Source organism: Esox lucius, chromosome 11 (assembly GCF_011004845.1).
Source record: "Esox lucius isolate fEsoLuc1 chromosome 11, fEsoLuc1.pri, whole genome shotgun sequence".
Classification (NCBI taxonomy): Eukaryota; Metazoa; Chordata; class Actinopteri; order Esociformes; family Esocidae; genus Esox; species Esox lucius.
The window spans coordinates 49287290-49359378 of NC_047579.1; the positions used below are offsets into that span (position 1 = coordinate 49287290).

At 42.1% G+C, this 72089-nt stretch overlaps 4 protein-coding genes across 7 annotated transcripts in view; 2 read left to right on the plus strand and 2 right to left on the minus strand.

The window, feature by feature from the left end:
* Window positions 1–13261: 13261 nt before the first annotated feature.
* On the plus strand, window positions 13262–40709 carry tcf20 (transcription factor 20). Of its 3 annotated transcripts, XM_010864706.3 has the most exons (7): window positions 13262–13782; window positions 25975–26060; window positions 30036–38424; window positions 38577–38670; window positions 38873–38936; window positions 39074–39174; window positions 39394–40709. In XM_010864706.3, the coding sequence occupies exons 3-7, from the start codon at window positions 31033–31035 to the stop codon at window positions 39417–39419; spliced, it is 7677 nt and encodes a 2558-aa protein (XP_010863008.2). In that variant the 5' UTR covers window positions 13262–13782; window positions 25975–26060; window positions 30036–31032; the 3' UTR covers window positions 39420–40709. The 3 variants fall into 3 exon arrangements, with proteins under 3 accessions (XP_010863008.2, XP_010863007.2, XP_010863009.2); XM_010864705.3 differs by lacking the exon at window positions 25975–26060; XM_010864707.3 differs by lacking the exon at window positions 25975–26060 and having other exon boundaries at window positions 13263–13782; window positions 38873–38922.
* A 942-nt stretch (window positions 40710–41651) lies between these two features.
* On the plus strand, window positions 41652–49228 carry LOC105006262 (germ cell-specific gene 1-like protein). The gene is made up of 6 exons (XM_034295155.1): window positions 41652–41918; window positions 42690–43007; window positions 43463–43510; window positions 46333–46494; window positions 48222–48333; window positions 48706–49228. The coding sequence occupies exons 2-6, from the start codon at window positions 42710–42712 to the stop codon at window positions 49226–49228; spliced, it is 1143 nt and encodes a 380-aa protein (XP_034151046.1). The 5' UTR covers window positions 41652–41918; window positions 42690–42709.
* A 1236-nt stretch (window positions 49229–50464) lies between these two features.
* LOC105006260 (epithelial membrane protein 1) lies at window positions 50465–54938 on the minus strand. Its single transcript, NM_001310993.1, is given in 5 exon segments — window positions 50465–51069; window positions 51165–51305; window positions 52315–52423; window positions 52839–52921; window positions 54872–54938. Coding segments are annotated over 4 exon segments (492 nt in total). The 5' UTR covers window positions 52917–52921; window positions 54872–54938; the 3' UTR covers window positions 50465–50905.
* Window positions 54939–69401: 14463 nt separating this feature from the next.
* LOC105013458 (CD9 antigen-like) overlaps window positions 69402–72089 on the minus strand; it is a 14976-nt gene continuing 12288 nt past the window's right edge. For both annotated transcript variants that reach the window (XM_029123403.2, XM_029123404.2), the window contains 2 exons: window positions 70706–70789; window positions 69402–70510 (listed from right to left, as the gene is read on the minus strand). In XM_029123403.2, coding sequence (XP_028979236.2) covers window positions 70430–70510; window positions 70706–70789 — 165 coding nt within the window. In that variant the 3' untranslated portion in view covers window positions 69402–70429. The remainder of the gene's footprint in view (window positions 70511–70705; window positions 70790–72089) is intronic.

Below are 72089 nucleotides of genomic sequence, written 5' to 3' on the forward strand. Positions count from 1 at the left end.
AGGGACTCATGTCATATAAACTGGTCCAGGGACTCATGTCTTATAAACTGGTCCAGGGGCTCATGTCTTATAAACTGGTCCAGGGGCTCATGTCTTAGAAACTGGTCCAGGGGTTCCTGTCTTATAAACTGGTCCAGGGGCTCATGTCTTATGAACTGGTCCAGGGGCTCATGTCTTATGAACTGGTCCAGGGGCTCGTGTCTTATAAACTGGTCCAGAGGCTCGTGTCTTATGAACTGGTCCAGGGGCTCATGTCTTATAAACTGGTCCAGGGACTCATGTCTTATAAACGGGTCAAGGGGCTCATGTCTTCCTAAGTGTAAACGAAGCAGGACACAAGGAAAATTTAGATTTACAAAGGGTTTACAAACGAGAAGAAGAACTGAACAGTTGATACAAGCCCCAGGACCACTTCCCCCTGAAACAAATTAGTGCCAACAACCATCACAATTTACATAACCGTGTCCACCAACACCTCTATGTTCCTTTCCTGAAAGTCTGAGGTCCAGAAAAATATTCCTGTAGCCCCTAGGCATACAAAGACACCCTAAGAGGCCTCACTGTATACAGTAAACTTCAAAAGTAATTAGACATTAACCAATTTTTTTCACGGTATTCCAGCACTTTGGATTTGAATTGATACAGTGATTACATAACTACAGACATCTTTAATTTCAAAGTATTCTCATGAATTACGGATATACCATATTACAGTGGGGAGAACAAATATTTGATACACTGCCAATTTTGCAGGTTTTCCTACTTACAAAGCATGTAGAGGTCTGTGATTTTTATCATAGGTACACTTCAACCAGAAAATCACATTGTACGATCTGTGAGAGACGGAATCTAATTGATTCACATTGCATGACATAAGTATTTGATCACCTACCAACCAGTAAGAATTCCGGCTCTCACAGACCTGTTCGTTTTTCTTTAAGAAGCCCTCCTGTTCTCCACTCATTACCTGTATTAACTGCACCTGTTTGAAGTCGTTACCTGTACAAAAGACCTGAAGAGAGCTGGGACCACAGTCTCAGAGAAAGCCGTTAGTAACACATTACGCCGTCTTGGATTAAAATCCTGCAGCGCACGCAAGGTCCCCCTGTTCAAGCCAGCGCATGTCCAGGCCCGTCTGAAGTTTGCCAATGACCATCTGGATGATCCAGAGGAGGAATGGGAGAAGGTCATGTGGTCTGATGAGACAAAAATAGAGCTTTTTGGTCTAAATTCCACTCGCCGTGTTTGGAGGAAGAAGAAGGATGAGTACAACCCCAAGAACACCATCCCAACTATAGAAAGCATGGAGGTGGAAACATCATTCTTTGGGGATGCTTTTCTGCAAAGGGGACAGGACGACTGCACCGTATTGAGGGGAGGATGGATGGGGCCATGTATCACAAGATCTTGGCCAACAACCTCCTTCCCTCAGTAAGAACATTGAAGATGGGTCGTGGCTGGGTCTTCCAGCATGACAACAACCCGAAACACACAGCCAGGGCAACTAAGGAGTGGCTCCGTAAGAAGCATCTCAAGGTCCTGGAGTGGCCTAGACAGTCTCCAGACCTGAACCCATTAGAAATTCTTTGGAGGGAGCTGAAAGTCTGTATTGCCCAGTGACAGCCCCGAAACCTGAAGGATCTGGAGAAGGTCTGTATGGAGGAGTGGGCCACAATCCCTGCTGCAGTGTGTGCAAACCTGGTCAAGAACTACAGGAAACGTATGATCTCTGTAATTGCAAGCAAAGGTTTCTGTACCAAATATTAAGTTGTGCTTTTCTGATGTATCAAATACTTAAAACTTACTTAAAAATCATACAATGTGTTTTTCTGGATTTTTGTTTTAGATTCCGTCACTCGCAGTTAAAGAGTACCTATGATAAAAATGACAGACCTCTACATGCTTTGTAAGTGGGAAAACCTGCAAAATCGGCAGTGTGTCAAATACTTGTTCTCCCCACTGTATGTTTGGATGCATATTTTTCTGCCTCCAGTGACAGCCTGACGTCTATAACCCTTAGACAGCACCAGGCTGGTGATCTTTCCTGGTGATACCCCTGCCAGGTGTGTACTGTCGTCATCTTCATTTCCTGCTTGTTTTGGTGCTTTTCTCATTCAGCATGGAAAAGGTAGTGCTCCGTAGGATTCAGATCCAGTCATTGACTTGGCAACTCCTTGAAAACTATTGTAGTGTGTTTGTGGCCATGACAAAGCACCGTTCCGTAACTTTGGAGGCATTTGGTTGTAACTAAACAGACAAGAAATAACTGTACGCTTCAGAATTCATCCTCCTGCAGTGTTCATTTTGGCAGCTTTTTGGTTATTTTAGTCGTTTTCGGTTTTATCTGTCTACTATGGAAAAAAGATCTACTGCACATGGACAAAGCTTTTTGATTGTGCGTGTGATGGAAGTAAAAAGTACCCTAAATATTAATTATTACAAAAAAGCAATGATTGTGGACACTTAAAAAAATGTATGTGTACAGTCAACTCATAAAATTATTGTCTTGAAATTGAAAAATGAATGTCAAAATAAAATAAAAAATTGTCATATTTTGATAAGATATTTTTCTGAAAAATTTAGGTTGATTTTGATGTACGTTTGGGATCATTCTATTTTTGAAAGGTTCAGGGGCTTTTGTGGTTCAGGGGTTCTTGTTAAGATTGATGGCATAATTAATTCTACAAAGTAACGTTAGTCCAAAACCTGGTTGCCTCAGCCAGAAGATTGAGACTTGGCCATGGCTAGAATTTTTTTAGATTATATTCAACTTTATTGCCTTTGAACAGTACGAGTACAGTACAACAAAATGCAGTTAGCATCTAACCAGAAGTGCAAATAGAATTTAATTGAATGTACATTTGAACAAGACAATTACCTTAAACATCCATCAAAAGCAACTCAGAAATTGAAGCGGGACCACAAAATCTCTGTTTACAATTGCCATCACAGTCTCCATACTGGAATTAGTTGAAAACATGTCGTCTGAATTTAAGAGGACAGTCCGCATGTGCAAACCTAAGTATATCAAGGGTCTTGAAATATGCTTCATGAAGGAGTGGTCCGAGATATCTCCAAAGTGTGCATCAACCTTGTCAGACTTTACAGGAAGAGGCTCAGTGCTGTTATTCACTCCAGGGGAGGTGTCACAAATATTGTGTATGGATTCCAATAACTTTATAACCCATGTTTTCAGAAAAATACAAATCATTGAAATGTTTTGGATTTGAAAAATTCTTGTGTTGAAATAAGGATGATGCAGAAATATAATATTGACTTATTGTCACGGTGTGTGGTAAGGAGACCAGGCGCAGGATGAACGATGAACAGGAGTTTTTTAAAACAGACTGTCCGTACAACTTACTGAATATTAAAAAAATAAATGACGGCTACAGGCCCGTACAAACGAAATACTGTAGCGTCATTGTGAGAGAAAACACATGGTACACACACTGACATCAAGAAGGCAACACTCCATGAAGACACCGACAAACACAAGAACAGTTATAGGCTGGGGTGATGAGAATCAGGTGTGCGGAATCGTGGAGAGTCCGGGGTGATGAGAATCAGGTGTGCCGAATTGTGGAGAGTCCGGGGTGATGAGAATCAGGTGTGCCGAATCGTGGAGAGTCCGGGGTGATGAGAATCAGGTGTGCCGAATCGTGGAGAGTCCGGGGTGATGAGAATCAGGTGTGCCGAATCGTGGAGAGTCCGGGGTGATGAGAATCAGGTGTGCCGAATCGTGGAGAGTCCGGGGTGATGAGAATCAGGTGTGCCGAATCGTGGAGAGTCCGGGGTGATGAGAATCAGGTGCCTTTGTCCGGCGTGCAGCAGAGGATGGTGGGTCATGTTCCATGTGTCCTTGGCACACCAGAACCACTCATCCACCGCAGGAACCTCCAACTAGACCCTGTGGCACGGTGCCATGCCTGGCTGGAACCCTAGGACACACTGGAAAGGGTACAGGTTACTGGAGTGGATTCCGGGCATACTCTACCCAAAGCAGAAATGTTGCCCACTCCCCTGGTCGGTTAGTGCAATACGACCTCAACATCCTGTCCACCTCCTGATTTGCCCATTCTACCTGCCCATTGGATTGAGGTTGGTACCTGGAGGTAAGGCTGACTGTGACCCCCATTGCAGGACATGAAGGCTTTCCACACCCGGGACGTGAACTTAAGGCCACGATCTGGGACAATGTCTTCCCGGGACCCCATAATGCCAAGACATGGGTCAACAAGGCTTCCACGGTCTGTAGAGCGTTAGGGACCCCCCACAGCGAGAGGAGGTGACAAGCCTTGGGACGGTGGTCACGGACTCTGGTAGGTCCGTGACGTAGTCAATGGACAGATGGGACCATGGTTGCTGCGGCACCGGCAGGGGTTCGGGTTTTCCACAAGGGAGGTGTCTGGGTGCTTTATAATGGACACACGTGGAGCAGGAGGAGAACGTAAGTCCTCACGTCCCTCACCAGGGTGGGCCACCATTACTTCTCTGCCAGGGTATTGATGGTCCTACCGATTCCCAGGTGTCTGGACGATGGTGGGGTGGGTGCCCACGTCAGCAGCTGATCGCGTGCTGCTTCTGGAGTCCACCTCAGCCTGCAGGGACCTCCTGTCAGCGGCGAGGTGTGGGGGCCAGCTATTGTGCTGAAGGACCTAATGAAACGCTGACAGTAGTTTGCCAAACTCAAAAACCTCTGCAACGCCATTTTCATTGGTAGGAATGGGCCAGTCGCGCACAGCCATGCAGCATCCCTCCAACTCCACCCCTTAAGACGGGTGTCACGACAAGGTATTCGTTATGGCTGCATGTAGTAGTAATGGCTTTCTTCCCTGATATGAATCAAATTATAAGCGCTCCTGAGGTCTAGCTTTGTGAAGAAGCATGCTCAATGACTACCGAGATGACTGGGAGTGGGTGAACATACCTTATGGTGGCCTGATTCAGTGCGCGATAGTAAATTCAGGTGAAGTAGTGTGACGAATGAACCCAAGCTGTGGCTTTTCAGCAAAGTAGGTGTTCATAGCTCCAGTGTCAGCGTAGGAGAGGTGGTAGATGTGGCTTCTGGGCAGTGGCGTGTCTCTCTTCAGGTGTATTGCACTATCACTGGGCCCATGAAGAGGCAATCGCGTCATCTGGGTTTCGGAGAAGACATAGGCTAGGTCATGGAATTCCTCCGGGATGGTGAGACACCTCCCTTGGCAGCCCTGCAACCAACCTCAGATCTCCCCTGCCTCCCAGGAATTCGGGGAAGGTAGGTGAGTGGATAAATGACAGAAATAAACTCACCGTGCCTACCATTAGAAAGGGATCCGTGACCTCGTCAACCCAGCCGGACCCCGTGATTGGTTGACGAGGGAAGCCAGGGTCAACGGAGGAGACAATAGGGTTGGCGATAGTTGGAGGCGATGGACCAGGGACCTGTCTATGAAATGCCCAGCCACCCCCAAATCAACGGGGGCCACGGGGGCTCAAGAAGGTGGGGAATTCCACTGACACCAAAAGGTAACTATGGGAAAAGGACGACACAGGGGAGACCGGGCCTACCTGGGTGGTAACAGGACCGCATAGCTTGTCTCCTCCTCCCTGGTGGGCCTGACATAGGTGACAGTAGGCGGGATGATGCCCCCTTCTCCCGCAGTAAAACCACTCCCCTCATCCCCCTCATAGACCCTCACATGCCTCTGGGACCCAGGCAGATCCCAGAATCACCCTGAGTGGGCAACGTCAGCCTGGGCGCCCAACTGGGGGAGACACGAGTAGATGGCCATGTTCTTCTCCAAGTCCAATGTGTCACGACACTGGAGGGGGCAGGTAGATGTCCATCTGATCAGGAAGCCCAAGCATTGGCCTGGTCTGCAAGAGCCCGCTGACGACTTGATGCATCGTAGTCTCCAGCCGTGTTAGCCGTGTTCAATCTCACACCACAACAAGATTACTGAGAGTCAGTGACACTACCACCTGGTGACAAGTAGAGGTGTTTGAAAGAGTCAGGCACCAAGCAACCATAGAAGCTTGCATTTTACAAGAGGCTTTGGAAAAAGCATTTGATCAAATGAGCCTTTGGATGTCATCAATCACGTGGTATTACACCGATGCAAGACTCTGCCCTTTTGCAACTTGCAAGGATTAGAATGGGCTGAAATTTTGCATCAAGCCTCAATCAGACAATTTAGTTCAATCTCCTGATTAACAATAATAGAAACATTTTCACACCCTTGGTATTATTGAGGCTGCAGAAGACAAACTATGATAGTATATTTTATTATACAATTATTTAAATAAGTGTGCAGTCACATAAAACCTAAACTAATACTGGATTAAATACAGACAGTGATGGATGTGCATTTATGTTTTTCCCCTCCTGCCGTTTCCCCAGGTGTCCTTTATGTTCCTGATTGTGCTCTTTGGCGTTTCCCACCTTGTAGTCATGGGTGCATCGCCTGACTGCTGAGGTGGACCAATCAGTGGACACCCCTCCTAATTGCACCACCTGTTGCTTTTTCCATTATCCAACCATTTTGTTACACCACATGGACATAAACACTCTTGAGATACACACCCTTTTTGATAGACAGACACTTTGTTCATTCTTACATCACTTAGTTTAGCACGTCTCACTTTGTCCTGTTTCATGTGAGTATGTATTGCTGTGGTGTTTTGTTTGGTGTTGTCTAGTCAATTGTTTGCTGTTTAGTCCTTGTTCAACCTGTGTTTTGTTTGTCCCTGTGTCCCTTGGAAAAGTAATTTTTTTTTAGCAAGTCGCCCTTGGGCATACACAACCAATAGGAAAACGTTGTCTAAAAACAATATTTAGAACGGAGTGGACCACCCACTGTATTTTTGTATTGGTTAGTAGTCAGCGAAGCGGTTATTGAGGCAGTCAAGTTCAGTTTAGGGGTGTTTGGACTTATTTCATTTATTGGGTCCAGCTCAGCCCCTTTTCCCTAACCCCTTTACTTTGTAGTAAACTTTTTGTTTGACTGTAGCTTTGGTTGTCTGTGTCGTTTGTTCTCACCTTACACTACACTCATTTGCGTGAGTTTTATGTTACGGTTCTCTGTATCATCCATCCTAGACTGCTTGGGCCACATGGTTCGTAACAGTTTGACAGCAAAAAAAAATCCAGTTAATGAGTCAAGTATAAACTTTCACTGCATTTTAATTTTGTTTTTTTGCCACCCTAATAACGGCCAATGTTTTACATTAAGAACAACTGTATATTAAATGATCATGATAGTTATTATTTAGTTAAATAAACCATAGCGCACACATTAGACTGTGCACTGATAGGCCTTACGAGCCTTGAGTGTGCCGTGTTTTATATGCTCCGGTCACCCTCAATCTGGGGGGAAATTGGGTACATAGTACCTCCAGAACACGTTACATTTTCATCAATCTGTGTCTGTGACCATGGCAACAGTGACGTCGATGCAATCTAAGTTTATTATTCTGTTTAAATGTACACATTTAGCCTAGTTTATACAATTCTTGAACTTCTCTCCACGGATTTCATTGGGAAGTGCATGGAAATAAGGCTGATATTCACCATATAATGGTGTGATTCATGGCTAAACTGGTGCGAGAATTTAATGCCCACGCCAATAGACGCTCAAAACTTGGTTTTGAGAAAACATGAATCGAACGAAGGTGGGAAGAAATTGTAATCGTAAGAAGAAGCGAACGTAGAAAAACGTGTTTGAACGAAGAGATTTTAAGATCGGACGCGAAAATCCATTTAATGATTTTAGCATACACCTTTTCCACGCTTGAATATTTTTTTCATACGATTGAGTTTCGTTTTTTCATACTATGAAATATTTCAATTACGTTTTTCTTTTTCTTACAGTCAGTGCATTTGAGCTCAATTTGGCTCCATAAGTCTGGGTCTTCCTTTCCTGTGGCAATTCTCATGAGAGAATTGGAAACTTTCCTTTTCAACAGCGGTCTCTTAATTTTTTCCAGAGCTGTACAGTGGATATAGGAAGTCACCACCCCCTTTCAAAATGTTCACATTTTGTTGCCTTACATCCTAAAATGAAAACAATTTATTTCATGGCTTAATTTACACAGTTACCAGAATATCCAGGTGATTAAAGGGTTTTTGTCAGGGTTGGTGTAGTGGTGGAGAGGAAGGAACCAGGCGCAGGCAGAGTGGCAGTCGATGTTTGTGAAATTTAATCAAAATAACACTGAGCACTTGAACACACTAAACGCAAAAAAAGGGTACTAAACGAAACACCACGTACATGACCGCAAACAGAGACATGGAACGATGACCAACAAATGAGGGGAGCAGAGGAGCTACATTTAAACCCATACTGATGACTTAATTGGGACCTGGTGTGAGTGACAATTGGAGACAAGACAAATGAAGGAGTCCGGGGTGAGTTCATGAATCATGGGAAACTGGGAAAAGCGGGAGATGATGGAGCTGTCCGTCACCTCACCATCACAGTTTTTAATAATCTGAAAATGATGCAGGTACTCCTCATGAATTGGTCTCTATATTGTACTGGCAATTTTCCCTTCAATCCTGATAAGTGCTCCATTCCCTCCTGAAGAGAAACAGCCCCACAACAAGATGCTGCCACCGCCGTGCTTTACTGTAAGAATGGTGTTCTTTAGTCATCTGACATAATGATCTTACCTGTACTCCAAAGGATAGACAAAGCCTTTGAAATCTTTTTATATCCTTTCCACAACGATCTTGTAGATCTTTTGAAAGTACCTTTCTGCCAATAGAAGATTCTTTGTTTTGAATTGCACACCTAAGCAGTAGAATCCTCTATGAACAACTGCTTTTATTCTGAACTACTCAAAGTCACTACAATTGATCACAGATGGAAGCTAATCAGCTTCATTTGCAATCTAGAAAGTGGTTGGTAACTCAGCAGGTTTGCAATTGCAATTATATGGGTGGGGTGTTCACTTATCCAAATAGGATATATGACTGTTTTAATTGTCATTATTTTTACAGTTGTGCTCATATTTTTCTCTTAATTTGTTTCGGAGCTCTATGTACCATTTGTAAAGAAAACATGAGTGAGCAGGCAAAACACATGTCTTTCTTATTTCTTATTGGATTCACATTCAACTGTAGGTCATAAAAGAATGGCACAAAAAAATTAACTGACCCCTTTTCAAAAGTCTGCTATGCCTGCTATGCGCTAGTATAGAAGAAAAGTTTATGACTTGGCTGTTTCGAGCGTTTCACATTTTTAAGACAATTACACAGGACCTTTTCCATTCGCACCACCCTTTGTAGCGACTTGTGATCATCTAAGGGTCTATGCCAGATCTACAAAGAAATAGGCCTTGGCATGCTTTTTTCCCAACTGTCAGTGTGGGTGTGGAACCATTTAGTTGACTAGTGATGTTGACACAGGGATTTGAATCTCTATTCCATTCATCTCTGTCAGTCTGGACGGGGGTGTGTTTTCAGTTTTTGTAGTCTGAAGTTCTTGACTTGGTGACATAACTGCGAGAGATTGTTTTCCCAGTATCAACCTGCCAGGTCCCTTACCTCCTTTCTGCAGGCTGTTTCACTGCCATGGGTGATCAGGCCTACCACCATCGTGTTGTCAGACAACTTGATGATGGCGCTGGAGTGGTGCGTAGCCACAATTGATAAAGGAGTACCGGAGGGAATGGAGCATGCACCCCTAGGAATTGCCCGTGTTGTGGGTGAGTGTGGGTGTGTTGTTGCCTAGCATCCTGACCTGTGGCCAACCTGCCAGGAAGTCCGGGTTCCAGATACTAATTAAGGTATTTAGAGCCAAGTTCCTAAACTCAGTAATGAGAAACTGTGGTATTTAATAAAAGTTAATCTGTCTCATTTATTGACTTTGCAGTGAAGCCTTACAGCCTCGGTAGTTCTGGTAAAGCCTTATGTGGATAGTAGTGCCTGACACATCCATGCATACCTTCTAGAGAGTGTTGAGGATAGGTCTGGCAGGTGTTGTTTTCCTCAATTTTTGTGTGCATTTTTCTTTCATTTCTAAATGGTGAAACCAATATGTACACAAATACCAAATATCAGCTGAGAATCTATTCTTTAACTTCATTGCTGCACCCAAACATTTGGGGTATAGAGCCAAAAGAACAATGAACTAGTTACTGCCCCATATTTACTGACAGCTGTCTATAGACAGATAAATATAAGCAGGTACCTAGGCTGGCTCATCCTCATGTAGGGGCCTCTCCTATCCTCCTATAGGGGCAAGGCTATGATGTTTCTTACTGCAGGAGCCTGAAGTTAAGTGAAACATCCACGAGCCTAGCATAGCAGATGACGGTCAAGTCTAAACATTTATATCATGTATAGTGCAAGGATATATGCCCCTGTTTGTGCCCCTAATTTCAGATAAAATATTTTTAATGTAACTTGATTACAGTACTACACTGCCTGTATGGATGTATTGCCATGTATTTGTGAGTATATGCATGTTAATACTGTATATGTGTAATACCTACATTTACTGTCAAGTGTGCATGCGCACATGTGTAACTAGCGTGGACAAATTATCCACAGTTAGGGTTCTGTGATGCAGTTGCTATGGTAACCATGATAGAAATAGACAGGTATGTACACAATTGTTCAGAAATTTTGGGTCACTTAGAAATGTCCTTGTTTTCCATGAAAACATATATGAAATGAGTTTGAATAGGAAATATAGCAAAATTAATAGCGGATATAGTCATTGACAACAGAAATAATAATCTTGTCCTTCAAACTTAGTCCTCCATTTGCAGCAATTACAGCCTTGCAGACCATTGGTAGTTTAGTTGTCAATTTGTTGAGGCAACCTGAAACACCTCCCACCAGTTCACGTCTTACATACCATATGGTCAAGCTGCATCCACAACAACTCAATAGGTTGAGATCCAGTGACTGAGCTGGCCACTCCATTACAAGCAGAATACCAGCTGACTGCTTCTTCTCTAAATAGTTCTTGCATTGTTTGGCGCTGTGCTTTTGGTCATTGTCCTGTTGTAGGAGGAAATTGTCTCCAGTCCAGCGTTATCCACAGGGTATGTCGTGGTGTTGCAAAATGGAGTGATAGCCTTCTTTCTTCAAGATCCCTTTAACCCTGTACAAAACTCCCACTTCACCACCACCAAATCCCCCTACGACCATCACATTGCCTCCACCCTGCTTGACAGGCGACATCAAGCACCCCTCCAGCGTCTTTTCATCTGGTTTGCACCTAACCTAAATTATTGGTTTGTGATCTGAACACCTCAAACTTAGATATGTCTGTCCATAAAACGTTTTTCCAATCTTCCTTAGTCCAGAGTCTGTGTTCTTTTGCCCATCATAATCTTTTCTTTTTACTGGCCAGTCTGAGATACGAGATTTGTTTTTGCAACTCTGCCTGGAAGGCCAGCATCCCGGAGTTGCCTCTTGACGGTTGTCATTGAGACTGGTGTTTTGTGGGGTTTTATTTAGTGAAGCTGCCGGTTGAGGACTTGTGAGGCGTCTATTTCTCAAACTACACACTGATGTATTTGTCCTCATGCTCGGTTGTGCACCGGGGCCTCCCACTCCTCTTTCTATTCTGGTTAGAGACAGTTTGCACTGTTCTGTGAAGGATACATTACACAGTAGTTGACGAAGATCTTCATTTTCTTGGCCATTTCTCACATGGAACATCAGAACAGGAATAGACTGATGACTGAAGGTATTTCTTTGTTTCTGGCCATTTTGAGCCTGTAATCAAACCCACAATTGTTGATGCTCCAGATACTCAATTAGTCTAAAGAAGGCCAGTTTTATTCCTTCTTTAATTAACAGTTTTCAGCTGCATTAACATACTTGTTAAAGGGTTTTCTAATGATTAATTAGCCTTTTAAAATTATAAACTTGGATTAGCAAACACAAAGTCCCATTGGAACACAGGACTGATGGTTGCCGATACACAGGACCTCTGTATGCCTATGTAGATTAAAAGTTTCCAGCTACAATATTTTTTTTACAACATTAATAATGTCTAATATGTATTTCTGATCTATTTGATGTTATTTTAATGGACATCAAAAAATGCTTTTCTGTCAAATACAAGGACATTTCTAAGTGACCCCAATCTTTTCAACAGCAGTGTATCTGCATGGGAACAAAAAGATTGAATTGGTGTTTAGACATAGAGGGAGAAAAAAGATTTGGGACATTTACAAGGTTGGTGAATGAATGTGTGCACACTGTAGTATACTAAAAGTGCAGCAGTGTGGATGGGGACCATAGGCTAGGCCATTATGACTTGAAGAGAGTGAGTGGGTCTATGCTGCATTCACTGAATGTGCTTGAGAGCAGATAGCACTCAGTGACAACACAATAAATTAAATGGGGAAGAGATATTGTGTAGAACATCTGTTATACTACAGATAACATGGTTTTCTAATAAATCTAATCAGGTAGAGTATTTTATTTCCAAGGCCTTCGTTGCTTTCATTTCAGTGCATGGTATTCTCTTAGTATGGTATTTAATGAAACATTTCAGAAGTCAGGGGTCAGTTTAGAAGGACTGTGCGCCAAAGCTAAGGCAGTGGTTACTAGTGGCCATGCTTTAAAAGGACCTTATGTAAAAATGTTACTGTACTATTAGAATAAATACAAGCATACATAACCAGAGGACATCTGTAGTTTATGTTTTTAGTTGAAATATTTTTTAGCAAGTTTCTTACAGGTGCATGAGATATTCGCTATTTAAACTTTCTCATCAGTCCATCTACTGTATCACTTTGCATTGGCGTGTAGTCTCATACTTGCTTTTAACACACAGAACCATCCCCTGACCCAAAACCACCCTAGACTAGCTTATAATATTCCGCTCTCATTTGGTACAGTAAGTGAAGAGTGTTATTGTTTAAATTCAGTAATGTAAATGATAGGCAGGATTCTACACTACCCATTTAAACCTTAATACCTGTAGAGGAAGTGAATAACCACATCAAGACCTAGGCTGTTTGGATTATTATTAAATATATTTAGTTAACACATTTCAGCCACTGTACATTTTTCTTTATGGAGTCCTTTGTAGTGAATTCACTGACCATTGACTAGGAAGATGAAATAAAAACAAAGAGACTCACTGAAAGATTCAATCCCAGAGCAAATGTCTTGATTTAAAACAGTTATTTTCCGTATTTTATGTGTATAAAATCATTAAAATATTGGGAAAGGGAGGGGAGATGGAGGGATGTGATGGGAAGAGATGAGGGAGGGGGTGCAGGAATATGAGTGTGTATGCATTTCAAGGCGGTCTTTCAGTAGCAAAAAAAAAAAACAGTAACAGGAAAGCGAATATACAAGTCCACCGATAGATGCATGCTTTTATACGATGTACTTATGGCAATAGTAATTTGCGCTCTATTACTGTAGTTAGTATAGTTAGTGCGGCAGCAATGCGTTTAATTTGAGCTCGAGCTAGGTGGCTTCACCTACGGTGTGTGAAAGAGGGAAAGGAGAGGGAACGAAAGGGGAGGGGGCGGGGGTGTATGGACCTCACTGGTTACGGGACCTACAGGCACCCCGATTGTGCTCTCATAATTTTTGGAGGTGATCGAGGACAAAAGAAAGGGGAAATTGGAGGAAAGGCCCGGGATTTTTGTGTTGTGACGGGGCCCCCGACTCGCCGCCGCTGGTCGGGGTTGTCAAGACGACAGAGGGTGAGGGAAAAGCGGCGGAGCATTCGACTCAAGACCGGGGTTTCCTGCCACACCAGCGGGATTGTCACAAAACACCCATTTACTCTTCGAGGGGCCTTGAAGCTTTCTCAGGTATGAATTGAAAGACTGGCTGTGTCTTGTTTATCTCTGCATTTACTAAGGCATATTGATTTAGTCGGGGAAGATGGGCTGCAACACCGCTTGGTCAAACGTTAACTATACAAATAACCTACTTAACGTTTGCTATCTAATGTATTTCTAGCTAAGGAGAAAACATCTGCACCTAATCACCCCCTTTTTGTATGCTGCTTGCCTCCCCCTTCCCATGATTATTGGATAGACCAGGTAGCTAACATAGCCAGCTTGCTAACGTTAACGTTAGCTGATTGTTTTCGTTTCGCACAAATCTATTTGAGCAGGATAGCTAGCTACAGTAGCAAATTGGTGTACTAAATCGTAGCGAAAAAGACTCTAACACAATAGCGCAAATTGGTTTCTGCAACACAGCCTGCTAGTTAACTAATCAGGCTAACCACTTACTCATGCCTCTAGTTAGCGAGCTAACACCTCGAGCAGATCTGGTTCGTGTACTTTAACGTGTTAGCTAGCTAATGTCAGCTGCTACTAGCGTCAACATGAAAATACTAAAGCTGCTCGCGCATAGTTTGGTCTGCAACAAAATAAAAATAAAATCCTGTGGTGAAATGGCTGTTTTTTGTGATCTGGTATGAAAGAAATGCCTTATGGTACTGTTTAGCGTCCTTCATCATTCACAATACGGTGTTTTTGTAGCTACATTCGATACATCATCATCATACTGTATCTAGGCTACTTGATCTATGTGCCATAGCATTTGTTTAGGATGGCAGTGTTTAAACAGGCATCCCAATTCGGATCCCAATTCTTTCCACTAATTGGTATTTTGGCCAATCAGGTCAACACTAAATAAAACTATGTATGATGTGGAAATATCTCACTAGTTGTGTCAAACTAAATTATTGTATATCTAAAATTTCTAAATTAGACTTGTTAAAATGCAGCTGTAGAGGAGGTGGTTATCAAACTTTTTTTGTCCTGATCCCAACCTTATTCTTTCCTGATCATAAAGAATGGCAGGCAGCACCATTGGGGCAATCTCCATTTTGAAATAGTAAATATTCTATATCACAATTGGATGGTCCCACCTAATGACCCAGTTGGATGTGAACCCAATAAGGTCATCTGGAGAAATCAGTCAATTTTGTTGGAAATCCCACCCATTTGACTACATTAAAATGGTTGAAGCTCTCAATGGCGCTGTGCTTGCTAAAATTGCCTTTTGGTCACTAGAGACCTTTTGTTGTCTATGGTGCTGATTTTAACTACATCTTATTGTTCTTTAAGTGAATCTGTGTTACTGTATTGACATCGTTTGGCCACTGACATCCAAATATTAACTTCCTAAAAGTGAATACACTCTAGCCTACTAGAAACTTGCTTGTACTTAAAACACCCTCCATTCAGGCTTTAGGTGTTGGTTTTCTTCTTAACTCGAAAAAAGCTAAAATATGTATACAGTGTCTTAATAAAACATGACTCTCCACAAACTTGTAGAGTGTTGATTCTACATCTGGAAGATGGGTGTAGCATTTAGACCTGCAGACGGTGAACAATACCGACTTCTGCAACTTGTTGGGTTAAACACAGGACACTATTAGAAGGTGGTGTTATACACTAGCATGGTGACCGAAAGTAAAAATAAATATTTGTTCTGATCTGATGAAAAGGTGGGTCTACAGCAGTCATCAATGCCATTGCCACTGGGTCTGTGCTGCTTAGTTCAGTGGCTTCTATTGGAAGGAGCCAGACCTCTCTGGTTTCTCTTCAATCTATGGTAAAGACTGTACATGGATGGTTGCGATTAAGCTTGACTTCCACTGTACACACTGAAATAAGTTCACTTTACTTTAAATAGATGAATGATTTATTACTTAATATTATGCAAAATATGCACTAGCTCAAAAAACCCATGCACTAGCTCAAAGATCCTAACACTGGCTCAAGAAGCACAAAATGTAAAATATTTTTCTGATATATTTGATTGTTGTAATATTGTATTCTGTTTAATTCCACAAATTTGGACGTTTAAAAAACAAATGTGCATTTTTTTATTTCAACTCGCACCCAGACTTCTCCAAGGGATTTGGCACAGGTTAGCTTAGCAATCATGCAACTCAGCATTACAAAGTGAATCCAATTGTCTGAATGTCTGATGGGAGCGCATTTTACATTCCGGTTATATATTTGGATAGACTTTTAGAAATATAATTCTATATATTATTCTATAATATAACGTGTAGTGCCCTCCTGAAGTATTGCAATCATGGGTAAACATGGATCAAAAATAGTATGATTTCTTATTTTTTATTATTGTTCATCAGTTTGATCACATTAAATAGTAGACAAATTTATCCTTTGAGATACAATTCTTCAAAGATAAAAGCAGCTTTTAATCCAGAACCAAATATCTGGGTCACAATTATTGGCAACTTTTAATTAATCTTATATATATGTGTGTGTGTGTGTAACAGTGTAAATTTGCTGTCCCCTCTAAATAAAACAACACACAGCCATTAATGTCTAAACCGCTGGCAACAAACGTGAGTACATCCCTAAGTGAAAATGTCCGTGTACCACTAACAAGTCACATGACACCGGGGAGGGAAAATTGCTAATTGGGCCCAATTTAGACATTTTCACTTAGGGGTGTACTCACTTTTGTTGTCAGCGGTTTAGACATTAATGGTTGTGTGTTGAGTGAAAAGATATAATCAAATATTAGCATGAATGTGAGGGGTGTACTCACTTTTGTGAGATACATTATGTGTGTGTGTGTGTATGTATGTGTGTGTATATATACACTCACCTAAAGGATTATTAGGAACACCTGTTCAATTTCTCATTAATTATCTAATCAACCAATCACATGGCAGTTGCTTCAATGCATTTAGGGGTGTGGTCCTGGTCAAGACAATCTCCTGGACTCCAAACTGAATGTCAGAATGGGAAAGAAAAGTGATTTAAGCAATTTTGAGCGTGGCATGGTTGTTGGTGCCAGACGGGCCGGTCTGAGTATTTCACAATCTGCTCAGTTACTAGGATTTTCACGCACAACCCTTTCTAGGGTTTACAAAGAATGGTGTGAAAAGGGAAAAACATCCGGTTTGCGGCAGTCCTGTGGGCGAAAATGCCTTATTGATGCTAGAGAGCATTTGTGAAGCCACAACATCCATCATGCCTTGTTACCACTGTGCAGGTTGGTGGTGTAATGGTGTGGGGAATGTTTTCTTGGCACACTTTAGGCCCCTTAGTGCCAATTGGGCATGGTTTAAATGCCACGGCCTACCTGAGCATTGTTTCTGACCATGTCCATCCCTTTATGACCACCATGTACCCATCCTCTGATGGCTACTTCCAGCAGGATAATGCACCATGTCACAAAGCTCGAATCATTTCAAATTGGTTTCTTGAACATGACAATGAGTTCACTGTACTGAAATGTCACCAGATCTCAACCCAATAGAGCATCTTTGGGATGTGGTGGAACGGGAGCTTCGTGCCCTGGATGTGCATCCCACAAATGTCCATCAACTGCAAGATGCTATCCTATCAATATGGACCAACATTTCAAAAAAATGCTTTCAGCACCTTGTTGAATCAATGGCACGTAGAATTAAGGCAGTTCTGAAGGCGAAAGGGGGTCAAACACAGTATTAGTATGGTGTTCCTAATAATCCTTTAGGTGAGTGTGTGTGTATATATATATATTATACACACACACTACCATGCAAAAGTTTGGGGTCAATAAATAATTTCCTTGTTTTGGAAAGAAAAGTAAAAATAACATAATATTGATCAGAAATACCATGTAGATATTGATAATGTTGTACATGACTGTTGTAGCTGGAAACGGCTGATTTTCAAGGGCACAATGGCACGTATTTGCTAATCCAAGATTATTTATATTTTTTAAACTGATCTATAGAAAACCCTTTCGCATTGATGTTAGCTTTGCTGAAAATTGCGCTGATTAAAGAAGCAATGAAACCGGCCTTCTTTAGACTAGTTCAGTATCTGGAGCATTTTGTGGGTTCTATTAGTCTCAAAATGACCAGAAACATCAAACTTTCTTCTGAATCTCATCAGTTAATTTTTGTTCCAACTATTCTATCTAAGAATTGCCAAGAAATGGTTAGAAATCAGCCGTTCATAAAGTGGTGAAATAATGATTGCATACCCGGTCGTCAAGGGGGAGGGTAATTAAATTATTTATTGAAGCATTTGATAGTCTATTGTTCATGGATGTTACAAAATCGATCTTACTCAGTCTTAGAAACTCAGTCTTATAACTCAGTCTCCAAGAAACTTCTGGTCATCCTCTACTTTATAGACATCGCAGTCCAGAATACACAACACAGTACTGTAAGCCCATTGACTGATTACTGTCGCACTTTGACTGAATGTGACTTCCTGTGTACAGATAAACGGATGTTCCATTGTAAACTAAACATAACAAGCATACATTCATATACTTCAACAAAACTGAAGATCTTGTACAACAATCTGTACTACTCCCTTTTCAGGACAGCGCAAACTGTCTTTAACCAGGATAGAAAGAAGGCTGGGAGGCCTTGGTGCACGACTGTGCAAGAGGACAAATACATTTGATTGTCTAGTTTGAGAAACCGACACCTCACAGTTCCTCAACTGGCAGCTTCATTAAATAGTAGCCACAAAACACCAATCTAAATATCAACAGTTAAGTGGTGACTGATGGTGGGCTTCTAGGCTGAGTTCTTCCTGTGTCTGTGTTCTTTTGCCCATCTTAAATGTGCCGTACGCAGCATTTTCCATTTCAAATATCTGACAATAACCCTTCTGGCACAGCCAGAAGAGGACTGGTCACCCCTCTGAGCCTGGGTCCTCTCTAGGTTTCTTCCTAAAATTCGGCCTTCTTAGGGAGTTTTTCCTAGCCACTGAAATTCAACACTACTGTTGTTTGCTCCTTGGGGTTTAAGGCCGGGTGTCTCTGTAAAGCACTTTGTGACAACTGCCGTTGTAAAAAGGGCTTTATAAATAAATTTGATTGATAAATTTGATGAAATATAATCCAAATTTTTTTTTGGGATTCACCTTTTACAGAGGAAGCAATTGATCAAGTTTACAATGTTTTGTGGTTATTAGTGACATAAAAAGGCATCTCAACAAATAGCATTTCTGGAATTTCAGTGGAAATATTTTCAGGTAGTTGGTTAGCTACCTTGCTAAAAAATACACCCCCTATTATCAGCCACCATCCCCAGTTCTCAGACACCTTATTAATTTCTTCAATTGCATTATATTTCCTTCTTATTTTTGTTAAAAATGACAGCAGACACTCTTTGAAAATAGTGTACAACCTAGTTAATATTTGTGGTGTTCTTTGCAGATAAAGAAAACAAATCATTTGTGTGTTGTTGACCAAATTCTTATGCAACTATTACTTGAAAGAAGCAATTACAATGCCTTTTAGCTAGAACTGGTAAAAACATGCATATTATTGTTTCCCTGTCAATGTTCTTCGTGTCATGTAGCTAGAGCTAGCACGATTATGCTTTCGTGTTCACTAGTGAGCCATCAATAGATGCATTGCGATATATGTCTAACGCAAACTGCCCAGATTACGTTTTAATTGGTTTAGCCGTTTACTTAATATATACAGTGTTCCATAGTTATGAAATGGGCCCGTCAACTTCAATCCCACCTACAGTGAATGTCTGTGTTCATTAGTACCGCATCGAAGGTTGGAGGTGACACTGCTTCATACCGTTTAGTATGCTCCTAGTTAGTAATGATAGTGTCAGGTCCTAATGGAGTTACAGAACCGATATTCTACTCACTGCTTACACGGTACATGTCACAAACTTGCATAGTGCACCTTTAATCTTTTCTTTTTATTGACCAGTCTGAGATATGTCTTTTTCTTAGCATATCCCTGAGTTGCCTCTTCACTGTTGATTGGTGTTTTGCAGGTGCTATTTACTATTTTACTTTTAATGAAGCTGCCTGTTGAGGTCCTGTGAGGCGTTTGTTTTTTAAACTGATTTGTGTGTCCTCTTTCTTAGTTGGGCACCGGGGCCTCCCACTCCAGATACTCAACTAGTCTAAAGAAGGCCAGTTTTTTGCTTATTTAAAGTTATTTAAAATTATTTTTCAGCTGTGGTAGCATAATTGTAAAAGGGTTTTCTAATGATCACTTGGATTATCAACCACAACGGGGCCTCGATTTACTCCAGTATCCTACGTTTACATACGTACGTATGCATTGCTAACGTACTCCACTGCGTGCATTATGTCTAAGCGGATATCTAAAAGCTCTGTCCACTGGGAGGCAGTTTCTACCTGCCAGGAAATTCCTTGACAACTATTTCCGATTTTGTACAGCAAACCATAAACATGGCGACAGAGGAGGAGGTATCGTCATTAATGTGTGTCTTACGAGAATGACCGAATGAGCGGCGCCAAAAAAGATGGTTAGACTCTAAAACATCCATTGTGTACTACTACTTTGATGTTTTCGTCTGGCCGAGCGTCTGAAGATCCTAGGCATACTGCCCCACAAATTCTGTTGGTATTGCACCTTGCGTATGTGTGCACTCAAGGCCTAGGGAGACATGCACAAAGGACAGACCTAATGTACGCAGGATACACGCGGCAGGCATCCTGCCTATGCATACATGAACTTAGAGTGAAGTATATTTGCAGCATTTGGGCAAACATTAACTGAAGCTGTGATGAACCATCCTGGAAAAGGACCCATGTGTGTTATGTCCCCACACATTGAGTAGGATTGTTTCTAGAGGTACATTTTATGGGGGGGATTTTGATAAATATCACTGACCTTTTGATTAGTCAGAGCGCATTTTTGCGACGACACTAGAGGTTGCTTTGCTGTATGAAGAGGAATTGTTGTTCCGAAACAAACCTACTCCCTACTGTTTGGATAGATAATACATGGCATATAAGTACTAGGAGTTTTTTTGACCAAGATCCGCCTGCTTCCACTAGGAGGCTAAAAAGGGTTCATCGTTGAATCCTCCAGCAGGACAATGATTGAAAGCATTCCTCCAGATCCACACAATGGCTCACTGACCATTGAATGAAGCCTCTTCAGTAGCCATTCTTGTGCCCTGACCTCGGCCTCATTGAGAACCTGTCGGGGGAGCTAAAGCGGAGAGTCCATAAGAGAAGACCATGGGGCTCTTAAGTGTCATGGGAGGTTCTGTGTTGATTAATGCTCTACAGCATTGTTGTGTTCTCCCAACTCGTGAAACAAGACAGAAGAAGACTTTCTGTTATCTGGGTAAGGGAAGTTCTCAATGCATGTCTGCCGAAAGTTGTCGTTTTTGGGAAGAATATGAATTTGTTGTTGAAGAATATGTATTTTATTCAATGTCCCTAAACTTATCGGAATATTTTTCTTTTTTTAAGAGTAATATCAAGTTGATAAACAATAATGACATTTTCAAAGCATTTTTGCTCCTTTAACAAGTGTGCAATAATTCTAGAGGTCATTGTCTGTTTGTTAGATATTGGAAGGGATTCACTTTTTCTCTTCCTGGTTAGAAATATCTGAAACCTGCTTGGGACTGTCATACGTAAAATAGCACTTAACACATTTAGTAAAAAAATACATTCAACATTTTATATTTACTCCAAACTAATAAGTATCTTCTTAATCATACAATGAAGAGGTTTCACACCTTTAATTGATGCGTGTTTTCACATTGTAGTGATAAAAGGGTTTAGCCTCAACCACTCCTATATTATCGTGTTTATTTTAACCTGGATTGCCATTATTTAGAGTTAAGCAGCAAACTAATGCCTTTGCAACCTGAATGGAGGTTGATTTACGTATCAGACAGTTGCCAGGGGACACATTATCAGCTGAGGAGATCTAGTTTGGATATTACAGGACAAATAATTAAAGAAATAATAGCGCCCTCTGGAAATTTGGGCTGATAGGGGTTAAGTTGACTACCTGGTATTACCCTTCTTGTGACAGCACTGTGATGATGACATGATAATCTCCTCTGAAGAAAATGCTTTTCAAAAAACGTTAACATTTTCAACATTACTTAATGCTAAAGACATACTATGTTTCATTGTAAACATGGACAATGCTTGACTTCAAATTAGTGCAAGAGCTGTCTTTTTCTAAATTGGTATGTCCATAGATTTCTCCTGTCAAATTACCACAACTGCCAGCAGCATCTGTTTGTAGCCTGTGTAAATCTAAAAAGATGTTTGCTGGTCTCTGATCCCAATGTTCTGCTATCTTCTACCATTGTGCTCTTGATCACCACGTGCTACCAGCTATGTTAGGCTACAGTAAAAAGCACATATCAGACCCTCTAATGCGGTGAGGTGCTGCATGTGCTGGCATTCGAACCAATGCTGAATCAAACATAAGCCTTTGAAGGCGTCCTTAAATGATTAGGCGAAATTGCGCGAGGCAGGGTGCTGGTGGACGGTAGCTTTCTTGATGGACGGTTGGACACAACCGAATACTTGTCTCCATTAAATGACTCCCAAATTCAACCAAATGCAAACGTTAGGGTGCTTGAATAGTGGTATGTTCAGACCGACCGCGGTCGCTGGGAAGGTCTCATAGAATTTCAGTGGGAGTAAGGTAGCAAAACGCTAACAGCTTTGCAAGCGGCACGGTACGTGGTCCTCGATCCCGTGAGCTGTGCTGCTTCGTGTGCATGCTGGCTCGCAGATCGAGGTGCCAAAAGATAAAAAAATTTGAACTCTTGAGCGGCTGCTGTGAATGTTGACCAATGAACAGTTCATCATGTCAACCAATTATGTCGATGATGAACATCATATCAATGATTTGTGTACACATGAAAATTAGGAAAAATTAATTGTACGTTTCTGATTGTCCTGAGTTACATAATTTACCTCTAGGGGCCTACGAACTGGGAACTAAATAGAAAAAATGCAGTTTGGAGGAATGTTGGTGCGTAGTTCATACTGGTTTGACTCACTTGCTTTGCACATGTAGACCTAGCCATGTTGTTTATTTAATGGTAGTCATTATCATTTATTTAGCTTTCATTTTAATTGACAAAAACCTAAACAGAAGGTCTGTAATGTCATTTATAGACAACACCAACCAAACCAAGCTATGCCAGAGTGGTGGTATTAGAATCGCAACCATCGCGGTCTCAGCTGCGTTGTGGCGGCAGTGGCTATCGTGTGTAGGCCTACTAATGATGTGCAGTTTGGGAATGATTTGTTCTTTTTGAACAAATCTTTTTAGTGACTCTGGGCTCACATCCTTTTTTGTGACTCGTTTGATTGAATCGTTCATTCGAATGGTTGGCAGGGGGATTTCTGCAACATGATCATTTGCTTCATACGCGGTCCTCCAACTCAGAGCTCCGATCAATGTCTGTGTACATTTGCAGAGAACAATATGTCAAGCCAGGAACATTATAAAGATGTATAGTTAGTTGATTACTGATATCATGATAAACACAGATGAAAACAAGCGCTTTGCTTGAGTAAAAAAGACTTGTGAATGACTGGCTCGTTCAGTTTTAGCGTTCAATTGAAAGATTGTTTTGTTCATTTCAACGTCTGGCAGCGGAGTTTTACCCAACCCCTGAATACGCTGTCCTCCAGCTCAGTAGTCTTTCCAGCTGCTGTTTTACTTACACAATGTCAAAGCTATTTCATTTCATGGCACAACAATGTTCGTTTTTCTTTCATTCATGAATGACATTGATACAATAACTATCAACGTAGGTGAAGATAACTGACTATTTCGTAAAGTGTAAAGAGAGAACTGTGGAAACCTCTCCTCTTTTACTGCGTAGGGGGTTGTGACCTTTAGGCTGTCACCACAAAAAGCATGCACGGATAACTCAGTCACCCATGAATTTTGACATGTTTACAATGTGAAGACAATTTCGAGGTTCGTAAGTGAAAATTCATTTCACAAGCGAGAAGGCTGAGTCGTCTGCTCTTGACCAGTCAGTGCCATTTGCATTTCTACAACCAATACTATTGGTCGGATAGGTTCATGAATCTAATACCCTATTTCCAGGAGATGATTAGTTTTCCCGCAATTATGGAAAGTTTAATGATCTACACTGTTTTATTTTCTGACTAAGCTGAATAAATAAATGATCGATTTGTATAAATAAATAGTTATTCATGTCATGTATTTAGCAAAAATGTTTACCTTCTTTGTTTATATTTTTATTTGATGGGGGAAAATGTAGGGGAAATACTGAGACACTATTAGGAAAAAAAGTTGTGCAAACACTATTGCCCCATTAAGCAGAAAGTATTTCTTAAAACAACTCACGACATCTCTAAAAATTCACAGAATTATTGACCCGTTGACAGAATGTTTGGTAGCACAGCTTTTGGCCTAACCTAACTACAATCATGGGCTTCCTATAGCTATGGATGTTTTTCATGCAACTCTGTACTGTCAGGTTGACCCACTCACTTTGTGCAAACTGCTCCAGCTCTCCCTTTATTGCAAGTGGGCCTCCCAACTGTTGTTTTCTGATTTCTCCATAGGTTTTTTTAAATAGGATTTCGGTCTTGACTCATTGCTGTCCACTTTGTGTAGTGCAGAGTTTTGTCTTGTCTTTGTTAGCTTTGTTAGAAGGTCTGTGGCTCGGTCATGTGTGTTTTGGCAAATTGCAGTCAAGCTTTCTTACAGTGGGGCAAAAAAGTATTTAGTCAGCCACCAATTGTGCAAGTTCTCCCACTCAAAAAGATGTGAGAGGCCTGTCATTTTTTATAAATTTATTGGTAAATTATGGTGGAAAATAAGTATTTGGTCAATAACAAAGGTTAATCTAAATACTTTGTTATATACCCTTTTTGGCAATGACAGAGGTCAAACGTTTTCTGTAAGTCTTCACAAGGTTATCACACACTGTTGCTGGTATTTTGGCCCATTCCTCCATGCAGTTCTCCTTTAGAGCAGTGATGTTTTGGGGCTGTCGCTGGGCAACACAGACTTTCAACTCCCTCCATAGATTTTCTATGGGGTTGAGATCTGGTGACTGGCTAGGCCACTCCAGGACCTTGAAATGCTTCTTACGAAGCCACTCCTTCGTTGCCCGGGCGGTGTGTTTGGGATCATTGTCATGCTGAAAGACCCAGCCACGTTTCATCTTCAATGCCCTTGCTGATGGAAGGAGGTTTTCACTCAAATTCTCACGATACATGGCTCCATTCATTCTTTCCTTTACACGGATCAGTCGTCCTGGTCCCTTTGCAGAAAAACAGCCCCAAAGCATGATGTTTCCACCCCCATGCTTCACAGTAGGTATGGTGTTCTTTGGATGCAACTCAGCATTCTTTCTCCTCCAAACACGACAAGTTTAGTTTTTACCAAAAAGTTATATTTTGGTTTCATCTGACCCATATGACATTCTCCCAATCCTCTTCTGGACCATCCAAATGCTCTCTAGCAAACCTCAGACAGGCCTGGACATAAGCCGGTACTGGCTTAAGCATGGGGACATGTCTGGCACTGCAGGATTTGAGTCCCTGGCGGTAGTGTGTTACTGATGGTAACCTTTGTTACTTTGGTCCCAGGTCTGCAGGTCATTCACTAGGTCATGTGGTTCTGGGATTTTTGCTCACCGTTCTTGTGATCATTTTGACCCCACGGGGTGAGATCTTGCGTGGAGCCCCAGATCGAGGGAGATTATTAGTGGTCTTGTATGTCTTCCATTTTCTTATAATTGCTCCCACAGTTGATTTCTTCACACCAAGCTGCTTACCTATTGCAGATTCAGTCTTCCCAGCCTGGTGCAGGTCTACAATTTTGTTTCTGGGGTACTTTGACAGCTCTTTGGTCTTGGCCATAGTGGAGTTTGGAGTGTGACTGTTTGAGGTTGTGGACAGGTGTCCTTTATACTGATAACAAGTTCAAACAGGTGCCATTGATACAGGTAACGAGTGGAGGACAGAGGAGCCTCTTAAAGAAGAAGCTACAGGTCTGTGAGAGACAGAAATCTTGCTTGTTTGTAGGTGACCAAATACTTATTTTACCGAGGAATTTACCAATAAATTCATTAAAAATCCTACAATGTGATTTTCTGGATTTATTTTTCTCATTTTGTCTCTCATAGTTGAAGTGTACCTATGATGAAAATTACAGGCCTCTCTCGTCTTTTTAAGTGGGAGAACTTGCACAATGGGTGGCCGACTAAATACTTTTCTGCCCCACTGTATGTCTTTCAGGACGGGGTCTCCATCGATACAACCACCTTAAACTGAGTTGGGGGACGGTTGGTGCGAGTTGAAGGCGTCGTTCCTCGTGTCTGAAGGTCAGCTCGTATCTGTGTGGTGGTTGATCTCGGTGCTTTCTCCTCCACCGAAACATTTGTTGGCAGCAGTCTTCCATGACGTTGTCACTTGTGGCCACGTCCAGAGTGTTCAGTTACTGTGGCGTGGGCCTTAAACGTCTTAATAATATTACAGTGTAAACCGGAAACATCGAGGTCTGTAGAGATGGACTTGTAGTGGACATCTTCATGGGCCCGGGTAGGACCAATTGTCCTCGATCTGACAAACCTAAATTGGGTCTGAGTTTCTGTAGTTGACCCCTGAATAGTGACGCTTTCCATTTGGTAGCATATTTATTTTAGTGACCATTTTTTTAAAGCTCAGACAAACCCGTCAGATCAGATAAATTTTTTTTTTATGATTCACCAAACTCCAATTTCACAAATGTTTATGTTATTCTCTTAAATGATTTTCTACCACAACCCTGATGGAGAAAAGTGTTGATAACACATAATTATAATATAATGCTTATAATATTACCTCAAAAATGGAGGAACTGTGTATAATGAATGCAGTTTATGGATTTTAATACTCTCTCAAATGAAGGCTGACAGTCGTCACTAACCTCTAAGTCATTGCCTTATTTCAAATCCAGTGTACAGAGCCAAAAGAATTTGTGTCACAGTCCAAATAATGATGTACTGCACTGTATATTAGCATAATGTAACTATAGTATATCATAGCTATGTCTGGTTTTGGGAAGATTACTCCTTTCTACACAGGCTTTTGACATTGATGCACAATAGTGGCACCTGCTGGTCAAAAGAATACAGAGCACCAAAAATATAAAATGCAAACGTCCCTCATGCGTAACATAGTTAGGGAGGAGAAAAGTTTAATTGTGCTTGGTATCTAATAGTTAGTTTGTTGGTGTATAATTATATTAGGAGACCATTTGTGTCTTCACAGGGCCGTCTGAGTGCTTTTGTAACTATTGACATTGCTTCTTTAATTAAGTACTTCTGTATTTATAGAAGATTAACACCAAAGATTAAATTTCTCTATGTGCAGCATCCTCAGGAGAGGGACAACCTTTGAGCCAGATAACTTTTTTTCTTCAGAGGGGTTCCATTGTTGACTGCCTGAATGAATGGAGCACCCCCAGGCATTCACCTATTGAATTGTAGTTATCAGAGTTCAGTGGTTCCTACTCCCGACAGTGCAGTTAAAAGTTGAAAGGTAACCGTTATTATAATTAAAAAAATAAGAAGATAACACAATCAGTAATAACACTATACATAAATGTGCATCAATAATAATTACTTTACAACTACAGTGCAATGTAAAAGTGACCGGTGTGCCTGATATAAGTGACAGATGTGCATGATGAGTGACTTTGCATCTTGAAAAATGCGGTGCTCCAATCTGGGCCAATATCCTGGATCAGTTTTAGCATTGGTCTTCCCACCTGTTCCTGTGCCTGAGTTAGCCTTTCTTTTGCAGCTGTTCAATACCCCACCAACTTCCTTGGTTTTGAGCACATCTCATAAAGTCTTAGGCAAGTATTATGTCTACATTTAAACTCTTTAGCGCTGGCAATCATCTTAAAGGTAGCATTTGTCTTCTTTTACTGGTTGCCCAACTCCTCAATGATGACATTAATAAAGAAATCACACTTTAAAGCAACATCCAAGTCTAGAAATACCACTTTGATAATCAAGATCAGTTCTAATGTTCCCAGTTGCCTGTTGGAGTCAATACCTACAAGATTCCCTTTTCTAAGTGAAATGGGATAACAAATGGAATACTGCCACTGCTAGCTTCACTAACAATGGCAACGACACTTAGCTAGACACTAATAATGTTAATGAACAAATGTTAATGAATACTGCCACTGCTAGCTCACTAACAATGGCAACGACACTTAGCTAGACACTAATAATGAAACATCAATGGGCAAAGGGGGAAAATATCTGTTTCTAATCAGACCTCTGTACATCACTTAGCTTCAATTGCACCTACGGAATTGTCTCCATATCAGTGATCACTTATTGACTTGTCAACATTCTTCGTTTTGTTTAGTTTCATAGTTTGAGTTGAAGCATAAACATACTCTAAGGTAGCCAGGCTTGACAAAAACACATGTCCATATTTTTTTGTAGTCTACATTAGCTGGCTTGGCTGGCAGAAATGCAGGTGAGCCGTTGTACGTTGAACCCATTTGGGTTTAGTGATTCGTGTGAGGAAAGAGCAGAAGTTGTTATATTGAACATTTAATTCATACAGGCTGTACAGTGTAATAGATGTCATGAATTAAAATCAAGAGATCATGTATTCGCTTTCGCAACACAAATGCACAGATTTGAAATATGTAATTCAATGTTTTCTTGGAGGGGAGTCTGTCCAGCGACTGAGGACCACAGTGTTTCTTGAGTCCTATATATGGCTTGGAGTTATGATAATAAACGTATTATAATTAACTCATAATAAATAACTTCCTCCAAACAATGACTAAATTATGATTTCTATTTCATATATCAGTGTAGTTATCCTAAAAGTAATTATTTGATTTCAGATCCAAATGTTTCGAGTATAGAGCCAAAAAAGACAAATGCTTACTGGCTTAACAATTATGGGTTGCAATGCAAGTCTGAGTATCAGTGCTCTGGTTGTTTGTTTTTTTGAGTCACTGGGTCCACATAAACAAAGTTCATTTTAACAATCAGGGGAAAACATTTCATATTGACAATGTAATGATGGCAGCATATCTCCGTGCCTATCCAGTCAAAGTGCAAATACAAGTTATGGGAAAAGTCACACGTCAACAATGGTCAAAAAGTAAAGTCACGATTCGAGTCACAAGTCATGACAATTGGAGTAATAGACCCAAGTATTTCTGATCTGTCTTTTTTTGTAATGCATCACAATGTTTGGGAAGCTCAGTAAAACATCAAATACAATCATCAGTTAAATAAGTTTAAAGAAATCATCCCAGTCTAATTAACTTCCTGGTACCATCTTCTGGTTTTGGAGGAAGATGGATGTTAGTGTTAGCGTGTTCCTGAGAGTAATATCTGTCAGGAATGGGTTCAGTCGAGCAACATGGCACCAATCATCCCAGTGCTAGTTTGCTTCTGAAGCTGAGCAGATTGGGTGTTGGTCGGTCCCTGGATTGGAGGACAAACGCTGCTGGCAATGGTGTTGGAGGGCCGTTAGGGGGAGCTTTTCCCTCTGCTCTAATGATCAAATCCCAATGCCCCAGGGTAGTGAAGGGGCAGTCCTGTGTGGAGTGCATTCTTTAGGGAGGGCACATTAAACAGGTGTCCTGACTCTGGGCACTAAAGATCCCATTGCACTAATTGTAATAGGAACCTCTGTGTCATGGCCACATCGTTCAAATAACAGTAAATAATAAAAAACATGGTTTTGGCTTAAAATGATAAAAGATTAGTCAGGTTTGTGGGAAGAGAATAGAGGGCGCTCCACTTATTACCACTACTGGAAGGGATCTCATAACCCTGGCTGTATGAATCAAGTGCATATCTGGCTCTTGTTCCTTTCGTTTTTGTGCCATTTCATAGACTTTTGAGTTACAGGTAATTATAAGAAACGGTGGCAGTTGAAACGTTATTAATAACATTTTAAAAGCTATTGTCTAGCACTTTTTGGGTTAAGATATTTACAATAATAAAATCTTATATAGTGCTTACTTGCACAGGTGTGCCTATAGGCCAGTGTTATTGCTTTATGATGTTATGAAGACTATATTTGGTGGCTGTTTCCTACAAGGCCTACAGTTTGTAATGTTTCCGTTCCTGAGGATTACAGAGCATGTGGCATTTGTTAAGGAACACAATGAGACAGAGTAATGCGTTTGGCAAGGGTTATCAACCAACCCACTTTACTTAATTTGTCTACTACAACCCACGCAGAAGATATAGATGCAATTGGCTATGTGCAGTATATGTGGTCACTGTGGCACACACTGTTATTTAACTTTTTTTCTTTTCTTTCAGATTTCCTCAGGGCTCCTGTAAACAACTGAAGAGAAATGGACTCACACAGATGGAAATACTGGAGAGAAACTGTAAAGGAAAAACAAGGCGAAGCTGAATAAATGCAAACCTTACTTTTGAACATTATTATGGTGGACTTTAAATTGAATAATGATTGAAAGAAAAAGAAAATAAGCTAAGACGGAACATTTTGGTGGATATAGGAGAGCACCAAAAAATCGAAACGCTAAACAAATATATGGTGAAGAAAGACAGAATTGAGGGAAAACTGGATGAAAATGTTTCTACAAACCACACAACATATGTCAACAATTCAAACAGTATTTGAAAGCGAATGATCAAAAAATAAGAGTATTCAAAAAGTATTAATTTCAACAAGAACACACAGCAGTGGATGTTTTTCTCTTTTTTTGGGACATTGATTAACTTGCATTTCTGAGGATATTTCTCCACAGGTGCTAGCCAAATGCACGCACACCTGTGTGAGGAAAGCTTTTCCTTGTTCACAGACTAGTCCTTACTCCTGTCAGAGCTAACGGATTGCAGCAACAGCATTCCAGGAGTCAAAAAGGCAGTGACTTACTCTTGACTCATTTTTGCACATTGGACACCATTGAATCCCACTGCAATTTCACCTGAACTCTGATTCCCTGTGTTTCTATTACAGTGGAACAAGGACTATTATTTCCAATTGTTGTTGTATCTGTTGATTTACTTTTGATATATTCACATTTAGTGCCAAACTACAACATTGCAACATCTGTATCATATCCTTTTAGCATTGAATTAGCAGCATTTGCTAAATAACCAACCTGGTTGTAATTATAAGACAGTTCCCAACTATTGAAACTATTTCCAGAATTTATACATTTTAACGGATGAGTTACACTACATCAGCAGATTTCTAATTAACTGTACTGCTAATTTTCTGCTCAAGCCTCAGTGTATCCTTCATCTTCATTACATTTTCTGTTTCTTCAAAGAATTTCTTAAAAACATGCAGAATTTCCCCAACAGTCCAGCAGCTCCAGCTCTTCCTCCTGGATTTACTGGTAGAGGTAGGGGTGGCTCCTCTTACCCACCTCAGCCGACAGACCCCCAGATATCCCCCAGGATGACAGATGACTACACTGTGATGCAACAGCAAACACCCCCAAACCCTCAAAGTCACAGTCAACTCCTAGTCCCTCGTGGGCACCACCACCCTAGTCAGGCAGCGCATTTGCTTGCTTTTGGTGCAAGGAACAGAGCCGGGGAACCACCACAGGGTAATATACACAGTGGCAGTAGTAGCAACCCTTACCGAAAGGAAACAATGGATTATTATTTTGCAATGGGTGGAAAGGACAGACATAGAAGAGGAGGTATGGCATATGGGGCAGGTTTGGGCTACTCAAATATGGATGGACATATACCTCACCAGTACAGACATGCTGGAACTGGTTCAGGAACGTCCTCTGGTATCATGTCTCCCTATCCCTTGGATTATGGTTCTACGGCTGGCTCAGGTGGTAGTAGCAGTGGCAGCAATGGTACTGGTGCTGGAGCATTTTCCCCCTCTCATCAGTACAACATGGGTCAAAATCCTGCAATGCAGCCAGCATCGGTGTCTCAGCACCGCCAACATGGACAGAATTACCCTGCTCATCAAGGACTGCACCATGGACAGCAGCATCGGACATATCCCCTCTCTGGACACAGAATGCCTCCACAGTTCTCCCACTACTCGCCACAGGGTAGTACACCTACAAGCTCGTCAGGATTGTACAACTCCCCACCACAGAGATATCACGATGGGGCCAGCATTGGTGGTGTATTTGAGCCTAAAGTCAACATTTCTCCTAATATGAACTTTAATTCAAACTCACTTTCAAGTTCTACGGCAACAAACAACGTTGGATCATTGGAGAATGTTCCACAGAGTTATCATTCTTCAAGTTATCCCTCATATCCCCCACAAACTCATTCACTCCACAAACAAGCCGCCCTTCAGCACCGCAATTCTCAGCACAATTTAGGAATAGGTTACGACAACTCTCTCAAAATGCAGCATCACGCGCCTCCACCGGGTTCTGTATTTTCTAAACATCACCAGTCCTCTAATCCCGGAATTCCTGATCAAGCATCTCAAGAAGTAGTCAAGTCCCCAATGCACTCTCAACACCAACAGGGTCAAAACAATCCAAACTTCAGCCCTATATCTAACCCCTCTCCGGCTGCCTCTGCAGTGCCGTCTCCCAGCTGTTGCTCCTCACCTTCCCCCTTGATGAGTGTCTCGGAGGGAAATGGAAACACACTATGTCCGACATCACATGGTCCGTCGCATCCTGCTCCCCCAAACCCTCGTAGCGGCCACGACCATAGTCGGTTATTGCAGACTATGCCTCAGTTAAGTCCCACACCAAACTCTAACAGCAGCATCAGTAGTTCTGGGAGCAGTGGCAGTAACAAAGCTGCTCGTCTGAAAACAATTGCCGGAGTCTCAAATCGAAGCAGAGAGGGTGTAGGTACAGGGAAAGGATCACATGAAGAAAGGTCAACCACATCTATCTATCCATCTTCTCCTCTTGACAAACTAATTCAGGACCCTGGCCTAAACAGTCTAAATGCGTTAACATCACAGGTAGCAAATTTACCCAACACCGTGCAGCATATGCTTCTCACAGACACACTAATGTCACATAGGAGGGGAAAAGATGGACAAAATCAGATGCAGCAGGCACTACAAGCCATGACTTCGACTCAACCAAGGAGCCGAAGTGTCAGTGCTGCCTCAAGCACTAGCACAGTCAGGGAAGGAAGTGGAATCGGTGGTGGTGAAGGTGCAGGCTCTGAGGCTGGAGTTGATGAAGATTCCTTTCTGGTTTCTGGAAGAGTAACAACAGGAGCCAAAGAGGAGCAGGATGAGCAGTTTTCTAAGGGGGAACAATTGAGAATGAGGCAGATAAGTGGAGCAAGCAGTGGATCTGAACCTGCTGGCTACTATCCTCCTCCAACTCAGAGTCAAATGCCCATGGGTTCAAGTCACAACCAATCCCAGGTTGGACAAAGTGATCATGGTACACAGGGAAAGATGGTGTTCAAAGAATCTTCTGCAAAACCATCTCTGAATCCTTTAACTGTTTCTGACACCAAGACAACCAAGACAACTGAAACCCGGACACCACCATCATCTCCCTCTGCTCCTCAATCTGCTGAGCCTGGTCCAAACATACATTCTCATACGCCTGTTTCCTCTACTCCCACAGGCCTCATTCCCTCTTCTGATCCTCAGTTTCACTCAAAATGTGTTTCTGAAGATAGTGCCACTGATGTTAAAACCAAAAATGGCCTTAGGAAAACAAGGGAAATGAAAGGGGAAGGGATTAAAGATGAAAGTGACGGGGCGATTGAAAAGAAGGGAAGAGGCATCGATGGCGATGCAGGTAGAGCGCACACACAAGAGGAACACTTGCAACAAGATGGACAGGACAAGGAAAATACAATGGATCCGTCCTCCTCCTGTCAGAACAAAAATGGTGATATGAAGGACAGGAAAAGATGTAAAATAAAAGACATTGACAACTCTAATCAAAATTTTGAGGAACAGCAAAATGCTGCTGGAGTGGCTGTTATTGTGTCAAATCGGTCTGAGTTAAGTAATCCAGAAAAGGCTATGCACAGAGACAACTGCATAGAGGAAAAACATCCACAGAGCTTTCTCAGAGAGTCTAGTAGTCAAAATGGGGAGGAAGGAATGGATCTGAGTGTATACTCTTCTCAGCATGAAGTTCCCCAGAAACCTAACTTTGGGAAGTCTGTCCCTCAGAACTATCCCTCCTCAGGTCCTCAGAAACATGGTTTCCAAGAGTCAACACATAGTGTTGCCATGGGTTTAAAAAACAGAGGGAAACCTAGTCAAGGTAGTGTAATGGTATCGAATTTAAGGTATCAAGCATTCCATCAGCCACAGCCCACTTACAGCCCTGAAAACACCAAGGATGTAGGGGGTACTGTGGTTGAGAGGTCAGTGAGGAGAGGGGAAGGATCAGGAACAAGGGGACAGAATGATAATTCTCAACTCCAGCAGCCATTTCCAAGCCTATTGCAGGAGGTTCTACAGGGCTATCATTTAGACCGGCGCTATGGGCGATCTGAACAGGCACTTACTGCCCATCTTCAGGCTCAGAATATGACTCCGCATCATTACCAAAACAGACATCCTTATGGCATGGCTGATAGTATGAGAACCCAAACTCGAGTTGGAGAGGTCACTTCGCACCCTTCCCAAATGACCAGTCCTGGAAAGCCTCTTCAACCAAATCAGCACCAAGGGTCTGTCCCTGATTTTGTACCAGACCCTCCTAATTCCTCTGTGAGATCTGAGGTAGTAAGAACTAAGGGGTCTCACAGTGGACCTGCAGAGAAAAATAAAGTGGTAACTCCTCAGCGTCAATCCACCCATATGCCACAATCTGCAGAGTCTTTGTCTGGAACTCCACCAAAGCACATCAACTTAGCTGACTACTCCTTGCCTCACAGGAAACCCCCTTCAACTCAGTCCAGCTCCTCTGCTGTGCAAGAACTCCTGTTGCAGGAAACAGAGCCGTTAGTGGGCGGTGCTGGGACCATAGCTCAAACTGAGTCACAAATGTTGTCGGCATCCCATATACCTTCATCTAAAGAGCGCCGCTCTGTTATATGGGATGTTTCTCCAAATCGCCACAGTACACCAGAAAGGGAGAGGGAAAGTGAAAGAGAGCGGCAAAAGAACCAGATTAGCGCCTCTGTGATCCAGCAGCCATCAACAATTGACCTGGGGAACAGTAAAGAGATGCGAGATAAAAGAGAGGTTGGGATGGAGGTCGCATTTAAGGAGACCGCGGAGGTTGTACATCATAGTGGTCTTGCAGTGAAGGAAACTGGTGTTGAGCACCATAACAAGGCTCTACACCCATCTGTGGTCATGAATTCAGATCCTTATAGAAGAGGTAAGATTGATTTGACCACCACCTTGCCCTCTCGACATCTGCAACAGTCCTCTCACTATACCTGTCCCGCCAACCCTCTGTCTCCACCTTCAAGACGTCAGTCATACCCCCATGGTGTGGATCTATCTACCGGACATGCCAGTGGATTTCTTGGTTATAGGTTTGGTGATGCAAGAGAGGGCAATATGATGCCGCGGAACCCCCATTTTCCCTCTCCGCATCCCTACAACTCAACCCAAACCCAACTGCAAAACCAACAATCCACAAACAAATTACAAATGTATCCTCACCCCCATGCTCCTCATGATACTCACGACTTGGACGACAGATGTGATTGGCCAGGTACCATTAATAGACCTGCCAAGGATATGATGCAGTCCAGCACCTCTCCAGGTAGACATAAGCTTAGTCAGTCAGAGCAGAGACAAAGAATGCAGCCCCCAACTGACATTTTGCACAATCGTCAAACGTTGGCTAAACAGCAAGTTCCTCAACTGAGCACTTACTATGACCTGAAAATGTGGGAGTCAACACACTCTGGTAGGGAGAATGTAGGGATCTTGGACGGGGACCCTTACCAGAGAACTCGACAGCCCCTTCATACTGCCCCACAATTGGTTCCAACAACTGCACCAGTCTCCAACATGCTTGAATCAGCTACCTCTCGGGGGGTTGCAGAAGACATTGTTAAATCGCTCCATCCAAAATCCACAGTCCATTCCATTAAAACAGCTGGTGTTGGTGCTAATGTCAATTCAATGATGCCCCAGAGCCATCGACCAACTAAATCTGGGGCTTCTGGAGATACCAATCCATTAATGTTGAGGAGGAGAGTTCGATCTTTCATTTCGCCTATCCCTGCCAAGAGGCAGCATCAGGATGTATTTCAGCAAAGGAGTACCCCCAGTTCATATCACTCACCTTTGGCCCATTCTGAATCCAGCCTCCAAAATGAAGAGGACTCATCCAGTTCTGATACAACAACACTTGGTTCCCCTAATACCCCTTGTCTCACACCTGGACAAAGCACTTATTCACAATCCTCCTCACCGGTTCAGTGTAGAAAGAGTCTGCCTCCAAGAAAAGGGAGAGGTTTGAAACTGGAGGCTATTGTTCAGAAAATTACACCAAATGTGAAGAAAAGTAGCCATGCTGAGTCAAATGATTTTGATGGATTTTCACACACTGAAACATCTCAGTTCACTGACACACAGGACGAAGAGGAATGCTTACCGTATCTAGATGAAAGTCACACTTTAAGTGACATAATGCCCTACAGAGGGGTTGAAGAGACCGGACCATTACCGCCCACCCCATTCCCCTGTGATCCTCACCAGACATTACACGTTTTAAAACGTGGCACTGCGGGAGCCGTCACACGGCCTATGCAGCCGGACTTTGACTTTGGTTTAGGGGCTTCAGCGTCTAGTACCGGGGATAGGGATAAAGAGATTCCCACTGACTTTACCTTGTTAGGACCCTTACCGCCACCCCCACCACTGCCTTGTCCAGTACAGGGCTCTCCCCCACCCTCTTCATCAGCCTTGTCTGACATTCAGCATTTCACTAATACTTACCAGCAACTCGAAACTCGACGAGGTGAACAGTCTGCGGCCAACCTTCTGAGACAGAAACTCCAGGAAGCTGGGATGGGGTATGATGATTACAGTAGCAGTGACTACTATGGAACTACCCCCCCACACCACAGTCAGGCCCAAGGCCACCTGCTAAGACAGCCACATCAAACCTCTCCAAGGGTGTCTTTGTCAATGACTGGCTGTCCACAAGATTCTAAAACCTCAGACAGTTCTGTTCCTAAAGGCTATTTCCCATCAGGCAAGAAGAAGGGAAGGCCTGTTGGAAGTGTGAATAAGCAAAAACGTTCTCAAGCTGTCCAGCCACAGAATGCAAACCCCAGTGTTCTGCCTGGACCACCCACCCAATCTTCTACAACGGTTACCCCACAGGTAGCCCCAAGCCCTACTACCCCAACCTCTGTCCCATCAATCATTCTTCAGACTGAGCAGAAAAGTACCCCTCCTGAGATTCCACCTGTTTTGACCCAAGTCGTAAAATTGGATGTTGAAAGTGAGGACACTCAACCAGAGACGGAGCTGAAGTCTGTCAGCCAGAAACAAATGGGGGTGAAAGATGAGAGTGAGGGAGTTGGATCAAGAGGCAGGCAGAGGAGGAGGAGAAGAGGAGTAGCTGCAGCGGCAGCTATAGATGACCTGGAAGCGGCTACAAGAGCAGGAGGAAACTTAAGTAACACCAGAGTTTTTCCTGATAATAGCAAGTGTTCCTTTGCTCCATACATACATGTGGAGAGAAAAGTAGCTGAAATCGGAGCTGTATGCACAATTGTGAATGGTGAAGAGGAAAAGATGAAGGGAGAGCGTTGTGCTGTTGGAGGGAAACCAGGCAGTAGTGGGATTGAAGCTCCCTTAGGCTCTCTTTTGTCCCAACTACCCAGGAGAGAGAGAGAAATTGAGATTGGCAAAGAGAAGAGGGATCTAGAGGAAGTTGACTCTGCCCTCCAGACAGGAAAGGCAATACCTTCATCTGAGTATGTACTACCAGGCCCTGTGATTACTGAATCCAGTCATTCTGGCCGTCTTCTCTGCTGCCTGTGCCAGAAATGGGCCAATTACAAAAACCTTGGCGATCTCTATGGACCTTACTACCCTCCTGAATATGCAGCAAGGCTTCCCAAGAATCAACCTCAGATTCGACAGAGTCTTGTGACTACTGGAGCGAGTAAAAATGTGCCAAATCTAGATACCATTTCAAATGTGTTGACCACTCAAGAACCTCAGCCGCAAGATGAGCCAACTATCAAGTCCTCAACTTACAGTGATTGCATGTTTAGTCAAGTGACAAATGCAGCATCCCTTACCACTGCTGTTGACACTGCCTCTCCAGCAGGTGGAGATGAAATGCTTTATCTGGCCGACAAACTTGCTAGTACCACCGCCAGTAAGACAGCCATTCTTAATTGGGACATGCCTCCGCAGTTAAAACCGATGACTGAGCTAACAAAACAACCCGAATCTCACAGTAAACCCACCTACAGTCAGCAGGACCAACCATGCCAGCAAAAGCAGCCCGAAGACACCCAACAAAGGCCTCAGCACAGAAAGTTGACCTCTCACCCAAGATTTAAAAGGCGACATAAATCCAGCGAAGATTCCCCTAGAATGGTTCCATCTAACAGCAAAGCCTCATTGCCATTCCAGCCTCCTCCACCAACTTTGGACTCCCTTGGGCCCCTTGCACAGTTGGCCCAACTTCCTAAGATGCCCATGGACCCAGAGGAGCTGTGGCTTCATGAGGCTTGCATGGTCTGGGCCAGTGGGGTTTACTTAGTCAATGGAAGACTGTACGGTCTTCAGGAGGCTCTAGATGGTGCCAGAGACACAGTGAGTATTTGTATCTTAATTGCTATGCAGTATTCAATATTGTACGTGCCTGGGGCAGTTCTTAATGCGCCTACACACTTTTAATATTACGTTCTGTGCTGTTTTTCATTTTAATTGTTTTCCTGCTCTGATGTGCGTGTGTCTGTCTTCAGGTCTGCTCGTACTGTGAGATGGTTGGCTCAACCCTTGGTTGTTACAGCAAAGGCTGTACCCTGAGATATCACTACCCATGTGCCATGGATGCAGGTACAGCATGACTGGCGAATTCCAGTCCGTGATGCTGAGCAGTTGTTTCATTACCAATGTGTTGTCTCCTAAACCTCTGTCTACCATGCTCTACTGTAACTGGAACAAAAGTACCCATTAATGCATGTTTAAAAACGAGGGGGTTATTATTTAGTTGATGGTAATGCAAAATCTTACAGACTTTTTATTTTCCCCTCATTAGACTGCTCCCTGAATGAAGATAACTTTTCTCTACGATGTCCGAAGCATAAGGTAAAGAAGGAGAGGTTGGTTATTATATCATTCTCAGGCAAATATTTGATATTGTTTGTTGGAAAAAAAGAAAAAAAAGGTTTGTCATTCTGACACCACTTTGATGATCTCTGCTTTGCCTCTGCACCCCCTGTCCACTGTATGTTGACAGTTTCCCCAGAGTAGTCGGCCAGCAAAGTCTGTGTACCTTGAGCAGTCTGAGAGAGGCTGAGGAAGACAGCGAGGATGAAGACACGCAGGAGTTTGGGAACCGTAAGTCGGAAGGGATGGGTGCGAGGGGAAATTTGGTTTGGTGCAGCACTGATGATTTCAGAACACTAATATTTGACTGCTATGGGACTGAACACCGATATAATATGCTTTAAGGTACCATGAAATAAAAAAAATACATCTGGAAATGCTCACAGTTTCAACCACAGTGTTGTTATTCCTGGCGTCAATGCACAACTTGTTTTGTGTATTCTTTCCTAGGTTTGCTCGGAACATTGAAAGACTGAGGATTGTTAGTGAAACAACCAGCCGTAATGAGAATGCAATGAGCGTCTGTTGACAGATGGACTGCGATGACAGAAAAAAAGAGGAATGTAACATTTCTGAAAGGGGGTTAACTTTAAAACATTTAAGACAATGGGGGGGGGAAAAAAGAAATGTTTTTTAAGTGAATTATCAATCCTTACTTTGCAAAGAAAAAAAGCGATCAAAGCAACGCGGATGAAGGGAAATAATAAAAAAGGCTATGTTGAGACAGAATAAGACATTGTGAGTGACACTACAGAAAGGAACTTCCTTTTCAAAGAAGAAAAGAAACAAGCAGCCTCTCTAGGCAAATGTTACATTTCTGGAGAAACCCTCTAACTTTGTTTCCATCATTGCTATCATACTTTTATCTATCCTGATTTTTTCCTGTATGTTATGAATCAGTATATTGGGAGCAATCCATCCGGAGGACTGTGAAAGAGTGTTGGGATAGAAAGTTGTCATTATAGCTCAAAGGACTTTTTAGTAGTATTTCATCATAATCTTCATAATCATTATTATTTTAGGTACCATTATTATTTGTATCTGCAACAGTGTATGCTGAAATGGATCTATATTTCATCAACATATCATTCATTGAACATTGGATATTTTATCATTCCTGGAGAGGGAGGTGCCAGAATGACATCATTTGGAATGTCAGGGTCGATTTGCCTCAGAGACATTATTGCCTTGGAGAATGGACTTGTTGCCTTTCAAAGTGTGTATGTATTAGAGTGAATGTCTCTAAAAAATGTGGATGAGTGTCCATTTTTGGTCCTTTGAAAAGTGTTCTTATTTTTCATCTTTGGGGTTTTTACGGTACAGATTATTCATGAAAATCAAATGGACATTGTATTAGTTATTTTTCAAACAAATATTCATAATATGCTGAGAGAATAACTGACCCGATATGAGATGACAATGTTGATTAATGCCTGCCATCGTAGACCATGTTCATTGGGAGAAGACTTCAGATGGCAGGTCTACCAAGTGTTGATATTGTGGTGGATTTTGTTCTATAAACGGATGGGATTTTACCTGAAAAGAAAGACAAATTGACCAAGCAGTAGCCAAACGTTTAGGAATCCCGAGGGTTTTGGGAATGACTAGGACTGGGAGTCCCCCAACTTTACTGTGGAACGAGGAATCAGTACATCCCAACTACTTCAATAGGTTCATTTCTCAGTGACACTTAAGATATGGATCACGATATGCTATCATTCAATGCATTCAAAAGAAGCGATGCCATAAACTTAAAGTGAGTCGTTTGTGTTGTTGTCTGTATCATTTTTTATTCTTGTAAAAAAACAGTCAAATGGAAAGAAAACAATTATGATATTTGAAACATGCTGTACTAGAAACATGTCAATATGTATATGAACTATGAATACACTTACAAAATGCTTCAAAGAATGCTGTCCTTTTGAACATTTCACGTTGTACGTTTTCCTTTTATTTTTACGCAAATGGGTTCTTTCAGCCCAATAATCACTCCTCATGCAGCCAATCCTTTTCTTCTTTCTCACTTTATTTCATTGTACAAAATTCCTTCCACTTACATGCTGTGTCTAAAATGGTCTACTGCTGACAGTCGGCCTCAATGGATATACTTCTAAGGTAGTTATGGTACACAGTCTTACAGCAGCAGTTTGAAGACTCGATGGTCTTATTGTCACAAGTGAAGTGAATTCTGTACTCCTGTTTTCATGTGGATTAATGCGTGGTCACAGTGTCCCTTTTAGTCCTGAGTTTCTGTCGTTGCATGTCTCAAGCAAATGTTCCGCAAATATGTTAGTGTGTTAGTATGTCATCCTAGTGTTCTGAGAACTGTCGTGTATCGTTTATCTTGGGTGTGGCGTCAATCTGTTTATTTCAAAAGAAAATGAGATGAAGAGCACCCTCTTGTGGTGGGTACCAGTTCAACACTACCAGAACTGGAGGTGACACTCATCCAAGATGTCAGATGACCAGATATATGTTTGTGTGGGGAAATTATTTGTCAAAGAGTTTCTTATTTGTCAGATTGTTCAAGTACACGTGTTAGCTTCAAGTGAAGTCATACATTTTACTTTTGGAAATCACTGCTTTGGAGTTCAGGCCGTGGTGTTGGTGTCATCAAACTGTTAGTATTAAGAACGTGGTCAGTTGAAGAGGAAGCCGGAGGACAGGAACGGGGGTAACTGAGTAGATTAAATAGATGAAAATGAAAACAGATTGGATAGTGTTGTCTTCGGTGGATTTAGTTGTATCAATAGATTAAAGGAGAGGGGAGCTTAAAGCCTGGCCGGGCACACTGACACTGACCAAGCAGTATGAAGACTGACAACTTCCCGCAGCACAGAGGTGAATGAGGGTCAACACCCTAAACCACTGACACCACGTCTGACTGGGGGGCAGAGGAATAGCATCACAGGGCACACAACCAGAACACACAAGAACTCCATGAGTGTTTGCAGACGAAAAGGACTTTAAAGAAGGTAAGTCTTGGTTCTCTTTTTTTCTGAAGGTTTGAAAATGAAAGTACTTTGCACCCGTAGCTGGTGCAGCCAGTTTCTACCCCTGTGCATCCTTCATTTCACATGTTCATCCGGTCTGTCATTAAGTTCTGTCATTAGGTAAATAATCAGTCCGTCATGAACCACACCTGTGCTAACCGATGTAATACCCTCTGTACATAATCCTGAGCCTGGCTATGAAGTGCTGGAAAACCAATTTCAAGTGATTTTCAGAGCGGCAGTTAAAATGTGCATATGCGAAGTCACACTCCGTCCAATGTTCATTTTCTGTCGGGTTATCAATTTCTCTTCCTTAACATTTGCTTTTTCAACTCATGTTAATTTGAGAGCGTGCTGGATCCAAGCATCACAAGGCAGCCTTTGTGGACGACCATGCCTGATTCCTGTCAGGTCCTGTGACAGTGTTTCTGTGTCTGAAGTGATTACTGTGTAGTCAACACAACAGAACTTTTTAACCAGCTGTTGAAAATAAAGCTGTTAAAGGGATGAATCCTCCTTATCTTTTCCATTTTCGATTCTGCTTTTGCTGTAACGTTTGTGTGGGTTTTAATGAAAACATTTTGAGAATGCCTATTAGACCAACTCCAACCTGGGCTGAAGGAAAACTCTTTTTGGGAATTATGAGACCACAGGCTCTCAGACACAACCACATGTAAGGAGAATTTTACCCAAATGGGATTTTCTGTCTTAATTTTAATATCTTTAAATTCTCCTCTCCCACCCCCGGCCCAGTCTCCCTCTCTCCCGCCGTAATGTCCTTCCTGTCCAGGGTGCGGTCCCCCAAGCTCACCTTCTTCCAGACCGTGGTGTCCCTGGGCCTGGGGGCCACGGCCCTCTTGTCCTCCAACTGGTGTGAGGGCAGTCAGAAGGTTCCCAAGCCCCTCTGCACGGCCACCAAAGTCACCAAATGCATTCCGGTGCCTGGGGTCTCTCATAACTCCACGTCCATCCATTTTTCCTGGGAGACGGGGGACGACCGCTTTGTCTTCCCAGCCTTCCACGCGGGCATGTGGATGAGCTGCGAGGAGAATATCCACATTGACGCCTGGGGTGAGGCTGGGGTGAAAATAGATGATTGGAATGGTATTGAAATGAGGATAGAATTGGGAGAGAGAAAGACCAGTGTGGTTCTTACACTTTCCAAAGAGGATTACTATCAGTGCTCTGTTCAGAGAGATTTGACGAGATAAAGGTTAATATGATTCAACCCCCAACTTGACTGGACTAAACATCATAAAGGTTAATATGATTCAACCCCCAACTTTACTAAACATCATTAAGCTCATGCTGGTGAATATTTTGATGGTGCTGGGATTTCTACTGAGCATGAAAGGTGGCTCTATACAGTATATTGTCTGCAAAGTATGTTGTAACCTGACTAGAAATGTTTCCTTGACTGCTGTTCCTGATTCTATGTATTTCATTTTCCCACACAGAAATCAACATTACATTCTGTAGCAGCTTTTTCATTAAGCAAATGCTGAACTTTGTCTTTTGTGTTTCAGAGGAAAAGTGCAGAAGTTTTTTTTCTTTGACTCCAGGTGGTGAAAAGGGTATGTTTATATTGGAACCACCGGAGTTTCATGAGGGTGGGACAGGAATGGAGAAAATGGAATTGCAACCTCATTCCTGGGCCATTGCACACATTTTGAAGGAAGAGCCCTATAGGTGACTCTTTAGTTAGCCAAATGAGGCGGCTCTTTATTTAGTCAAATGAGCCAAAATGAGGCGGCTCTTTATTTAGCCAAATGAGCCAAAATGAGGCGGCTCTTTATTTAGCCAAATGAGCCAAAATGAGGCGGCTCTTTATATAAATGTAGCCACAAGAGAGTCAGAATGGCCTTCACTTCACCACAGCAACAAATGTAACCCAATTACCATGTTTTAATTAAGAAAGAACAGGCTTGTTCTGCTCAGAGTCGGGGTGGTATCTATGAAAACAGCTTAACTGCTCAGCTGCGCTGTATACAAACATAGCAACTGGTGTTTGGGTGTACAAGACACATCAGGGATGGTGGTGTAAAATATGATTGGTTTTTAAACTAAGCCAATTAAGCTAATGCCTATGGTGTGGGCAATTTCTCACAACTTTCTTATAGGCTAAAAAAGGCCTAGTTTGATGGATCGTTACATCAGACCTTCTGCGAATTTGGGCGGAGGTATCTGGGAACGAGATTAATGGAATAGGATCAAACAGATGGAGCGCGTGTGTGTGTGAGTGTGAGTGTGTGTGTGTGTGTGTGTGTGTGTGAGTGAGAGTTGTTTAGAATCCCATTCATTTTGTTCCAGCCAATACTATGAGACCACCCTCCCAAATTAAAATGCCACCACCTCCCTCTGATTGGAAAATAGAAATGTTTTAATGTAATTACTGAATGGAACTCTATCTCAGATGTTGTAGTGACACAACACCATATGTGCACTGATACAACATGCAAGACAGTGGAACCATATTACAGGTGTTGTAGTGTAATTACTGACAGAGAAACTATACTCCAGACGCTGTAGTGTAATTACTGACAGAGAAACTATACTCCAGATGCTGTAGTGTAATTACTGACAGAGAAACTATACTCCAGATGCTGTAGTGTAATTACTGACAGAGAAACTATACTCCAGATGCTTTAGTGTAATTACTGACAGAGAAACTATACTCCAGATGCTGTAGTGTAATTACTGACAGTGAAACTATACTCCAGATGCTGTAGTGTAATTACTGACAGAGAAACTATACTCCAGATGCTGTAGTGTAATTACTGGCAGTGAAACTATACTCCAGATGCTGTAGTGTAATTACCGACAGAGAAACTATACTCCAGATGCTGTAGTGTAATTACTGACAGTGAAACTATACTCCAGATGCTGTAGTGTAATTACTGACAGAGAAACTATACTCCAGATGATGTAGTGTAATTACTGACAGTATGCTTTAGTGTAATTACTGACAGTGAAACTATACTCCAGATGCTGTAGTGTAATTACTGACAGTATGCTGTAGTGTAATTACTGACAGAGAAACTATACTCCAGATGCTGTAGTGTAATTACTGACAGTATGCTGTAGTGTAATTACTGACAGTGAAACTATAATCCAGATGCTGTAGTGTAATTACTGACAGTATGCTGTAGTGTAATTACTGACAGTGAAACTATACTCCAGATGCTGTAGTGTAATTACTGACAGTGAAACTGTAGTCCAGATGCTGTAGTGTAATTACTGACAGTGAAACTATACTCCAAATGCTGTAGTGTAATTACTGACAGTATGCTGTAGTGTAATTACTGACAGAGAAACTATACTCCAGATGCTGTAGTGTAATTACTGACAGTATGCTGTAGTGTAATTACTGACAGTGAAACTATACTCCAGATGCTGTAGTGTAATTACTGACAGTGAAACTGTAGTCCAGATGCTGTAGTGTAATTACTGACAGTATGCTGTAGTGTAATTACTGACAGTGAAACTATACTCCAGATGCTGTAGTGTAATTACTGACAGTGAAACTGTAGTCCAGATGCTGTAGTGTAATTACTGACAGTATGCTGTAGTGTAATTACTGACAGTGAAACTATACTCCAGATGCTGTAGTGTAATTACTGACAGTGAAACTGTAGTCCAGATGCTGTAGTGTAATTACTGACAGTATGCTGTAGTGTAATTACTGACAGTGAAACTATACTCCAGATGCTGTAGTGTAATTACTGACAGTGAAACTGTAGTCCAGATGCTGTAGTGTAATTACTGACAGTATGCTGTAGTGTAATTACTGACAGTGAAACTATACTCCAGATGCTGTAGTGTAATTACTGACAGTGAAACTGTAGTCCAGATGCTGTAGTGTAATTACTGACAGTATGCTGTAGTGTAATTACTGACAGTGAAACTATACTCCAGATGCTGTAGTGTAATTACTGACAGTGAAACTGTAGTCCAGATGCTGTAGTGTAATTACTGACAGTATGCTGTAGTGTAATTACTGACAGTGAAACTATACTCCAGATGCTGTAGTGTAATTACTGACAGTGAAACTGTAGTCCAGATGCTGTAGTGTAATTACTGACAGTATGCTGTAGTGTAATTACTGACAGTGAAACTGTAGTCCAGATGCTGTAGTGTAATTACTGACAGTGAAACTGTAGTCCAGATGCTGTAGTGTAATTACTGACAGTATGCTGTAGTGTAATTACTGACAGTGAAACTATACTCCAGATGCTGTAGTGTAATTACTGACAGTGAAACTGTAGTCCAGATGCTGTAGTGTAATTACTGACAGTGAAACTGTAGTCCAGATGCTGTAGTGTAATTACTGACAGTATGCTGTAGTGTAATTACTGACAGTATGCTGTAGTGTAATTGATCCCCTCCCTCCCTACAGGAATGCTGTTGCTGTCAGTGTCCATGGAGCTCATGTATGTTGGGCTGCTTTGTATCAGCTGTGCGCTACAGTTTATGCAGTTGTGTCTGGATGCGTTTTGGCCAACGCAGGTCTGGGGTCAGCTCCTCAATGCCTACTCAGCTGTCTTCACTATATTAGGAGGTACGCCACTGACATTGCAATACAGTTTGTTTATTCAGCAAACACTCCTATGCAGAAACAGCAATAGGCAAATTAAGACAACATGTCATAGACTTCAATTCCACCTGTCCTCAATACAGTGTCTGGATAGTGTATGGATGACAGCCTCCGCTATATGACAAATGTGGCAATGTAAAATGTACAATATATCAGTAGAATCAAAAAAAAATGTATATATACAATGTGGAGAACAAGTATTTGATACACTGCCGATTTTGCAGGTTTTCCTACTTACAAAGTATGTAGAAGTCTGTAATTTTTATCATAGGTACTCTTCAACTGTGAGTGACAAAATCTAAAACAAAAATCCAGAAAATCACATTGTATGATGTTTAAGTAATTAATTTGCATTTTATTGCATGACATAAGTATTTGATACATCAGAACTTAATATTTGGTACAGAAACCTTTGTTTGCAATTACAGAGATCATACGTTTCCTGTAGTTCTTGACCAGGTTTGCACACACTGCAGCTGGGATTTTGGCCCACTCCTCCATACAGACCATCTCCAGATCCTTCAGGTTTCGGGGCTGTCACTGGGCAATATGGACTTTCAGCTCCCTCCAAAGATTTTCTATTGGATTCAGGTCTGGAGACCACTCCAGGACCTTGAGATGCTTCTTACGGAGCCACTCCTTAGTTGCCCTGGCTGTGTGTTTCGGGTCGTTGTCATGCTGGAAGACCCAGCCTCGACCCATCTTCAATGCTCTTACTGAGGGAAGGAGGTTGTTGGTCAAGATCTCATGATACATGGCCCCATCCTTCCTCCCCTCAATACGGTGCAGTCGTCCTGTCCCCTTTGCAGAAAAGCATCCACAAAGAATGATGTTTCCACCTCCATGCTTCTCGGTTGGGATGGTGTTCTTGGGGTTGTACTCATCCTTCTTCTTCCTCCAAACACGGTGAGTGGAGTTTAGACCAAAAAGCTCTATTTTTGTCTCATCAGACCACATGACCTTCTCCCATTCCTCTTCTGGATCATCCAGATGGTCATTGGCAAACTTCAGACGGGCCTGGACATGCGCTGGTTTGTGCAGGGGGACCTCTGAGTTTTCTCTGAGACTGTGGTCCCAGCTCTCTTCAGGTCATTGACCAGGTCCTGCCTTGTAGTTCTGGGCTGATCCCTCACCTTCCTCATGATGATTGATGCCCCACGAGGTGAAATCTTGCATGGAGCCCCAGACCGAGGGAGATTGACCGTCATCTTGAACGTCTTCCATTTTCTAATAATTGCGCCAACAGTTGTTGCCTTCTAACCAAGCTGCTTGCCTATTGTCCTGTAGCCCATCCCAGCCTTGTGAAGGTCTACAATTGTATCCCTGATGTCCTTACACGTCTCTCTGTTCTTGGCCATTGTGGAGAGTTTGAAGTCTGTTTGATTGAGTGTGTGGACAGGTGTCTTTTATACAGGTAACGAGTGGAGAACAGGAGGGCTTCTAAAAGAAAAACTAACCGGTCTGTAAGAGCCGGAATTCTTACTGGTTGGTAGGTGATCAAATACTTATGTCATGCAATAAAATGCTAATAAATTATTTAAAAAATCGTACTATGTGATTTTCTGGTTGAAGTGTACCTATGATAAAAATTACAGACCTCTACATGCTTTGTAAGTAGGAAAATCTGCAGTGTATCAAACACTTGTTCTCCCCACTGTATAGAAGTCTGAAGCTGTGTTTTCTTGTCTTAGGGTCTCTGGGAATGGTGGCACACATGATGTTCATGCAGGTCTTTCAGACTATTGCTTCTATGGGTCCTGAGGACTTCAAACCGCATCGCTACGGATATTCCTGGGCTTTTTAGTGAGTACACAATTTACCATAGCAACGCTATTCATCCTCCGTTTGCCCTTTGATTCTTTGCTCAGCACGAGCTGTGCTTTATCTGCTTACATGTTTCCTAATAGATAAAACACAAACAGACACACACCTTGTAAGGACTCCATGTAGAAATGGTTTCCTTATTAAAAACGCCCTACTCCAGTAGATATTGTAATATTGCAAATAGCAAGTAAAGTTATTTTTAGTAAGATCTGCGTTTTAAAGGCTAATCAGTAGCAGCAAACATCAGATCCGTAATTTGTCCATTCTCTCATGTTCTGTCTTTTTTTTTCTATTTTCCGTCTGCCTATTTCTTTCTCGTTCTCTTTTCTCCTTTCTCATTCCTTCTCTCAGTGTCGCTTGGGTGGCTTTTACCTTCTGCATGTCGTCAGGTGTCTCCACCCTTAACAACTACACCAAGAATTTTGTGATCGAGAGAAGGCGAAAAGCCCGCATGTACCCCATTCAGTTTTCTGACATGGAACCCCCGCTTCCCCTGGCTCCTCCCCAACTCTCCCACCCGGCTCCCCACTACTGTCCCCCACCTCCCCCCATGTCCCAGCCACCCCCTCCTCCCCCCCAACTCTCCCCCCTTTCGCCCTACTATGACCCCCCCTCGCCGTCAACCCCCCGCCGACTCACCCACTCCTACTCCCTCCCCCGCTGCTACACCCCTCCCCACCCAGAGTACCCCCCGACTCCACCGACTCACCCTGCTCCAGTGTCCCCCTATCACCGCCACTCCCTGCCTTCTCCCCCCATTTCTCTGCCTGCCTCCCCCCACAGTTACGCCCCCGGGTACTACTCCGAGGATGGGGGCGGAGAGATGGGGGGAGATGGGAGGGACTTCTCGGATGAGGAGTACAGCCCACTCTGACTGTATGTGTGTGATACTCATCTGTGAGCGAACATTCGACAGTCTGTTGCCGCCCTCTGTCCAAATGTGTGTGTGCTGTCAGTAATAAAGCTTGGTGCAAATGTGCTGGCTTCATGCAGGGATAAGTACTCTTTATAACAGTGTCACTGTTGTACCTCTCTGGCTTATTAATATGCCGTCCTTCATGGACTATTGTTCATATGAAATAGTTTGGCGATTACAGGAGAGATTTGAATCAGGTTTTTAATACAAATTATCATCATACGGAATAAAAATTGTAACAAAAATAAAATTGCATTAGAAATACAAAGCATCATGAGGAACCAAACGTCGTATTTACACATATATCTCAATGTGCAGCGAGCAAACACGCTCTGTTAGATTTCAAGGCACTCAAGGTCTTTCACTCTGGGCCTCTCATTTTAGAAAAAGTTTGTCCTCCACCGTCTCCCCTTCATTCTCTCTCTTCTGTGGAACTGACAAGTGGTTGAGGAGATGTACATTTATTAGTAGGCTAATAGGAGTGTGTCCTTGTGTGTATCCAACTGTGGTCGAGTTTGAGAATCTGTCACACCCTATTTGAATCAGCTTTTTTGTTTTGTCGGAGGAGAAAAGCACGGCCATTTAAAATCACTGTGCTACTTATCATTTTATCTATAGAATGTCTTCCTCTACTAACTTAAAGACTTCACATGCAACATTGTCTGATTCGCTTGCATGTACATTTTCCTGTCAACATGTGTGGTCTAAGACAGTCTAATTCAATACGAGAACATGTTGTCCACATTGATTCTCCTCACCACCTCTCCTCTATTGCATTTAATCTTTTTTTAAAAGAGGCAAGAGAGGATGGAGGAGGGAGGATTCGGGAGTTACGCAAATGCGACGGAGAAAAGGCCTTGGTCTGTTCTGTCAGTCCGTGGGTGTGTGTGTGTGAGAGAGGTTGATTCAGACAAACGCTAGTTAACCAAACAATGAGACTATTAGTACAAAGCATATCATAGACATTGACTAAAATAATTACACAACTAAAAAGGGCATTGGTCCAGTTAGCATTGAGGTTAGTAATAATGTTCCATTTCAGGACATTGAACAATACATTGTGCAGTATATTCTATTATTCTGCACACCAGCTAGTAGGACAGTAAGTCAAATGGATTAATGATCATTTTGACAGGTCCTGAAATTGGATTCTGTTTGCTGCTCTCTAGCGAGGCGTCAATTCATTTTTCTTTTTGGTTTTGAGTGTTTTGGCCCTGTTTTATTCTAATCCTAATTGAGAAATCAATCAAATGTAAGTATGAATAGTTCAGGACTATGATTCTGAGTTAATGAGATACTTCAGGTCTGTGCTCTGACACCCCTATAAATCCTCCAGAGAATATGAGGGCTATAAAAAGTTTCATTAAGTTAGAAAACGAGGTCCCACTTTATATGAAGTGTCCATAAACATAATCTTGATAGTGTTCTATGTCAATCCATAGTTTTTAGACACAATATAAAGTGGGAAACAAAAGAGACCAATTGATCAGAATTCGAGGCAGAAAAAAAAAAAGTTGTGGATTAAAGGTCTCCTCTTGTATCCCGCATTCATATCCATACCCAATTGTAGAAAAAGAAACAACCAGATCCTAAGATAGTGAACCTGTCCTTTGGGTTTCAGTTAGTGTCTTTCCACTAGTCTCTAGTCTTCTTACGCAGGACAAAGTAGATGATACTGGAGATGAAGGTGAAGGCGAAGGAGATCCAGGCCAGGATGAAGCAGTGGCCGTACTGACCGCTCGACTCGTCGTTGTGAAAGATGTTCGTGTAGATCGAGGCAGCAATCATGATGCACAGGCCTGGATGGAGGGAGGGGGGGGTCAAAGGTCAAACTAACAGAGCACAAATGCCTTAAAGGTGGCAGATTGATGAAAGTGTTGAGGGCAACGCTTACAGGCTAGAAGCTGGAAGATGCCAGAGAAGGTGAATCTCTGACCCTTGGCCAGGGTGAAAAGCTGTCCCACAAACACAAACAGTCCCAGGATGGAGAATATACAGGCCAGGATGGCGCTGGCCTGCACTGCCTGGAGGTAATCTGTAGGGGGAGACACAGAGACACACTGAGTAAAAAATATTTACTCCCAGGAATGGAACAGTCCTGTCAAAATTAGAAATATAGTAGGGTGAAAAATATCATTCTATCAATAAACATGTTTTTAGAAACACAAGTATTCAAATCTGGAAAATACAGCTGTGCTAAAGGAACATTTATGGGGTTTTAAGACCTGTGAGTCATTTCATTGGTTGTAAAAAAAAAAAAATCTCAGCCATCAAATAAAACACGATTTGAGAAATACAACACACTGTATTTGTTGTTCATTATCAGTGTTTGGTTTCCACACAGACTCAGTGTATTTGTAGTATTTTTTCAGTGTTTGGTTTCCACACATATTCATTGTATTTGTTGTGTATTATCAGTGTTTGGTTTCCACACAGATTCAGTGTTTTGTAGTATTTTGTCAGTGTTTGGTTTCCACACATATTCACTGTATTTGTTGTTCATTATCAGTGTTTGGTTTCCACACAGATTCACTCTGTTTGTTGTGTATTATCAGTGTTTGGTTTCCACACAGATTCACTCTGTTTGTTGTGTATTATCAGTGTTTGTACTGCAGTAAACCTAAAGCTTTCCAACCACACTAACCGTCTCTCTATCCTGCCACACCTTCTTTGCACCGTTTCCTCTGTGAGAACATGGCATTGTTCTCCCTTGTTGGGCAATAGAGGGCTTCCGTATCAATAATACCAAACTCATACAGACAGGTTAGGTGGCCCTGAATTCAGTCTTAACATACCACGATGAACCCATTTCCTGGGGAAGCTATACCTGCCACTGTGCTGCTGTAATGGACATCTTAGGGTGTTTTAAGGAATACAAATATATATGGGTTTACATGTACAGTATATCCAGTGCTCATTCCCCTGCAGTGTGTGTGTGTGTGTGTGTGTGTGTGTGTGTGTGTGTGTGTGTGTGTGTGTGTGTGTGTTTTTTACACTGTGAAACTTGCATTTATGCCCAGCGGTACATTATGGATCAGGTTTACCTGAAGGGTAGGTGCTGCCAGTGGGGAGATCAGTGTGATTCCATATTCCGTTGTTCAGAATCCACCTGGCCCACACGTCAGTGGACATAGTATCTGTCACCCACCAGGCCTGGACAGAGAGGAGGAAGAATTCATGAACATCCGCATGTTGCCTAACATGACTTCTGTCAGTGGTTGGAAGGTACATTTAAATTCCACAGCAGCCAGGCGTGTTCCTCAGCATGACAGACAGGCATTTTAACACTCCACAGAATGTCTGAGCAGATTAAACACTGGACAAGTCATTCGTTGCCAACCTTCACCCAGGCCTTACAGTGAGCTCATAAATCTAGTCTGGGAGAGAGTGGAGTACTGACGGAATAGTTGCTGAACTGATAAGGGCCAGATGATCCTGCTCAGAGCCTTCAATTTAACACCCCAAGACAGAGTGCCAGAGATGGGCACTCCTGTGTGGACACCCAGGGCTTCATCGTCCAAGTGGAAAAACAGAACCATGTGGAGGAGGGGGGGGGGGGGGTACTTACATTGTCAATTGTTGCCACCAGAAGCAGGATGATGCTTGCAAGGTGAAGAAGGAATATTCCAGCCAGAAGAACCAACATGATTGCTGAGATAGAGAGAGAACATATGTTTACAGCCGGTCAAACTGTTCCTCTGTGTTGACTATGTAATAACTTCATACACAGAAACGCTGTCACAGGGCTTCACACGAGTGACAGGAATCAGATACGGTCGCTCACAAAGGCTGCCCTGTGAGTCTTGGCTCCAGTATTTAGGAACAGACAGTCATTATTAACAGAAGGTCTGGAACAATCTCAAGGTGTGGTTTGTGCATTTTAATTTCTACAAGTTATTACTGCAGACTCGCTCCAAATAATATTAAAAGGATTCTTACAAAGAGATTTGAGATAGTATATAGTGATCAATAAGATGGGGTAGTACTAGCTCTGGGAACCTGAGTGTGAGAAAATGTAAAGGATAAGGGGAGAGGTGTTGTTGGGAGACGAGTTGGAACTTGTCTTCAGCTTGCAACAAACCGCCACTCCTTAAAATAACTGCACATAATACCTACTCCCCTCCCTGCCCTATGGATGCATATTTAGGAATGGAAAGAAGCGCTCAGTTTAAACTTAAAAAACACCACATAGAACCCAGCTTCAGCCATGTCAACATGTAGAGAATATTTTTTTGCTTTAGACTGCAACCTTTTATTTCAGCTCCATGGCAAAATTAGTGGAATATGAGAAAATGTGGGTTGTTAATGTATTTTTATCACTTAATCCTTATGGTGCGACACGCCCTACTACTGGTCATAAACCCCTATTACTCATCATAGACCTCTACTTCTGGTACTGGTCAGAGACTCCTACTACTGGTCATAGAGCCCTACTACTGGTCATGGACACCTACTACTTGTCATAGACCCCTACTACTTGTCATAGACCCCTACTACTGGTCATAGACCCTTACCACTTGTCATAGATCCCTACTACTGGTCATGGACTCCTACTACTGGTCATAGACACCTACTACTGGTCATAGACACCTACTACTGGTCATAGACACCTACTACTGGTCATAGACACCTACTACTGGTCATGGACTCCTACTACTGGTCATAGACCCCAACTACTGGTCATGGACTCCTACTACTGGTCATAGACCCCAACTACTGGTCATAGACCCCAACTACTGGTCATAGACCCCTACTACTGGTCATAGACCCCTACTACTGGTCATAGGCCTGCTAGGCTCCATCTGGTGGGTTTAGAGGGAGAGAGAGAGAGTGAGTGAAATGAGAGCCCATCTGGAATGCAGCAGGCCTGTGGGATAAAGGGCTGGTTTGGGTGGGGTCCAGACATGTGATCTACATCAACACTGATCCTGCCCCAGGTGTTGCCCGTGTACACCAAATGACTGTAATTGGGAAGGAGGACTTCTTAGTTAGATGCACTGTGTATAAATATTGTGTTTGCAATAAATGCTCTGTGTAATTTCTCATATGAGAGCTTCTCATCTAACCAGGACAAATAAAGAGGTAACTAAGTGCCAATTCTTGAGAGTTAAATCTCTCTTTGAATTTGCTGTAATTTAAGTTTGACCTTGTTCTATTCTGTGGCGGAAATATAAAGTGCAGTCCATCCAACCTCTGCATTTTCCCAGTCACGCAAAGCACGGCTGTGAGTAAACTCCAAACATTTCACTAACTTTCTAGGATGAAGCGTAGTTCCATCACACACTCAGCTTACTCCTTACATTACAGTTAATCTTTCCGTGGCTAAACTTTATGCATAATGAACATTAACAAAACAAATGTGTTAGTTTTTGTTGCATTTCTGTGCTTATTTAGGTATTAACCTTATCCGTTTATTCTAGAATTATCTCTCTAGTCAGATACTGGAACACACCCACACTGACAGTTCACTTGGCTGTTGTATTGCTTTTAGGAAAAGTACTGAAATACAACATGCATTAAAGGCTATTATCATGTAATTTAATTATCAAGTAATTAATTAAGAGCATGTCAAAGAGTTAAGAGTTTTGAAATGCCACTTACTTTTTAATGGTAGTCTTTCTGTTGAAGCCCAATTTCTTCTGCTCTCTATGTTCCAAATTTTCAACTCAATACGCCTTGCCAAGGAACGTACAAACACAGAAGTATACCTCCACCCACTTCTTACCACTCCCTCTTTTCCTTGAGGCAACACCCCACCCAAATCTCTCTCTGTCTTTTTTTTTCTCTCTCTCTCTCTCTTTCTGTCTGTCTCGCATAAGCACAATCTTTTCTCTGTCCCACATACACACAATTACCCAAAAGCCAGCCAGTATTTCGAACAACTTTGTGGTGTGGGCTTTGTTTATCTTGAATGTTTCATGTTGTAGCTATGTTTTTGTCATCCTGTCTATTTTGACCATTATCTAGATGAGTAGACTAAGGGGAAGCGCGCTGACTCACACTCTGATGTTTGGGGAACTCCCAAAATATTGTCATGAATTCAAACCCCTGCTGCCATGGAGACTGTAGTAACCAGAGCAATCACGTTGTTGCAGTTGTATGTCCACACACAAACTTGATGGGTTTAGGGTTTCAGCCTCGTCCGCTACTCTCCATTCACCCTCCCAAAGCTTCCTCTCTTTCTCTCTCTTTCTGAGAGGGCAGTCAGGATAAAAGAATGCAGCTGTGGAGAGAACGTGGAGGGCGTAGTGAGTACAAGTCATAGCCTGAGAGAAGGGAGAGAGAGAGACTATGAAATATATTGTGTGTTTTAATGTTTGTGTCACAAGCTAGGTTTCCATCCGAAGGGGCGACTGGTTTTGATATTTAAAAAAATACAGATTTTCAGAAGCACATTTTCTCACCAGTGGTGTCTGCAGTTAAAAGCAGGGCTTGATAAAAAAGTGAACAGAAAAAGATAGCTTACAAACAGGACCAGCCTACACCACAACCACCCTGTGATGTTTGGTACCATTTATTTAATCTGTAGCCGAATTATCTGCATGAGGGCGAACCACATGTAGTCAGAGTTCACACATAAAAGCATTCCATCGACATATTTTGTCTTTACACACACTAAATGACTCTGCCCACTGTGGCAAATTAACAAATCGTCTATTTGTAATCGTTCACTGACACATACTGTTTTCACGACGCCTGTCAAGATGTATTTTTGGGAAGACCATTGCTGAGGTAATGTACCGCGCAGGTGAGGTCACAGGATAATGATATGATTGGAGACGATTGGCCAGACGTGCTTGACTGTCTGACCTCAAAGTATTATGTACTGGGCAGGTCACATACTTTGTCTGATTGGCATGCCGGATGGTTCCTCCCCTGGGTCAAGAATCTGGAGCAGAACCCAGATATCACAACACCAATAGGATGCAGCCTTGCACCTAGGGGGACAGCCAACTCAGATATTGACCTCAGATGTGTGCTGAGCAAAGTCCCCATTACCAAATCTTTTCGGTCGCAGTGGCAAATATAGACAGCAGGAGGGAGAGGAATGTGACCTAACCTGCTTCAGCCTGGGATGTCAACCCCAGCTACCTTCCGTAAAGGGGGTTTGGGGTTCTGCGTGGGATTTTGTCCTGCTTCCTCAATTTCAATCTATGGAGACTGTGTCAGAGTAGGGCGGGGCCACAGATACATCAATTTATAGCCTATGTATGGGGACCAATGGCCTGTGTATGGGGCTCATTTCATCACCAATCAGTCCCTTGAAAGGACCAATGGGCTCAACCTTTCAACAATTAACCCTTTCTTTGTCAACACTGGAAAACAGTGCACCTAGAAATGCTGTATAACTGAAATGTGTTGAGCAGTATAACTGAAATGTTTTGAGCTGCATAACTGAAATGTTTTGAGCTGTATAACTGAAATGTGTTGAGCTGTATAACTGTAATGTGTTGAGCTGTATAACTGAAATGTGTTGAGCTGTATAACTGTAATGTGTTGAGCTGTATAACTGTAATGTGTTGAGCTGTATAACTGAAATGTGTTGAGCTGTATAACTGAAATGTGTTGAGCTGTATAACTGAAATGTGTTGAGCAGTATAACTGTAATGTGTTGAGCAGTATAACTGTAATGTGTTGAGCTGTATAACTGAAATGTGTTGAGCAGTATAACTGTAATGTGTTGAGCTGTATAACTGAAATGTGTTGAGCAGTATAACTGAAATGTGTTGAGCTGTATAACTGAAATGTGTTGAGCAGTATAACTGAAATGTGTTGAGCTGTATAGTGTTGTATGTGTTGAACAATATACTTGAGAGGTGTTGTGTGTGCATGTACAGCATTAATAACCGTCTGTTCCTTCCTATTTATGCAGGGATGGGCTGATCCAAGGTGGTTCAGTTGTAAAACCGTGACTCGCCTTGTGTGGGATGAGAAATGAGAATGGGTGGGTTAATCCTGTGAGCATTGAGAAAGACCACGCCACTTGTGACTCAACATCAAGAAGCTCCAAGGGCAGCTTGATGACAGAGAATTTCCACATGGCTGTGTGAAAGAAATGCCATGCCCACATGCCATGAGGACTAATCTTGACCATAACCACGGTCAAAGAATGATCTGTCAGTGGTTAACTGTCTCATTCTCCACGGACCGCCTGTCTGAGCTTATTCTCTGCAGTAGGGTTGTCCTGTAAATCGGATTTCTAGGTTGAATTCTAGAGGGACAGCAGGGTATGTTTAGGACTGCCTGGATAATGTGCAAGTTGTATTGGTACTGTGGAGGTGTGCTGTTTGAAATAATACCCAGAAGAACGTTGTGTTTAATTCCCACCATACCCAGTGTTGACTAACTGGATGACGCCTCTGTCTCAATTACACACACACTCCCATTTGTCACTTGACTGGTTTATATACAGGTACAGTAGTTCACACAAAAATCATGGTGTTGTTTTTACACTCACACACACACACACACACTCCCATTTGTCACTTGACTGGTTTATATACAGGTACAGTAGTTCACACAAAAATCATGGTGTTGTTTTTACACTCACACACACACACACTCCCATTTGTCACTTGACTGGTTTTATATACAGGTACAGTAGTTCACACAAAAATCATGGTGTTGTTTTAACACACACTCACTCCCATGTGGAAAAAGACCAGGTGCAGCTACTGACCAGTTAGTGACCTTTGTTTCCCCTTAATGTTTTGAGTGTGTATATGAAAATCAGGCACATATAATTGTTTTCTTTGCTTAATTGAAGACAAAATATTAAAACAATGCCTGATTCAATAATGAAATGTATATACAACTCCAGAAAGAAAGTAGAAAAGGAAGGTTTTGAGTGAGGAACAGAAGGGTTAAAATTAAAAGACCACTGCAAATTGAACGCTTCTGTTCCTCACTCACAACTTCCATTTTCAGCTTTTTTGGAAAGGCAAGAAAAAGGTGCAATTCATTAAAAGTTTACATTTGGCAGTTAGCTGAAATCTGCAGTTTCTTTATTTTCCTGCTGTTCATGTATTCTAATTGTTATTAAAGCATTTTTGCATTTTAAATGAATGTGGAGAAATGTAATAGGAAAGTAGTAAAGTAGTAGGTCAATTTATATCTGGCTTTGTCCTCATGCTATTGCAAACAGTGTATACAAGCCTCAAATATTATATCATTATATGACACTTCACAATTTAGTATTTTATAATTTGCTCTTACCTAGAGCAACGTACAGTACACAGTGCTGTGGTAAGTTCATTTTGATAATGTAGCTATAAGCAAAGTCACATCTGGGTGTCAGAAAGGAAGGAAGAAAATAATGTGTCATTCGCAAAGTGATAATTGATAGATTAGGTGAGGATTTTACAGGGCCAGTAGACTCTGTGTATAGAGAGAAGAGGGCCTAGAAGCTGATGGACAACAATGCTAAGCTTTAATAGACAGTTTACATAGATGAAAAGATAGCTGTTGGAGTAGCAATGTTATCTAGGTTAATCCAGGTCTCCATCAGGGCCAAAAACGTATACCTCCAGTTTTTGTTGCATGCATGTTCACATGTTGTGTTTTCAGTAGGCTATACAGAAGAATATTTTCTAGCTTTCTTTTGTGTAGGATTGAGGCTCAAGTACGATGATTGGTCCGAAGTCCACAAACCTCCCACTGTCTATGATCAATGTTCTATTGGATTGATGATAAAATCTTCCTCGGTTTTCTGGGGGGAACTCAATGTTTGAAAGTGGAAAATTGAGAACGCCTGTTGCTGGCAGATGCTGGTAGTCTTCTTTATAAAGACCAACACTCGGCAGTAAATTCGTGGGGTGAAATCGCTGCAATGCTGTGCTGTGGATGGAAGTTAAAAACTCAATATCGTTCATCGTCTTGCCAGTTCAATATGTTTCTTTGTTTGGATGGGAGGGTTTTGGAGTTCTCACGTTCAAAACGTTTGCATGCGCATGAGAAATTGTTCATTACGCCATTCAACCAAAATACAGTATATTCCAGCCTTTTAAAGGGCAGCATAGGTCAAGATTAACACAGCCTTGTTAATAACAGATTGAAGGTTTGTGGAATAACAGTGCCAGAGAAACCAATATTGAGAACCAATTACCATTTACATTGATGACTTGGCCAAAGGCATAATGATTTCAAGACAACACTCCTGTCACATTATTGATGTGTACTGAGAATAGGTTTGGCACCATGAGTAGCCCCCATTGGCGCGGGTGGTGGTGGCAAATCGTTTTTGAACTAAGCTAGGCAGTTCCCTAAGAAGTCTGTGGTTCCTTCACGAAGCCCCCTCCGAGGGGATTCCAACAATGCCTTAAAGAAGTCAGTTGTTTTTGTTTTTAGAAGTAGAATGTGTAAACTGGAGATGGAAACTGAAAAGCAGATATATGCTGTAACAGATAGAAAAGTAGTCGGAACCTCTCTAGATGATTCAATGCCTTTCATGATTCAATGCCTTTGATTTGGCTCTCAGTAAACATTTGAATTACTCCAATTTAGTTGATCTGCCTGCTTCCATGGTGACTGATAAAGGTTTTCATTGTTGATTCACTCCCTCTGTCACTTCCAGTCAGTGACGCTTGTTTTAGAGCTAACATTACTGCTACATATAACTTAACACATGATTTACCCTCCTTCCCTTCTTCCCTCTGACTGGTTTGTCCCTCTCACTCATTTCTCTCAATGAAATCCAGACATAGGCTTACATATTTTCTGCTTTGAAATGTTGAAAAGAAAACAACTCCTGACTGTAACTAGGCAACTCACAATGAGTCATCCCTTTGCCACGCCCATCAGCCCCCTCACCCTCTTTCCTGTATGCTCTCTTCACGCAGCCTGCTGAACAGCGGCGTTCAGTTAGATGGTGCACATTATGTTCTGCTTCCATTAGACTTCCTTCTTGAACTAGCACGCAGATGCTTCGAAAGGGGTTAGTGGAATGGAATGTGTTTTTCCCTGTCACTCCATGTGTGTCCTGCAATCCACGCTCTTAAGCTGGTTGTCATGATAAAGGAACACCATACTACTGTCATGCCCACACTTGCTTGAGGTTGTTCTAAGATGAGTTCAGGACAATACGTTCAACGGCAGCAGGATAAGGGACACGTCTGTTTGACGGTGGATTGATGTAAGGGTTCACCTATCAGCCTTTGTTGATGTCCTTATGCTAAAGCATATGACGGTTTATTTTCCTACCGTAGTAACAAAGCACTGTTATAGGAACTGTGTATTGTTAAAGGACAGTTGCTCGGCCTTAACAGGGAGAGAGTGGCAGGGTTAGAGCCTCCTCTGGGGGAGAAAAATGTAATTCAAGCTGTGCGTTCGGTTGTAAGACGATGCTGCCCTCTTGTGGAGAGAAAATATATCTGGTCATCATGTCACCATAGTTTCAGTACAATGGCAACTACGGGGACACAATATCTTATCATCATTTCTAATTTGTCATATGTAAATTAATTGTATCACAAAGTTTGTAAAAGAGTGTATGTTATCAACAATCTTTTAGCATGAGGACAAAGGGGGGTGAGCTCCGAGGCTGGAAGACACAACAAATGTTGTATTTTTTATTTTTTTTACAATAAGGAGGCAGAGACAGAGGAGTGGAGTCAAAGGCAACACTGCTGTCAATGATCAAAGCCTACTGCCAGCTAAAGGTTATTAGGTGCTGCCCTCTGTAGTGGCCAAATACCTATGATTAGCCAATGCTTAGTATTGGTCTGAACCAGCCGCAATGAGTTTATAATATCGGACCGACACCTAATCATGGCGTATGCCATATTTCTTAGTTACCCCAAAACTTTGAATGGTAGTAGTGTGTACAGGGGTAATACGAACAAACTCACAAAATTAATATGAAGTAAGAATTTGGAGTAAACCCCCAACCGGTCCTTCTCGCACATGATCATGTATCATAATTACAGCAAAAATGGCACAGACGGTGAATTTGATAATACAACATCATAAACAATAACGTACGATCTCAAATAGGCCTATTTCCAGGAGAAGTGCTTCATGCGGTTTTGATGTAACCCTTCAGATAGCTGACTGACATTTTTTTTTTATTCAAGAACACTAAAAATCTTTACGCCATTGGCAAACCCGGACTTGCTCAGTTTTTATTTAACCCAACAGGTTTTGCATAAATCTCTCTTTGAATTTCCATATGAACCTCAGTAGCGGCCTTGGGAGCAGTAACTGAGTGCATTTCCTTGTACTGCTTTACTTTGGATGCTGTTGTTGGAACAGGGCCGTCACTTTGTGTAATTTCACATGCAAACTTTGCATCCTTGGTGGTCTGTATTGCTTTGCCTTTGTGCTCAGAAAGGTGGCGCAACACCTGCTCTAGAGGCTGGTTAGGTTTGTGGAAAGATCTTCAGTTCTCTTGAAAGTGCTCAAATGGCAAGCATGAGATGTTATCCAGAACAGCATTATGCTCGAGCATCATCACAGAGGTGCAGTAGGCCATGCATGTTATAAATAATGTACTATCTGCCATACAGTTTACTGAAGTTAAGGTCAAAATATTTTATCTATCAAATGCAGTGACTAACATAGCGTCATTATACATCATTTAAACCAGCAGCAATTGTAAAGAGTTTAGAATGGGGAACATGAATAATATGGGTAGAGGTATTGAAATTTACAAGTATAATATTAGTGTAAAAGGCCTATAAATGACACATTAAAATATTCTAATGTATATGTAATCTACGTAGAAAGACATCAGAGCATTTGTAATGTTCATGTGATCAATATGATCCTAGATCAGTGTTGCTGGTTGAGGAGCCTTATGGCCTGAGGAAATACATTTGTGACTCTGGAATGCGTGCCCTGATGCGATCCGCAGCGGAGCAGCTGCCGTACCAGGCAGTAATGCAACCTGAGAGGATGCCCTCAATGGTGCACCTGTAGAAGTTGGTGAGAATCTCCTCAGGAAGTATAGTCACTTTTGGGCAGTTTTCACTGCAGTCTGCTTGGAGTCTCTCCACTTCAACTCCATCGATGTGTTTGATGACATGCCCCCCCCCCCCCCCCCCAATTGCTAGTTCCTGAAGTCCACAATCATCTCCTTAGTCTTGCAGACATGGAGAGAGGTTGTTGTCCTGGCACCATGTAGCCAGGTTGTTTACCTCCTCTCTGTAAGCGGTCTCATCATTGTCAGAGATGAGACCCAGGATGGTAGTGTCGTCTGCGAATTTGAGGATGATGTTGGAGCTGTGTGTGGCCACGCAGCCATGCGTGAACAGGGAGTACAGGAAGGGACTGAGTACACAGCCCTGGGGGGCTCCAGTGCTCAGGGTCAGTGCAGAGGAGGTGAGGTTGCCCATTCTCACCACCTGGGGTTCTTTCCTTTCCAAACTTTTTTGGAAAGGAGAGAAAAAGGTGCGGTGGTCTCTTAATTTTTTCCAGAGCTATATCTGCTGAGACAAAGTCTGTGTATTCATCAGTGTCCCCATTGGCTGCAACACAGAACATCTGCCAAACTGTTGTTTCAAAGCAGTCCTGGAGAGTGGTAATGTATTCTTTATTCCAGCGTTGAACTTCCCATAAAAACCGGTTTATCCTGTTTTAGGCGTTCTCTGTAGGAACCAAGGAGAACAATGGAGGTGTGGTCCGCCTTACCAAATGCCGGGCGGGGGAAGGGTTTGTAACTGTTCCGTATTTTTGTATTACAACGGACAAGAGACTGATTCCCACAGGTAGGAGAGTTAATGTGCTGGTGGTATTTCGGCAAAACTTTCCTCATACAGCTCCGGAAAAAATGAAAAGACCACTGCACCTTTTTATTTCCTTTACGAAAAAGGAGGTTTTGAGTGTGGAACAGAAGGGTTAAAATTAAGAGACCACTGAACGCTTCTGTTCCTCTCTCAAAACTTTCGTTTTAAACTTTTTTGGAAAGGAAAGAAAAAGGTGCTGTGGTCTCTTCATTTTTTCCGGAGCTGTATTTGCCCTATTGAAGTCACCAACAACAATAAAAGCAGCCTCACGATGAGCGTCCATTTATTTCTTTGTATAGGTCCTCCAGGGCGCTCATTTTATTCGCCTGCCCCATTTTTGTAAAAGCACTTTGTGACAACTGCTGTTGTGAAAAGGGCTTTATAAATAAATATGATTGATTGATTGAGGTACACACTTTGTTAGCTCTGAAGAGATTTCCCTCACAGCTGCTGGTCCTATTCTGGTTCTGAGAGGTGCCTATTTTAGCGCATTGCATGCTGTGTATTTTACCAAAACTTCCTACCATGACACAAAATGACATCCTCAGTCTTTTTGAAGTTGCATTTTGGAACTTGTTCATGTTTTTATTTCTAGTATTTGTTTTTATGTTATTGTATTTTTACATTTTTCTTTTTCTTTGTAAAGCACATTGAATTGCTTCTACATATTAATTGTGCTATATAAATAAACTTGCTTGCTTGCTTGCTAAACTCAAAGTAAAACTATACCGTTAAGATAATCAGCAGTTTTTCCTGAAATTCAGAGTTCCTAAAGTTTCCTACAAGTAACATAATCGAATCTTGTTTGGTATTTTTTTAATTTCAGGTCTTTATAGGTTTGCATATTCATCTCTTCCAAATAAACTTAAACCTTAGAAAAATCTTTTCAATGTCAAAAATAAAATATATGAAATGCATTGTTTGAATAAGTGGATTTTGTTATGGACATGACAGACAAGAAATATTAATTATGTTTTTTTGTTGCCAACATAGGTTCTTTAAATCCAATTATCAGTTTGGTAAACCGATATGTTCCGTTAATGAACTTTGCTAACATAAGCTGAAAATTATAGTCCTGAAAAAGTGATTCAATAAATATATAGTAACTTTAAAACAAACTAAAAACATGGTGCACCTCGGTCTTAGATCAACATACATGTTGTCACATAGTTTTCTTGAATTCAGTGTTCCTCAATTGTTCTACTAAAACAGCACCATTGAATTTGAGTACAATGAATGTGGCCAGAGAGACTAATAAAATTGGGGCGGGTTAAACCTGTTTGGTATTTTATTTATCTCGGGTCTGTATGTTTGTATATCATCTCTTTCAAATAAACTTAAACCTTACATATATATATATATGAATACATTTCATAAACCCATATGTTCTGTTTATGAGCCTGGCACACGTTATCTGAAAAGTTCTGAACAAAATATTGTTCAGTATCAGTATGTCAGTATAATACAACTTTAAACTAATTATAAAAACATGGTGCGTCTCTATCTCACATCAGGATACAAATTATCACATTGTTCAATGTTTCTGTCCATAAAAATATTTTGGACTAAGCCACTGATGCACCTTGATCTTACAAAATGAGTTAAAAAAGCTGGGGAAGGAAAAGCTGATAACATTAAGGACTTAGAAATAATTTCAAATTGGCAATCATTAAGTTAATGTCATAAAATATTAACATGTTTACATATAACATATTGGAAAGCCATTATTGTTCTTCTTCTTATGTGTTCACTACAAACTCACCTTACAGCTACACACACAGACACACACACACACACACACACACAGTACCAAAGCACAGTATTGTTCTTAGCCAGTCACTTTAAGATCTTAAGTTCAGAGCTACTCCCTTCCCAGAGAGTCCCAAAAACCAGACCCCTTGACCAGCCCCCCTTTCCCTGAGTGCCCATCACCCAGACCCCCCTAGATTTCCCTGTTTGGCACATAAGAAACCCAGGCCCCTCTCCCTCTCGTAATTTTTTTTTTTTTAAATCATCAGACACCTGCTAAAACATAAATAAATAAAATCCTTTACTATTACTCAAACTAAACCCCCCCACCCCAACAGACATCTGTGAACTCGGGAAATGAACCCTTTTAACCCTTGACATTAAAATATTCATCCCAATAACCACTGTGACCCCAGTCACACCACTCAAAGGTCAACCCATAAAGCAATAAATCAGTCAATTCTGTCTTAGAATGATGATGAGTCGGCTCCTCTATCAGGGCTGTTTATTAATGCACCTGAGGGCTTGAAGATCACAGCCGTCCGATATTGTTTTTCAGCCTTGGTCCTTTGGATATTGAAATTTCTCCGGATTCTCTGAATCTTTTAATAATATTATACAAACCCGATTCCAAAAAAGTTGGGACACTGTACAAATTGTGAGTAAAAAAGGAATGGAATAATTTACAAATCTCATAAACTGATATTTAATTCACAATAGAATATAGATAACATATCGAATGTTGAAAGTGAGACATTTTGTAATGTCATGCCAAATATTGGCTCATTTTGGATTTCATGAGAGCTACACATTCCAAAAAAGTTGGGACAGGTAGCAATAAGAGGCCGGAGAAGTTAAATGTACAGATAAGGAACAGCTGGAGGACCAATTTGCAACTTATTATGTCAATTGGCAACATGATTGGGTATAAAAAGAGCCTCTCAGAGTGGCAGTGTCTCTCAGAACTCAAGATGGGCAGAGGATCACCAATTCCCCCAATGCTGCGGCAAAAAATTGTGGAGCAATATCAGAAAGGAGTTTCTCAGAGAAAAATTGCAAAGAGTTTGAAGTTATCATCATCTACTGTGCATAATATCATCCAAAGTAGCATTACACAACTTTTCCAGTCTTTTGTTGCCTCTGTACCAACTTTTTTGAAACGTGTTGCTGGCATCAAATTCAAAATGGGCATATACACTCACCTAAAGGATTATTAGGAACACCTGTTCAATTTCTCATTAATGCAATTATCTAATCAACATCACATGGCAGTTGCTTCAATGCATTTAGGGGTGTGGTCCTGGTCAAGACAATCTCCTGAACTCCAAACTGAATGTCAGAATGGGAAAGAAAGGTGATTTAAGCAATTTTGAGCGTGGCATGGTTGTTGGTGCCAGACGGGCCGGTCTGAGTATTTCACAATCTGCTCAGTTACTGGGATTTTCACGCACAACCATTTATAGGGTTTACAAAGAATGGTGTGAAAAGAGAAAAACATCCAGTATGCGGCAGTCCTGTGGGCGAAAATGCCTTGTTGATGCTAGAGGTCAGAGGAGAATGGGCCGACTGATTCAAGCTGATAGAAGAGCAACTTTGCCTGAAATAACCACTCGTTACGACCGAGGTATGCAGCAAAGCATTTGTGAAGCCACAACACGCACAACCTTGAGGCGGATGGGCTACAACAGCAGAAGACCCCACCAGGTACCACTCATCTCCACTACAAATAGGAAAATGAGGCTACAATTTGCACAAGCTCACATAAATTGGACAGTTGAAGACTGGAAGAATGTTGCCTGGTCTGATGAGTCTCAATTTCTGTTGAGTCAGAATTTGGCGTAAACAGAATGAGAACATGGATCCATCATACCTTGTTACCACTGTGCAGGCTGGTCGTGGTGGTGTAATGGTGTGGGGATGTTTTCTTGGCACACTTTAGGCCCATCCATCCATCCATCTTCTTCCGCTTCATCCGGGTCCGGGTCGCGGGGGCAGCAGTCTAAGCAGGGATGCCCAGACTTCCCTCTCCCCAGACACTTCCTCTAGCTCTTCCGGGGGGACACCGAGGCGTTCCCAGGCCAGCCGGGAGACATAGTCCCTCCAGCGTGTCCTAGGTCTTCCCCGGGGTCTCCTCCCGGTGGGACGGGACCGGAACACCTTCCCAGGAAGGCGTTCCGGAGGCATCCGAAAAAGATGCCCAAGCCACCTCAGCTGACCCCTCTCGATGTGGAGGAGCAGTGGCTCTACTCTGAGCTCCTCCCGGGTGACCGAGCTTCTCACCCTATCTCTAAGGGATCGCCCAGCCACCCTGCGGAGAAAACTCATTTCGGCCGCCTGTATCCGGGATCTTGTCCTTTCGGTCATGACCCAAAGCTCATGACCATAGGTGAGAGTAGGAACGTAGATTGACTGGTAAATCGAGAGCTTCGCCTTGCGGCTCAGCTCTTTCTTCACCACGACAGACCGATACATCGACTGCATTACTGCAGAAGCTGCACCGATCCGTCTGTCAATCTCCCGTTCCATCCTTCCCTCACTCGTGAACAAGACCCCTAGATACTTAAACTCCTCCACTTGAGGCAGGCACTCTCCACCAACCTGAAGTGGGCAAGCCACCCTTTTCCGACTGAGGACCATGGCCTCGGATTTGGAGGTACTGATTTTCATCCCCACCGCTTCACACTCGGCTGCAAACCGTCCCAGTGCATGCTGAAGGTCCTGGTTAGAAGGGGCCAACACGACAACATCATCTGCAAAGAGCAGAGACGAAATCGTGTGGTCCCCAAACCTGACACCCTCCGGCCCCTGGCTGCGCCTAGAAATTCTGTCCATAACAATTACAAACAGAACCGGTGACAAAGGGCAGCCCTGCCGGAGTCCAACATGCACTGGGAACAAGTCTGACTTACTGCCAAGCTCCTGCTTCGGTTGTATAGGGACCTGACAGCCCTTAGCAAAGTTAAGGGACACAGTCACTTTAGGCCCCTTAGTGCCAATTGGGCATGGTTTTAATGCCACGGCCTACCTGAGCATTGTTTCTGACCATGTCCATCCCTTTATGACCACCATGTACCCATCCTCTGATGGCTACTTCCAGCAGGATAATGCACCATGTCACAAAGCTCGAATCATTTCAAATTGGTTTCTTGAACATGACAATGAGTTCACTGTACTGAAATGGCCCCCACAGTCACCAGATCTCAACCCAATAGAGCATCTTTGGGATGTGGTGGAACGGGAGCTTCGTGCCCTGGATGTGCATCCCACAAATCTCCATCAACTGCAAGATGCTATCCTATCAATATGGGCCAACATTTCTAAAGAATGCTTTCAGCACCTTGTTGAATCAATGCCACGTAGAATTAAGGCAGTTCTGAAAGCGAAAAGGGGGTCAAACACAGTATTAGTATGGTGTTCCTAATAATCCTTTAGGTGAGTGTATTTAAAAAAATTACATTTCTCAGTTTCAACATATGATATGTTGTCTTTGTACTATTTTCTGTTGAACAGAGGGTTTAAATGATTTGCTCATTATTGCATTGTGTTTTTATTTACATTTTACGCAGTGTGCCAACTTTTTTTGGAATAAAGGTTGTATTGTATTAATGATATAATATACTTAAATTATATTTTTTACATTGAAAGTATATTCATTTTATTTAAAAAGCTACATCAACTTTCACATATGAAAATCTAGAACTGTGAAAGGTGTTCACTGTTTTGTGATTGATCCCAGTTATTGATGGGTACAGACCAGATTTAGCAAATGAAGCAATCCTAATTTTGGGTGTGTTGTTAGCTATTCGTCCCAGGAGAAGCATCATGACTATAATCATACAAACCAGGTAGGCCTATCACCAAGCTGTACATGGCCTTCTGTTGATCATTAGTCATTAAGAGGATGTCATGTCCTGCTCCTGAAAAGTACTGCTGGCATCCCAGTCATGAGAAACAAAACATTGGGGAAGGTAAATATCTGTCATCACTTCATGCATAATTATATTGATATAATTAAGAATGAACTGTATATTGATAGAAAATAGAATTTATAATTAAATGTAACATAATACTGTTTATAAGACTGGTGACTGGTTTGTTCTGTTTTGACAGACTGTCATAACCAGTCATAAAATAATATATGTTGATATTTATAAATATGACCATGACCATGTTATGACAGGACACATTGTCAGTTGAGATAACATGTCATGACATGGTTATGACAGACACTTCATGTGTAAAGCATTACCTTTTTCCCTTTTTAAACCTCTTGATAGTGTGACATTGAACTTGACTTGTAAAGTGTCCATATTATTGATTATTACACAGCATCTGCAGAGTGTTGTGAAAAGGTATTTGTGAAAAAAAGCATCCACATTGTTTTGTCTGTATTTCAACAGGCCCAGTCATAAGGACTGGGATCGATAACCTTCCCACTCCCTCTGCACACCCAAAGCTTCATTCTCAACATCTACCATTCTTTGCCCAAAGGATTTCCCTCCCATCCAGAGGACAATGAGGTCAATCTCTTTAATGGTGTCATATAAACAGGTTATGGAAGGGCTACTTAACTCTAGTCCTGAAGGGGCAAAAACTATTGGTGGTAGAAGTTAAAGAAATGTACCTGTATTCATAATACATAAATAAATAAATACATACAATGACAATTTATTCTTTATCAAACTATGCAGTACAGCATCAAACAATGTATAAAGAAACAAGAACTAACAAAAGAAAATCAGTAGCCTGTAGTACGAGTTTCCAAAATTACACAAGCATTTCACAGTTGAAAATAATCATAGGAAATTATAATAGACCACTAGATTAAAACGTTTTACATGACAAATTATTAACCTCACCAGATCATTCAGTCAATGATAGTTCTTCCACTAAAAATAGGACACTGGCAGCCAAGTTAAGGCTTCTGGGATTCGAACCCCACAGCAGGACAATGGCATTTCCACACTCCTGTCTGATTGTACCAAGGCACTCTATTTGGACATCTGATTCCAGAAAACACACTAGCCTCCATTACTGCTGCTTAACTGGGCACTGAAGATGTGGTACTGTAGTTCTCTGGAGTAATCAGGTTGCCCATGATTTGTCATTGGACTGACTAAAGATTGGATTACACCACATATTGTTACAGTTTAAATATCTAAACAGAAATCTAAACAGTTTAAAAAACACAAACACAACCCCTAAACACAACCCTAATACCTGCTTTGATGATAGGAAAAGGGCAACAGGTTAATGAAAGCTAAAAACAACATAAACAGGATTCTTTTACACCAGTGTTCTCAATTCCCAATAAAATGGTCCCTTCAGAATAAGTAGCATTCACTTCAGCAAGAACAAATATAAATATGTATATAATTTATATGTAGTTTTAACATTGGGTTACAATTCCTGAAAGACATCTGACCTAAAAGGTTTCTTTGTCATTAAAATGGATGGTGTGGTCTCCATCTGAGCCCTGCTAATAGCAGGTCCAAATTATCTAAATCCTTTTCCAGCCGCAAAAACACAGGCCAGCCAGTGGAATGAAAGCTACTTAGGACTGTATTAGGCATCAAATATAAAGAAATGTAATGAAGGAAGTGGGGATTTATCTGGTAATGGTCAGTGAATGACAAGCCTCTCGTGGTGTTTGAGCGTGGCGGAGGAGGCGGTCCTCTCAGTACACAGCCTAGGTGTTGTGCACCAGGAAGGGCAGGCGACTCGTCTTGATCTGTTTGGCGAGGATGCTGGAGCACACCAGGGCTAAGATCTAGGACGGCATGGAGAGAAAGGAGAAGAAGATTAGGGTCAGCCTAAGCAAGCGGGGGGGGGGGGGGACAACCGGCCCGATCAACTTCAGCTTTCAACACTGTATCTTCTTTTTAACCAGGGCGTCCCATCTGTATGGTTGTGTTTACATGTGTCTGTGTGTGTTTTAGAGAGTGTGAACATGGTCATTGCCTACCAGCATAGCAGCAATCCCAAAGAAGAGGCCCATCACCAAAGGTCCTTTGGACTCGAACAGGTTGAGAATGACAGTGGGGCAGGCCTGGATGGTGACACAAACCAGAGGGGGAGGGGTTACAGCCCTGGTTTCCCTGCTGTCTAATCTAGGACAGCCTACCAACCTACAGACAAATCTAGGACAGCCTACCTCAATAGTGGATTAAACACAGGGGAACACAGTCATGTTGTCACATACAGTTGTGGGAATGACACAAATATACATTTTCACAAAGTCTGCTGCCTCAGTTTTTATGATGGCAATTTGCATATACTCCAGAATGTTAGGAAGAGTGATCAGATTAATTGCAAAGTCCCTCTTTGCCATGAAAATGAACTTAATCCCATAAGGACGCCCAAGAAAGTCCAGCAAGCGCCAGGACCGTCTGCTAAAGTTGATTCAGCAGGGGGATCGGGGCACCACCAGGACCGTCTGCTAAAGTTGATTCAGCAGGGGGATCGGGGCACCACCAGGACCGTCTCCTAAAGTTGATTCAGCAGGGGGATCGGGGCACCACCAGGACCGTCTCCTAAAATTGATTCAGCAGGGGGATCGGGGCACCACCAGAACCGTCTCCTAAAGTTGATTCAGCAGGGAGATCGGGGCACCACCAGGACCGTCTGCTAAAGTTGATTCAGCAGGGGGATCGGGGCACCACCAGAGCAGAGCTCAGGAATGGCAGCAAGCAGGTGTAAGTGCATCTGCATGCACAGGGGGGTGAAGACTTTTGGAGGATGACCTGGTGTAACGAAGGGCAGCAAAGAAGCCACTTCTCTCCAGCAAAAACATCAGGGACAGACTGATATTCTGCAAAAGGTACAGGGATTGGACTGCTGAGGACTGGGGTGAAGTCATTTTCTCTGATTAATCCGGAGAAGACAAGGGGAGCACTACCATCAGTCCTGTGTCATGCCAACAGTAAAGCATCCTGAGACCATTCGTGTGTGGGGTTGCTTCCCAGCCAAGGGAGTGGGCTCACTCACAGATTTGCCTAAGAACAGCCATGAATAAATAATGGTACCAAAACATCTTCCGAGAGCAACATCTCCCAACCATCCAAGAACAGTTTGGTGACAAACAATACCTTTTCCAGCATGATGGCCAAAGGCAAAATTGATAACTAAGTGGCTCGGAGAACAAAACATCGACATTTTGGGTCCATGGCCAGGAAACTCCCCAGACCTTAATCCCATTGAGGTCAATCCTCAAGAGGCATGTGGAAAACAAGAACCCACAAATTCTGACAACCTCCAAGCATTGATTATGCAACAATGGGCTGCCATCAGTCAGGATGTGGCCCAAAAGGTTAATTGATAACATGCCAGGGTGGATTGCAGAGGTCTTG

Coding starts and splice junctions, on each gene's coding strand:
- tcf20 (XM_010864706.3), top strand. CDS start 31,033: ATGCAGAATTTCCCCAACAGTCCAGCAGCTCCAGCTCTTCCTCCTGGA. Junction 38,425..38,576: donor TAGATGGTGCCAGAGACACA/GTGAGTATTTGT, acceptor GTCTGTCTTCAG/GTCTGCTCGTACTGTGAGAT. Junction 38,671..38,872: donor CCCATGTGCCATGGATGCAG/GTACAGCATGAC, acceptor TCCCCTCATTAG/ACTGCTCCCTGAATGAAGAT.
- LOC105006262 (XM_034295155.1), top strand. CDS start 42,710: ATGTCCTTCCTGTCCAGGGTGCGGTCCCCCAAGCTCACCTTCTTCCAG. Junction 43,511..46,332: donor GACTCCAGGTGGTGAAAAGG/GTATGTTTATAT, acceptor CCCTCCCTACAG/GAATGCTGTTGCTGTCAGTG. Junction 46,495..48,221: donor TGTCTTCACTATATTAGGAG/GTACGCCACTGA, acceptor TTCTTGTCTTAG/GGTCTCTGGGAATGGTGGCA.